The sequence below is a fragment of the Paramisgurnus dabryanus genome, chromosome 5 (assembly GCF_030506205.2).
Source record: "Paramisgurnus dabryanus chromosome 5, PD_genome_1.1, whole genome shotgun sequence".
NCBI lineage: Eukaryota > Metazoa > Chordata > Actinopteri > Cypriniformes > Cobitidae > Paramisgurnus > Paramisgurnus dabryanus.
In genome coordinates, this window is record NC_133341.1 from 34,864,077 (window position 1) to 34,936,165 (window position 72,089).

Genomic DNA, 72,089 nt, shown 5'->3' on the forward strand with positions numbered 1-72,089 from the left:
ATGGTGACAATTCTTGAACTTTTTATCAACTTGGGATAAAAGCATCTGCTAAATACTTAAATGTAAATAGTTAACAAACTAACAATTATCAATACTTCTACAGCATTTATTAATAATAGTTTGTGTTAAATTTTAACATTTACTGTTATTTTTTAAAACCAGACATTGTATTTGTTTACATCAGTTAATGCACAATGAATAACCTGAACGAACAAAAATACTGCTTTCACAAATTTTACACCTTATTGTGAAGTGTTACTATTAGAACTTCAAATCTCAATTTGTTGTCACATCATATCGAGTCAAATTCTTCATCTATTCAGATTATCTGGCCCACCCAGTTGAACAATAAGAAAGAAATCTGATATTATTCCTAAGCAATAGAAAAAAAATGAAAAGAAAGTCGAATATAAAACTTTAAAAGGCACAGGAGCACATAAAAGATTATATTTTTATGTAAAGCTGCTTTAAAGCAATGAAAATAATGAAGAAAATCACTATACATGTAGAGAGAGAGAAATGTAAACATTAAATAATTTGTTGTCAACCGTGGGGGAAATGCATGCTATGACCTCTTGGGAAGTGGGGTGAGTGTGGGGTTAAGAAGTCAGTTTGATAGAGTTTGCTTTTGTACAGAGCCACATAACCGCACAGCGGGGTATGACCAGGTCAGGAGCATTTTGGGGAACGACAAAAGAGGGACGTCTGAATTATTAGGAGCTGAGTAACTCCCGCATAGATTTCCAGTTTCCATGGAAGCGGTGACTGAAAAGGTGAACAGCAGGCAAGACCAGCAAACATCTGCATCTGCTTACTTATATTCCGACAGGTTATTGTGAATTCAGACTATAAGAGTCAAATAATGACATACTAATTATCTTGCTTATTTATAAATGCTGTTGTTTTAACCCTTTGTTTGGTTCAAATATAAACATTAGGACCTGGTGGTACCCATATATACACCAGTAGTGTACATTTATTCCTGGTGATTTTGCTGTGGATGTTCTTCAAATCAAACGCAAACATCAAATCAAACTTTCACTTAAATTCCACTTAATCTCAGCCTCAGACCATTCAGAAATATCGCTTTTGTTGTCAGAATCCACTAATAAAGCAAAGTCCTCTAAGTACATAGAAGAAAAATGTAAATTTATAAAAATCTATTCTTTGACCTGAATATAACCCAAATGTGGCAGTGACGTTGGTCACAGTTGGTTCTGTTTCTTCATTTTTACATTTTGACTTTCATTATTTGCAATGTTTTTAGTTGCATCTAGTGATTTTGCAACTGTTATATGTCTTGTCCAAAGAAGTGGATTTTTTGCCAAAAAAAGCTTGCTTGTACTTAAAGGGTTTTGCAGCGAAAGACAGTCAAATTTGTTAAATACCAATGAAATGACTAAAGTGGCAGTAAAGTGAAATTACTGAAACTTGACATAAAAACCATAACTATAAAACAAGAAAACATGTCAGACACACTTAAAGGGGACATTTTACAAGACTTTTTTAAAATGTCAAAAAAAATCTTTGGTGTCCCCAGAGTACATATGTGAAGTTTTAGCTCATAATACCATATAGATCATTTATTATATCATGATAAAATTGCCACTTTGTAGCAAAAATGTGCTGTTTTGGGGTGTGTCCTTTAAAATGCAATTGATCTCTGCACTAAATGGCAGTGCCATGGTTGGATAGTGCAGATTATGGGGCGGTATTATCCCCTTCTGACATCACAAGGGGAGCCCAATTTCAATTTCATGCTTGCAGAGAATGGTTAATTTATTAGAGTGGCTGAGTTTGTCCCTTTTTGTCCCAACGCTGGGTTGAAAATAACCCAGCTTTTATAAGAGTGTAGGGAGTGTGACATCACCAAAGAGCACACACAAGGCACACAACTTTTCTAGTGTAACTAAAGCAAAGCATTTTTTCTGATGGGGCATTATGAATTTTGAGACATGTAATGTCTATAATTCCTCTTGCAGAAACAAATTTTTTTGTGATTTGCAAAATAAAAAATAAAAAAATAACAGTATATAAATAAGTACACTGTCTGAAAAAGGTACAAAAGCTGTCAATGAGGCAGTAGCCTATCCTTTAAAAAAAATGCACCTTTGTACCTAAAGCGTGCAACCTGTCCATTAACAGGTTTTCTACCTTTTATTCTGACAGTCAGTCACTATTGCAAAATAAACCCTAAATGGTAGATTACTACGGAGCTCCTAAGGGGACATGGAGCAAAAATTAAAAAAAGTTTAGTATGGAGCTAGAAGAGTCTCAATAAAGATAAATGCACACACTACATTCACATATGCACACACAGGATTCATAAATACACACGCAGGATACACAAATGCACACAAAATTCACAAATGCACACACAAAATTTAAGAAGCACAGAAGATTCACAAATGCACACAAAATTCAGAAATGCACACAAAATGTATAAATACACAACCAATTCAGAAATGCAAACAACATTTGCAAATGCACTCAAGATTCACAAATGCACAGGACAAGATTCAGAAATGTATTTCTGATGCACACACAAATATATCTTGATTTACAAACTGTTTTTGGTCTGTGAACTTTACTGCATTTGTGTGTGAATTTTGAGACTCCTCTGACTTGGCTCGACACACAAATGCCTTTTTTTAAACAGGGAATGATCTGCAACCAATTAGATATCTCACTTGTTTTAGCCAATCACAAGAACGCACCCCACGTGGGGGATTGTTTACTTATAAGCCAATCACATGACCTTTAAGCTGGTTTGCCAACCGCCAATAAAAACGATAAAGAAGTAGTTTACACAGCGTGATATGCACGTGGTGCGGGCGCGAGCTAACGTTAGCGCGGTGAAGTTCTGCCTGTCAGTTGGTTGGTTGAGAATAATTGCAGATTATTCACATTGATATTGTAATCACGATTATCTGTATTTGGTGTCCAAACATACGTCCGAAACGCACAAAAATAAGCACAAATGGATAGTTGTAATTGAGGATTTTGGCGATTATAACAAGGAGATAACTAGCTAAACACTTTAAGTTCTACATACCGCTCCCCTGTGGTTGCCAGAAGCCATGTTGAGGTCTCAACCAACCAACTGACAGACTGAACTCCACCGCGCTAACGTTAGCTCGCGCCCGCACCACGTGCATATCATGCTGTGTAAACTTCTTCTTCTTCGGTTTTATTGGCGGTTGGCAAACCAGCTTAAAGGTCATGTGATTGGCTTATAAGTAAACGATCCCCCACGTGGGGTGCGTTCTTGTGATTGGCTAAAACAAGGGAGATATCTAATTGGTTGCAGATCATTCCCTGTTTAAAAAAAGGCATTTGTGTGTCGAGCCAAGTCAGGGGAGTCTCAAAATTCACACACAAATGCAGTAAAGTTCACAGACCAAAAACAGTTTGTAAATCAAGATATATTTGTGTGTGCATCAGAAATACATTTCTGAATCTTGTCCTGTGCATTTGTGAATCTTGAGTGCATTTGTAAATGTTGTTTGCATTTCTGAATTGGTTGTGTATTTATAAATTTTGTGTGCATTTCTGAATTTTGTGTGCATTTGTGAATCCTCTGTGCTTCTTAAATTTTGTGTGCATTTGTGAATCCTCTGTGCTTCTTAAATTTTGTGTGTGCATTTGTGAATTTTGTGTGCATTTGTGTATCCTGCGTGTGTATTTATGAATCCTGTGTGTGTATATGTGAATGTAGTGTGTGCATTTATCTTTATTGAGACTCTTCTAGCTCCATAGTTTAGTTTCTCTCGCGCACGTGAAACTATCGAGTTTAGTTTTGCATGCGCACATGAAACTATCGTGTGCGCACCTGAAAACTAAACGTAAAAAAATAATTCTGCACATAAAGGTTTCGCGTGAGCACATGAAAGTTTCACGTGAGCACATGAAACTAAACTTTAGATTTTTTTACTCTAATGTCACCTTAGGGGCCTGATAGATTACAACCCTGTCAGTCTCAAAAAAATATTTTTATAAAAAAGGTAAAAAACAACCTTCTGAGGTGAGCTCACTTGATTTGGGCCAGAAAACAAACACCCAAAACACTTTTGCACTCACACATGTGCTGAAACCCATTTGAGACACCTTAGTAAACTACATAGCAACGCCCTAGCAACTGACAAATTTTCACAAAAAACAACCATTTGAACATCTTAAAATCACTTTTCCTCACTTTAAAACTCTCCAAGAAGATTTTAACTCTGTCTCCCCACTGTGCATTTTGTCCATCTATCTGAGAGCAGTGATACAGTGTGTGGGGGTATCTCAGGGGAGCAGGCTGTATTTGGGGCAGGTGATGTGATCTGTTCTTTTCTCTATCCTCCAGAGAACGGATACAGTGGGAACTCTGGGAGTTCAGCGCCGGCTTTGTGTTTCTGTGGCATTGTGAGGTGGGGTTCCCAGGATCAGACTTCAAACGGAGCCTCCCCATGCTGCACTCGTTTTCTTTTACTGCACTCGCAGGACAAGGAGGACTAAGTACATTTTCCCTGAATAGATGTGACGATGTCAGGGTGCACGCTCACAAATAAAATGTTGTTTCTGGACCGGTTGTAGCGTTCAGAATAAAATCATTACTCGGATGTGATACGTGCTTAGTTTGATCTCTTTGCACGATTTGTTTGCACAGATATCTGTTACTTTAAACAAGCACAGTCTGAGAGTCTGATTTAATCGCTTAAAACCAGTCACGTGTTTGGACACACCTACTTCACTGTTATCCAGACTTTGAATATTACTGCGAGAGAATTATAATAAAGATATAAGTCTCATTTATTTTATAATGTTTTACAAGGAATTTTTTTTTAAAACAGACTACATAGAATATATATTAGGCGTTTTGTTGACATTAAATTTTTAATCAAGTGCACCCCACTTACAAAATTGAAATTTTGGATTGTAGCAGGACCATTACAAGAAAAGCTATAGTAACATTTGATAAGCTGCATGAGCTATATAATATAATATTAAACATGATTATTATCTGAATTATATTTTTGGCTTCTTTGAAAAAGTCACCCTTTATACAGCTCTGTGCATTTTCTCAACTGTGAAGGGCAATTTGAGGTATAATTTCCGGGGGGTTTCCCTTCTGGTCTCCCTAATTAAAGTTTAATTGCACCCTTGGATCTCGCTGGGAGGTTTATAAGAGAATTAAAAGAGTTTCAATGTATGGTGGATACTTGCTGGCTGCTTTTCATTCACCAGCCGATGCAACTCTGACATTATTTAGAAAAATAATTACATTTGTATTATTGTACAAAATTTAAAGTTTTTATCAGTAGTATTTCACATAGTTATTTTCAGTGGCGGCTGTGACTTCTTTATCCGAGGGAGCTCGATGAGAAGATCGTCACAACATGTATGTAGCCCGTCATGTGTGTGGTTTGTAAATTTTATAATATGTGTTCAGCGCATCAAGAGATCCTATATGCATCAAGTGTCTTGTCAAAATAAGTGCCTGCCGCAGACGCGTCTAAAGGGTTTATGATAAAAGAGATGCTCGCGTTTGCCAGATACTCGCATAATCTCAGGTGCAATCAGAGTTTACTATTAAGGGAGTGTCTTGCGTGTATTTTGTTAACGTGAGCGTCTCTTTTATCATAAACGGTTTTGAGGCGTGTGCAGCAGGCACTTATTTTGACAAAACACATGATGCACATGGAAACACTTGACGTGCAGAACACATATTTTGAAAACACAAGCAACACACATGACACTTCAAACACTTATTTTAAATTTGCGCCACTCGCATGAGCAGTCACAAGCCGCCACTGGTTATTGTTAAGTACCTGTTACTGATCCTTCATCTGGTAATTTTCTTATATTGGTACTTACAAAAACGTATCTGTCCATTTGGCAAAAGTTTTCTGTATTGTGCATGGTCACGTGACATGCAGATGAAATACATAAAATATATTTTTTTAATTAAGTGTTTTCGAATCCCCTGCCATTCCCTCGCAAGCCACCAGGGGCTCGCAAAACCCAGTTTAGAAAAGCCTGGTCTAAACTAACATAGACCTAAAGGATTTTAAAGAGCACCTATTGTCTGATTCACGTTGTACATTTCCTTTATGTTAACGATATGCAAAAGGTATAAATCTCAAAGTAAACGAAGATGCGAGTTATCGTCTCCAACGTAAATCTCTTTTCTTGGACTACAACAAACACAGGGACTGTAGGCAACAGTTTACTTCCTGGCATTGGTGATGTAGACAAGACCGACATTATCATAATTCCTCCCTCTTCTGACTCACAGCCTGTAAATTAACTCTTGTCAGCATTGCATTGTGCACGAATCTTTCAAACATGGTAAGGAGCGTCACATTTCCTGTTGACGTCAGAGGTATTCAGGCCAATCACAACATACAGATTAGCTGGCCAATCAGGGACACAGCGCTTTTCAAATCCGTGCGTTTTAGTGAAATCTGCTACAAAAAATTTACGGTATGTGGAAAATAATGCATTTTTTAACCATAAACCACACAAACACATTGTATTATACCAAATACACAAAATAACGTTGTTTTTAGCAATGAAATAGGTGCTCTTTAATATAACAATAAACAGCAGTCAAGTGTGTCTAAATGTTTGTTGTTGTAGATTTTAATTATCTTCAACTCATGGCCTACCAGATATGCACAAATCATTGTAAACAATTTGATTGGGAGGTATGGGACTAATCTAAACAGAAATGCAGGGTCAAGGATTTGCACACAATACTTTATGATAACTCACTTAAATATCTCAAAAAGATCTAAAATCATGTAAATAAACCTTCAGAGAGTAAAGCTGCCATCTAGCTGGGTTTGTAGTGGGTATTGTGTTTGCTCATCAATGGTAAGAATGTTTTGTAATGACCGTCTCATGCCAAGAACTGAATCCGGATCAGATGCCGCAGCTTTTGTGTACGGCATGATTTAGGTTTCTCTCGCTGACAATAGCGTATAAGCGGTTTCCTTCACTTTTTAATGAGTGCATTTCATGTAATAATCCAACCTTTACAATAGCGGTTTATAATAGAGTGAATATAAAGGACTCATGTGCAACAATAGGATTTTTTAGGTCTTTGTAGGGTTTCTGATTTCTGTCAACTGTCGTGGGAATAAACAGTTTCATAGATGAATGAATTTATGGCTTACAGAGGCACAACAGAGTTGGAATTTGAAACAAAAATAAAAATGATTGAATATAATGTAGAATTGGTGTAATGTTCAATACAAAATGTCAAATAGCACCACCTAGTGGAGAACACATAGTGATACTTTTTACTTTATTGACATTTTAGTTAGTACAATGTTATAATTTACAGTACCATGCATTATAATTAAATAACTATTATTACTATTATTCTGCATTGTGAAAAATAGCAAAAAATAAAGTGTCCAAATGTTTAACCCTATCATTACTGTAATATGGCACATTTGCAATTGAATGAATTCTGCAATGAAAATTGCAAAATTACAAAAACAATTTCTTAAAAGCATAAAAATATCCATCCAAGAAGAAGTGCCAGTAAGATTAGTGCTGTTTGGTATTAAATGGTTTAAGAGGACACAGATGGCTTCTTTAAGTACCAGCACACCTGTTACTTGTAGATAACTGCAGCAAATCCTGACACGATGCATGCTGGACATACCGTACATAAAAATTAAGATGGATGTACCAGATTTAAATGTTCAGGATTGGATCCTGTCTGTTGATGTGTTGGCTTCTCCGCTGCTGGACTGTATTGGGAATACTGAGTATGAGGACTGGGAATTGTGTCTGAGGTTACTGGAAAATCTGAGTTTGGATCTGATTGGTCAAGTGCAGTGTTTGCTGGAGGACCGGACTGTGTGTGTGACTCTCCTGGGCTCATTGTGGGCAGATGATCTTTTAACATGGGCCTTTCTGAACCTTTAGACAGAAACTGTACCATTTTTAACAAAACAGCAGAAGACAATTTTTAAAGAATTCAACTTGCAAGAAACCATTCGTTTATGTGTTGCATTATTGAGGTAGTAAAATAAAAAGGTATGTTTATATGACTTTTTTTACATAGCCTATTACAATTTCTTTAACTGTTTATCACATTTTCCATTAATGTTTTTGTTTCAATTTTGTTATTTTTTTCACATAAATTAACTAAGCGATCTAATATATTTGATTATTAATCACAGTTTCCATTATATATTTTTATTTATTTAAACTGTTTACATTTTTGCCTTAAACAAACTAAGATATCTTTAACAAAACTTGCAACAAAGATACAAAATAAACGTGAAGACTTTAGAGAAAACGACATATCCCATGATGCTCCGCGCGAACAGGAAGTACTCCGCTGAGTTACGTGTCACGTCTAGAGGTTCTGTACACAAATACCACAGGCTGTTTAATTTGGACCACGAGATGTAATAATTGTCAAACACCGGACCTTAGAGACTTTCTTCAGATACACTACAGTTTGTATTTAATGTAAGTTATCGTTCTGTTCTTTCTGTAGCATTTATTTGTCGATCAGATGATGAACTGAAGCTATGACAGAAAGGCTTTTACTTCAGGCTACAGTTTAACGTTATTACGCAATTATTACGTGTCGTGAAATAAGCGACCGGTCTTTCTCGTTATTCAGACTTAACAACATTTTAATCAACTTCTCCAAACTGATATGAGTTTTTAATGGTGTTAATCCAGTTTAACGAGATTTTTGTATTTTTCATTTTTGTGTCGTTATTTTTTTCCTATTGGGTTCAATGATATCTGTCTGATATATGTCTATCTATCTATTGTGTTTTGTCTGTCTGTCTATCTAGCTATGTGTCTATCTATCTATTGTTGTGTGTCTATCTATTTGTCTGTCTGTCTGTCTATCTATCTATCTTCTTATCTACTGTGTCTGTCTATATATCATATGTCTATGTATTGTGTTGTATCTGTCTGTCTATCTATCTATTGTTGTGTGTGTCTATCTATTTGTCGGTCTGTCTATCTATCTACTCTTTATGTCTATCTCTACTCTGTCTGTCTGTCTGTCTGTCTGTCTGTCTGTCTGTCTGTCTGTCTGTCTGTCTGTCTGTCTGTCTGTCTGTCTGTCTGTCTGTCTGCCTGTCTGTCTGCCTGTCTGTCTATGTATCTCCTTATCTACTGTGTCTGTCTGTCTGTCTATCTATCTATCTATTGTGTCTTTCTATGAGGCTGTTTACACTTGGCATTAACATGCGTTTTCATCGATCGGATCACAAGTGGACGAGAGAGACACATTGCGTTTACACCTGGTATTTAAATCCGTCTCTTTTGTCCACTTTCGACCGCATCTATCCTGAATACTGTGAGGGGGTGGTCTGTGAGACGGGGGGCGAGTCTCTCTGCTGTCATTCAAACGCGAGCGGGAGTAATTATGAGTTTATATGGACGCAAACTTATATTATGTCGTAGCCCGCTGCTTGTTTAGCAAGTATACATGCTGCACAGTGTTTTGTACGTTTATTTGTTGGAGCTTTCTCTGAATTTTCAGCGCAATTGATGAAATAGGATCGCGCAACTTTCACGCTTTCAAAACGAAACTACGGAGAACACCCCGCAGTAGTTTTATCAATGAAAGGCTAAAAATAGCGCTGTTCACCGTATGTTCACGGCAGAAGTAAAAAAAGACGTAAAATTAGTGTTTAATACCTCAGATTAGATAAATGGGCGGAGAGAAGGCGGTCGCATGTAGCTGTTCGAACGCATTCAACCACATTGCGTTCCGCAACTCCAAAGCGATCCGATCGAAAGTGGTTTCGACTACCTCTGGATGTGGTTGAAAGTGGTCGAAAGTGGACGCGTTCAAAACGTTTTGAACACCGTTTACACCTGGCATTAACGTCGTCCACTTGTGATCCGATCGACGAAAACGCATGTTAATGCCAAGTGTAAACAGCCTCTATGTGTTGTGTTGTATCTGTCTGTTTGTCTATCTATTGTTGTGTGTCTATCTATTTGTCGGTCTGTCTATCTATCTATCTACTCTTTATGTCTATCTCTACTCTGTCTGTCTGTGTATATCCTTATCTACTGTGTCTGTCTATCTATCTATCTATCTATCTATCTATCTATCTATCTATCTATCTATCTATCTATCTATCTATCTATCTATCTATCTATCGTGTCTTTATATGTATTGTGTTGTATTTGTCTGTCTGTCTGTCTGTCTATCTATCTATTGTTGTGTGTCTATCTATTTGTCTGTCTGTCTGTCTGTCTATCTATCTACTCTTTATGTCTATCGCTACTCTGTCTGTCTGTCTATCTGTCTATCTGTCTGTCCATCTATTGTGTATATCTATTGTGCCTATCTATGTATTGTGGTCTGTCTGTCTGTCTATCTATCTATCTTATCTGTCTGTCTGTCTGTCTGTCTGTCTATCTATCTATTATGTCTATCTATCTATTGTTGTGTGTCTATCTATTTGTTTGTCCGTCTGTCTATCTATCTACTCTTTATGTCTATCTCTAATGTGTGTGTGTGTGTGTGTGTGTGTGTGTGTGTGTGTGTCTGTCTGTCTGTCTGTCTGTCTGTCTGTCTGTCTGTCTGTCTGTCTATCTATCTATCTCCTTATCTACTGTGTCTGTCTGTCTGTCTATCTATCTATATATTGTGTCTTTCTATGTATTGTGTTGTATCTGTCTGTCTGTCTATCTATCTATTGTTGTGTGTCTATCTATTTGTCTGTCTGTCTATCTACTCTTTCTGTCTATCTCTACTGTGTCTGTCTATCTATCTACTGTGTCTGTCTGTCTGTCTATCTATTTCTGTCTGTGCATCTATCTATCTATCTATCTATCTATCTATCTATCTATCTATCTATCTATCTATCTATCTACCCACCTACCTACCTACCTACCTACTTATCTACTTATATCTACCTATCAACTGTGTCTGTCTATCGGTCTCTGTCTGTCTGCTGTGTCTATCTGTCTGTCTGCTGTGTCTATCTGTCTGTCTGTCTGTCTGTCCGTCCATTCATTCAGTCTGTTTGTCTACTGTGTATGTTTGTCAGCTGTGTCTACCTGCCTGTCTGTCTTTGTCTGTCTGTCTGTCTATCTATCTAATGTGTCTGTCTGTCTGTCTGTTCTCTATCTATCTATCTATCTATCTATCTATCTATCTATCTATCTATCTATCTATCTATCTATCTATCTATCTATCTATCTATCTATCTTTCTATCTATCTATCTATCTATCTATGAGCGATGACTCACCAAGGTATTCACTAAATTAGCCGTTCTTATGAACCGATCTTTCTGTTTACTTTTGTCATCATAGGGCTCTTTAATGCGGGTGCAATATGAAACCATTTTTACGCAGTGCAAACATTTTTACAACCTGTTGCTCGTGTGACCTGCAAATTTTGATTTCTCTCTTTGCCTTTACAGAGAGAGATATGTGTATTTTCTATGAGGATTCGCTCCAGTCCTAACATGCAGCGTGACGCATTTTCACATTCCCATCAAACAATGTATACTACATATATATCTATCGCAGACATTGCACCTACATGTCGAAAGCTTGTTATTTGTATGCATTTTGACGTTTAAACTTTCATTTAACTCTTATCTGCGGCGCATACACCTCATGCACGCACAAAGACAACCTGTCATTTAGCACAAATACAGAGCAAAGATCTCTATGCAGGACACCGGCCCTCCAGGATCGAGTTTGGGCACCCCTGATTTACTCTGTCTGTCTATATGTATAATATAGTGGTAGTTCAAAGGCATTTGTATGGATTGATACTATGGATAAATAAGTTAATATTGTTTAAACTAGAACTAAGCGTTCTGATTTATGACATTGTTGTGTTCACACAGAGCTTGCATTGATGGCTTGTGACAGATCGTGAGACGGAGAGAAACAGCAATCAGAATGAGCGGAGCGGCTCTTGCGCTGGAGGTGGTGGTGGTCTTCTTCCTCGCCCTCTTCCTGCTTCATCGCTATGGAGATTTTAGGAAGCAGCACAGGATGGTGCTGTTCGCCACCCTCCTCGCCTGGTTCCTGTGCTTCCTCATCGTCTTCATCCTTCCACTGGACGTCAGCACGGTGAGAGAGAAACTTTTTGGGTTTAGGGGTAACTTAAAGGTTGTAGGTTCGATTACCATCAGGCTTATAATCTGTCACTATCATTGTCATTGTGTTAACAACCTGGTTTTAAATACACCACATTACAAACTCAATTCCTGAGACCTGTTGTTTTTTTTTGTTAACATCCACAGACCATATATAACCAGTGTAAGATTGATAATCAGGTGCACCAGGTGGCAAGCGACACTTTGAGCCCTGATAACTCCTCCAACTCTTCAGTACTTCCAACACAAAAGTAAGTAGGTTTGTTTTGATCTATTTTAAGTGTAGTATAAAACTAATCCTTAAACTTTTCAACATTACCTCATCTCTCCTGATTTCAGGATACCTAGTAAGATCTGTTTTAAACCATGGAGTTACATCCCAGATGGAATTCTGCCAGTGTTTTGGAGGGTTGTGTACTGGACCTCACAGTTTTTAACCTGGTACGCGACATTTCTGTGAAAATAAAATCTTGAAATCTTTACTACTGACTGTTACTCAGTCATAGATGCTCCAAATCTCATCATTAGATTACGAGACTTTAGCCTGAACTTCACCATCAGGGTCACATTCACATATATTTTTCTCTTGCTGTTATATTTATAGCTTAAATAATAAATCAATAATTTTTTGTCCATAGGCTTTTGATTCCCTTCATGCAGTCGTATGCACGTTCGGGAGGTTTCTCAATCTCAGGGAAGATTAAAACGGCTCTTATAGAAAACGCCATTTATTATGGCACATACCTGCTCATCTTCTGCTCTCTGCTCATCTACGTCGCCGTCAGCCCGCAGTGGCATCTCTCCTGGTTTGTGTCGTGCCCACTTCTTGCTTTTTGAACCAATCACGGCACATCATATAGTTCTTTAATTTGTAAACCGTTATCTCTTGTGTAGGTATGACTTGCGGACGATCGGCATTACAGCGGCTAATACCTGGGGTCTATTCCTGCTGGTGTTGTTGCTTGGATACGGCTTGGTAGAAATCCCGCGCTCTTTTTGGAGGGCATCGTGCCATGGGCATCTGCTGGCAAAGACGTATTTTAAAGCAGCAAAGTTAATGACGGAAAAAGCGGATGCTGAGGAAAACCTGGAGGATGCCATGGAGGTGAGGGGCACGGTTTTATTGGTCATTGGTGATAGTTTCGAAATGGCCATGTGCTGGTGATGTATGATGTAACTGTGATATAAAATTATATTTATTGTTTCATAGGATGTCCGAAGAGTTAATGAAACGATCAAATACAACCATCCGCTGAGGAAGTGCATCGATACTATTCTGAGAAAGGCAAGTGAGCTTTGCTGTTTGTGCGGTGTGGATAGTTGTGAGTAATATTATGCATATAGCATAACCTGTGTGTCGTCCACAGTGTCCTGTAGAGTACCAGGAGAAGCTGGGCAGGAACATGGACGATTATGAGGACTTTGATGATAAAGGAAACCCTTATCCGAGTAAAACGAGTTTAGTCAAACTACATAAACAGGTAATAATATTGTTAAATAATCTAAGAAACAACCCCTTAACTGGTGCCATCCCATGAGCGGGACACCTTTCAATATTCTGCATGTAAATTTTAACCCATCACAACAAACTGTATATCATTGGAAAAGTCTAAGAGTCTAGAATACATATTTCAACCATCTTTTATAAAATAAATTATGTATGGAGAATATCTGATTCATTTATTAAAAGAGTGTGCCTCAAAACATTTATATCCTGCTAAATGTCACTGTCCCCCCAGCAAGACGCCTATGTTTACTTCAGTGTTTTGCATGTGAATACTTATCCAATCATGACAAACTATATATTTTTGAACTATAAACCATTTTGGGAAAATTATGACGTAGTGAGAGTCACTTTCTAAAATTTCACAGGGCCACATGTGGACCCAATTTGTTTTTATATAAGTATAGCACTTATACCCTATTTTAAACCTAAACAATCTTGATAGCTATATATCGTTGAAAAGCTCTAAGAGTGTAGTTTTCATATATCATCACTATTTTGGGGACAAATGACGTAGTGAGAGTCAGTTTCTAAAAGGTCACAGGCATACAGGTAGGCCCAATTTGTTTTTACATATTTATAACAATAAACCCCTACTCTAAACTTAAAAAACATTGACAAACTATATATCACTGAAAAAACACTCAGAATGTTTTCATATTTCAAGGTCTTCTGATGATAGAAATGATATATTTTTTGTTACATGACCCCCCCCCCCCCCCATAGGAATGTATATTAATTATTATATATTCATAACACTATATTCTATTATAAATCTTAAAAAATTTTGACAATTTAAATATCATTGAAAAGCTCTAAGAATATAGTTTATAATTCAAAACATTTTAGTATTAATAATAATGCAGTGACTGTAATTTATTAAATTGTGACAAAAGTTTTCAGCAAACCGTTGACACCTAGTGGCCGTTGTTGGTAAAACCACTAAATGTGTGACACAAACAATATTTTTTAATTTGAAGATTTTTAACTAAAAATTTGGATCAGAACCAACTAGTTAATATTTATGTCTTAAATTTGTAGCATTTCCGGTGTGAAACAATATAATTTTTATAATTTTATGTATAAAAAATATACTTACTTTTATTTATTACAATAAATGTAAAGTGCTATAACATTTTTTTTTACCTTTAGACACTTTACATTTTTTAACCTTTAGACACTGTGAAAACTTTAAAAGTGTCTTCTTTAAAACAAGACCAATATTAGGATTCTAGACCAAAAAGTACCTGGGTTATATTAATTTAAATTTGTACATCACCACTCAAAAAGGGCTGCGTCAGGGGTCTCCAACGTAGTGCCAAAGCACATTCTTTTAATAGTCTCAATTGTAATATTTATTTATTACATATTTTCATATTAGCTTGGCATGGTTTATGTATGTTAACATTTTAAACAATATGAAAACATGTCAACAAGTAAAATAAAAATAAATAAAATCAACAAATAAAAAAAAACGTTTTAAGTAGATTATATCAAAAAGTAGCCCTCCTGATTGTTTTATCCATTGTGGTAGCCCTTGCTCACAACAAGGTTGGAAACCACCTGGTTTAAACTATTTGTTATTTATATTAAAATATATGTATGTATATGTATATGTATTTGTATATGTTATGCCGTTATTAGGGATGCACCGATACTGGTATCGGGTATCGGGCTCGATACCACATTTTCTAAAGTACTCGTACTCGTTAAAAGTCCCCCGATACCTGGAATCGATACCACGGTCTGAGAAATGTCTATGTTTGAGCGGCGTGTAAGGGGTTAATGCCTCTTGTGTTGTCCAAAGAGGCAGAGTTTACAACAAACTGGAAAACTAGTCCTTTGTTTTTTTGTTAAATTATATGACTAAAGCTGTTACCTGTAAATTTAAATCATGTTTTTTTATTAAGTACTCCGTATCGGTATCGGCAAGTACTGAAATGCAAGTACTCGTATTCCAAAAAAGTGGTATCGGTGCATCCCTAGCAGTTATCTAAGGGTTAGTGGGCTGAAAGGTTATGAACAATTAAAATGTGATTGTAGGTGAACTTCAGGGAAATGTTTTTGCATAGTTTGCTCCCTTTCAGAGAAATGCATTGTCATTCTCATGTGTTTATCAGGTGATCTATGCTGTTCAGAGGCATAATCGCACACAGGTACAGTGGCAGATTCTGTTGGACGAGGCTTTTCACTTAGAGGATGTGGCCAAAAATGAGACGAGCCCCACCCACCAATTCAGTCACAGTTTCCCCTCTACAGAAACACCGGGATGGGTCAGCAAATACCTGTACACACCCACTGCAGGTGAGAATAGTCATAAATACCTTCATAGACTTTTTGTGGACACAATACAATACTTTGAGCTCTTTTATGCACACCTGCAGCGCGACCTGTAACCCTTTTAAAGCCTCTTAACAATTTCTGTTTCAAATTCAGGTCAAAAACACTTTGAAATTAAAACAAGGCATTCATATGAACCCGCTCATGCTGCGAGTTAAAATTTTCTTATCAAGAAAGCAATTATTTGTTGATTTTCAAACTAGTTTTTCTGTTTAATAACCAATGAGCGAGGAATAAATCAATATTTGAACACTTAGGTTACACTTAAAACATATCAATGTCAAGTGGCATTTCTTTTACAAATTGTGAACACAAACACACTTTTTAAAGCAAATATGTGTGTAAGTTTTTAATTATCATGAAACAATAGATTAAGCGTCAGATAGATTCAAAATATAGACAATAAATCTTCCAGACTCCACATTGTACCTGGGTGCTATCAGCAAAAAATCTTAATCTTGTTTACGGTTGCAAAATTCTTGGAATTCTGGAATCTTTCCATGGAAATTGCACAGTATTATATGGGAATTGTGGCACACGGGTAAAGATAAGTCTAATTTTGAGGAAGCTAATGTTTGAATGTGATACAGTTTGTATAAATTACCCAAAATAATTTTTTGCATGAAAAAAATGAACATTTGAAGTTTGTTTCTAGTACTTACCATTTTTTTTTTTTCAATTCAATTTTATTTATATAGCGCTTTTCACAAAAGTCAATTGTTTCAAAGCAGCTTTACATAAATAGAAGCAGTGAAAGCACAGAAAAACGACAGATAGCACAACAAAATACAAAATAAATTTGCTGCGGCTATGACTCAATATTATAAGTGCACGTATTACTAAAGCAACGTCTAGAAGAGGAAGCTAAGTAAAGCCCAAAAAAAATTGCCCATTCTTGGACAATTACACCAAATGTGACAGAAGTGCAAACTTTACCCCATAGGTGGGGTTAATTGTAACAGGCAGGGGGTTAGTTGTAACACTTGCTAAAAAATTAAGTTTGCAGGCAAATATTTCAATACTATTTTGTCTATATACTTAAAGTGGATATTGTTTATATATCTGTCTATAATATACAGGTTTTTACAGTATTCATCCCTCATCTAACCACAGTTCAATTATAAATGGATACAAATGTCTAAATATGTGAGGAAAAGCAGCACAATTATGACAAAACATTTTTTTATGTGACCCAGTCTGTAATAACCATACTACAGTTTCAAAATCAAATTCTGAGATATTGAGCATCAAAGTTTGATTTTAGCCGTTCATTTCATTATGATTTCAATCTTTGAAGTGATCTTATTCAATCAATATTAAAGATATGAACAAAAATACATTTGACACAATTTTTGATAAAACAGGCACATTTATTTTGTTGGCAGCCAGCAATCATAAGTGCGTAGCCGTTTTAAAACAACGGCAAGAATTACACTAACGTTAGTGGTTTTCATATCGTAAGTGCTGAGGGGTTAGTAACACCGCTGGGTGAAAATATTTTCAAGCCCACCAAAAAGTTGCTAAGAGCTGCAGACATATTTAAAAACGATGCTATGCTTTAGTCAACAAGACACTGATTATTAAAGGTGCATTGTGTAACTTTCAAAAGGATCTCTTGACAGAAATGCAATATTATATACATTACTATATTATCAGTGGTGTATAAAGACCTGACATAATGAACTGTATTGTTTTTATTATCTTAAAATGAGGCGTTTTTATCTACATACACCACGGGTTCCCTTACATGCACTGCAAAAAATTATTTAAGAAAAAAAATTCTTTGTATTTTTGTCTTGTTTTCATTAAAAATATCTAAAAATTCTTAAATTAAGATGCTTTTTCTTGATGAGCAAAATGACCCAAGAAAATAAGTGTAGTTTTTAGACCAAACATATCAAATTTAAGTGATTTTGTGCATAAAACAAGCAAAAAAAAATCTGCCAATGGGGTAAGCACATTTTTCTTGAATTTAGTGTTTAAGAAAAATGTTCAAGATTTTTTGCTTACCCTATTGGCAGATTTTTTTGCTTGTTTTATGCTCATCAAGAAAAAGCATCTTAATTTAAGAATTTGTAGATATTTTTACTGAAAACAAGACAAAAATACTAAGAAAACTTTTTCTTGAAAATCATTTTTTGCAGTGTGTGGACTGCAATTCACAATCTCACCACTAGATGTTGCTAAAAATCTTCACAGTGGACCTTTAAATCTCTCTCTCTCTCTCTCTCTCTCTCTCTCTCTCTCTCTCTCTCTCTCTCTCTCTCTCTCTCTCTCTCTCTCCCTCTCTCTCAGAGTGGTACTGGGAGTGTGTTTTTCGGCGCTGGTGTTATCGTGTTCTGGCTGTGGTTTTGTGCGTGTTCTCCGCAGCGGTGGTTTGGTCTGAATGTACCTTCTTTAGCACACAGCCCGTTCTGTCGCTCTTTGCCGTCTTCATCCAACTCGCCGAGAGAGACTACAACTACGTTTACATAGAGGTGAGGAAGTTTCACACACTGGTGTTTCGCCTGACTAAACAGGCAAACTGATTGGTCAACATTTAATTATTATTTTAAAGGCAAACGAATGTGTATACAATCTAGCTCTGTGCATTCAGTGGGACCCCCTAAAGATGTTTTTTCTTTGTCCACCAGATGGCGTGTTTTGTCACCATATTTTACCTGTGTTACTGCGTGTACTCGACCGTGTTCAGAATCCGAGTGTTTAACTATTACTACTTGGCTCCTCATCACCAGACAGACGCATACAGCTTGCAGTTTAGCGGGATGTAAGAGAAAAAGCGTGAATATAAAATAAATTGTGATTTTGTTTAAAGTTATGAAAAATGTAATTCTGTATGTTCTGCAGGTTATTTTGTCGTCTGACGCCTCCGCTGTGTCTGAATTTTCTGGGTGTGATTCATATGGACTCTACCATCTCACACCAGCAGAGACAGCAAACAGCGTACACTTCGGTAGGGCTTTATACACATGATCATCGTATATATATACTGTATACGAATAAATAGGAATGCATCAATATATCGCCCTATAATAAAAAAATTAGAAAACAGCCGATGATCAGGGCACATTATATACTGCATCACTCCATTATCTTCACTATCTTTCTCTCCCTTCTTATGTCTTTTTTTCTGTTAGATAATGGGATCCATGCAGGTCCTGTCGTTCATCGCTAATGTATTTTATATATATTATCCCATGCTAATTGTTCTCCTCTGCATTGCCACATACTTCAGGTGAGATCTTGTATTGTATAAAAGTATTATCATGAATCCTGTCGGGTGATGAATGTCTGGTTAAGTGTTGCTGTGCGTTTCTCTTAGTTTGGGTACACGCTGTTTAAACCTGCTGGGCTTTCAGCAGTTCATGGGAGAGAACGATCTGACCTCAGACCTGGTGGATGAAGGGAAAGAGCTCATACGTAGAGGTACCACCACACATCATATCCCTTCGGTTTTCATAGTCCACGTCTGTTGACTTTCATGACATCTGTTTTCTGGTGTGTCCACCTAAAAGTTGGAGAGAAAAGCACACATTTTTCACATAGGGCAGAAAAATGATGACATCATCTTGCACTTGTGGGCATATCCAAATATTTGTATATTTCTATATTTTACCCCAATTTACTATTAACCGTATCAAATGCTTTGAAGCTGTGATGTAAAAAAGAGGATTTAAAAGAAATATATATAAATCAACACATTTCACGACATCTAGATCACATGCTCGTATTGCTCTTGAGTCTACTCTTCTGTTTCTTTCTGCAGAGAAAAGAAAACGTCAGAGGACAGAAGATGGAGAGAGCCGGCGCAGAGTGAGTTTCTGTTAAATAAACTGAGATGATTTTACAGATTTGTGACTGTGTGAACATCACCATTCATCTGTCTGTCAGGAATGGAGAGATCGTTATGGTGAACAGAGACAGCGATACACAGGGAAGAACAGAAACTCGTACTCGGAGTTATCGGACGGCTCCAGTACAGACACGGGCATAGGTTAGTTATTATCACAAAACTCTTTACTTCATCACCATTAACACGTATATTCACACCGGGAATTAACGATTACTGTAATGCATTGCTATATACTATTATGAATGATTGATGCATCAATGCATAAAAACAAATAATCAATTATTAAAAAAGCAGTGCATGCACACGCAAAGTTTAAATGCGGGGCTTTGACAAGAAAGACGAGAGAGCCGCAACAGTAAAAGTGTGTGAGACACAATTACCTGTGCAGTAGAGGTCTAAAGAAATGTACTTGACTCAAAATCACTTTTTACCCAACATGCATAAATCAAAAGTGCACAAGTCTGATTTTTTTTAAGTTTAAACCATCCATGTTGCACAGTGTGATAAGGTCAATGATCTTATAGGAGTGCAACAATCCTGCAGTGTATTTCGGGCCTAAGGGATTAGTCCATGTTCTTAAAAAAGCCAGATAATTTACTCACCACCATGCCATCCAAAATGTTGATGTCTTTCTTTGTTTAGTTGAGAAGAAATTATGTTTTTTTTTTTGAGGAAAACATTCCAGGATTTTTCTAATTTTAATGGACTTTAATGGACCCCAACACTTGGCAGTTTCAACGCAGCTTCAAAGGACTCTAAACAATCTCAAATGAGTCATAAGGGTCTTATCTAGCAAAACGATTGTCATTTTTGGCAAGAAAAATAAAAAAGCACTTTTAAACCACAACTTCTCGTCTTCCTCCGGTCCTGTGACGCCTCAGTGCGACCTCGCAATACGTCATCACGTCAAGAGGTCACGGATGACGTATCGAAACTACGCCCCAGTGTTTACAAGTTTGGAGAAAGAGGACCGTTCTGACGTTGTTGAATGTCGAATGATACTAATTAATGTCTTTGTGTCCGTTTATTGTTTAAAATGGTCCGCAAATGTGCGTTTCATATATGTAACACGTGACCTTTCAACATCAATACGCAATTACGTGAGGTCGCACTAACGCATCACAGGACCGGAGGAAGATGAGAAGTTGTGGTTTAAAAGTGCATATTTTTTATTTTTTGTTTGCCAAAAATGACAATCGTTTCGCTAGATAAGACCCTTATGCCTCGTTTGAGATCTTTTAGAGTCCTTTGAAGCTGCAATTTTAAACTGCATTAAAACTGTTAAGTGTTGGGGTCCATTAAAGTCCAGAAAAATCCTGGAATGTTTTCCTCAAAAACATAATTTCTTCTCAACTAAACAAAGAAAGACATCAGCATTTTGGATGACATGGTGGTGAGTAAATTATCTGGATTTTTTTTAAGAAAATGGACTAATCCTTTAAGATGTCAGCTGTTGGTGTCGTGCATCTGCAATGCTTTTAATGTTTTTCTAGTGGTATTAACAGGCCTTCAGTGTTACTTAAAACGTGAAATGTTTTGAGCAATAATCATGAAGGAAACTGAATATTTGCTTGTGTGTGCACAGCTCAGACTCGTAGAGATCGCAGTGACAAGACTGAGTTACTGCAGGATGTGGAACCACTGGACTATAATGAAGATGAACCGCTGGATACAGAAGACAGAAGGTCTGAAATACAGCTCACAAAGCAGACACACACCATAGTTTATAATATTATCAACATTTATACATATAACACAAATAAGTCAGGACACAAAACACAAATGAAACTGAGACTTACCAGAAAGAATGATGTATTAAAGCAGATTCCCATAATATAAAAACTCACCAGAGCTTTTTAATAGTCATGTTTCGAAATGATGTTCACAACTGAGATCAGTCTGAAGTAAATGATTGTTGTTGTTTTTCTGTAGATACACTGGAGGGCATTACCTCTCTACCTCCGCATCTCGCTCTCGCATCTTCGACGATGTATGAGGAGGAGGAGGACAACAACAACAGTGAAACTTTGCACTTTTTTACTTCATACTCTTCAAGAAGGAACCACGACTTGAACGGTTCTGTGTGTCTTTCTGTAAAGTGTTTTCATGTGTGTGTGTATGTGGACGGACTCACCTCTCACCAGCCCTTAACTTCCTGATGATGCCAGACTACAACATACACAGACATAGTGTGCACTGCTCACTTTCAAGGACATGAAGGTTCTTACCCTTCAGCATAGTGAATATTTTCCGGTTGTGGCTGAAAAGAGTCACAATAAACATCTTTTAAATATTATTTCACGGTTTCATATATTGTATACATTGGATAGATGATTCGGAGTGAATTGTTTTTGTGTAAACCAATCACAATATAGTTTAGAAGGAGTCAGGATTTGGGTCACCCAGATGCATGAGGGTTGCAAGGGTGCCTTTCTACATCCAATACTCTGACCTTTCACCCTCATGAGGGTCACCAGCACATCCCCTATAAAAGGAAACAACTTCTTGTGTCATGTATAACAGATCATGATTTCAGTCACACTTCTCATAGTTTCTTCATTAATTTACCAATGAAAATCTTTTGGTAGCAATTCATCGGTTTTGTTGTACTGTAAACCTGGAGGAGTCTTCTGGACATTTATTTACTGATCAAACAATGAATGCATATGAACATGATTTCATGTTTTACTTTTCCAGTTTTGTTCTATTTATTACAAATGTTGGTCTGTGTTTGTTTCCCTAAACTAATATGAAATATCTGCCCAGTGCTACTGAAGGATATTGAAGGATGATTTGTGGGGGTTTTTTGGAGAAGACACACCAATCTTTATTGCAGCTATGTGTTTTATAATTTCTTGTTTGGATTTTCTTGAAATCCTAAAATTAAAAAAACTGAAATTTACAAATCTGTGGAGTTTTTTTCAAAGACTTTTATATTGACATACAGGCCGTTTCTCAATCCGAAGGCTGCAGCCTTCAGAGGTCGCATTTCCAGGATGCATAATCATAAAGATGGTCTTATTTCAGAATATTATCAATTATAAAGTTGACTATAATTCTTAGTTAATTGTAAAATGTTGTAATATGCTTATGTCTTGCGAATGTAATGCTCAGTTTTTTTTTATATCATCAACAAGTATAAAACACATTTTTGTTCAATGCCACATGAACATGAGGTATTACTTACACATTGTTCACAAGTTATCAGAAAATAAAATAAAAAAAATTACAAAAAATTGAGTATTTTTAAAATATTAAATGTTTTTTTGTTCTTAACTTTTTCCAAAGGGGTACTGTATAATTTGAAATCATTTATAAAATGTGACAGGTTTGGTTTACAAAGGGCCCATTTTGTTTTATGTATATGATACTTTCCTAATACAATAAATAGCTGTATAATATACTGTTCATTACTTTCCAAAAGATCTCTCTCAAAATAAAATAAAAACACATAAAACACATCAATTTCTACCACACGACCCAATTTTCTACTAATATAATTTTCCACATCTTGAATGTAATGCTCAGTTAACTCAAAATAAATCAGGCTTGATGACGTATGCGACCTCAGGAGGCGGCAGCCTTTGAATTGAGAAACGGCCACAGTCTGAAAATATATTTTATTTTATATATATATATATATATATATATTATATATATATATTATCTGTATTATATTTTTTATTTTGCTAAACGTACAAAAAATGTGGGGGCTTTTGGCATGTATTGTGGTGGTTTTCTCTGAAGTTTTACTTATACCCATATATGGCTATACGTCCTGTTGTCGTGTGCCTATGACGTATTTTTGTAGGCCAAAAACGAAAGTATCAAATTCAAATAATTTTGGCGGGCTGAACGAGCACTTGCGTTAACTTCAAATTCTTATCTCATTTGCAAAAGGTAATTTTCTGAGAAAAAATATTGTGTATAATATCACCATAGATTCTCTAAACCAAATAATTAAAATGTTTACCGATGTGCTCTGTAATATCTATGTATGAATGTAGATTACGATGATTACACAAAACGAAAGCGTTTTAAAGCGCTTGTGCAATGGCGGTTTCACAGGTGATAAACAAAATAGAAACACTTGTGGATATTTATTGAATAAAAATTTCAATATTTTTAATTATGTGGAATGGTATACGTTACTTAGTCGTGTTTTTAAGTCTGTCCATTAAATGCTTTGATTCCTGGATTTATTAATATGTAATAAATACCGTCGACCACAAAAAAAGAATCATATTAATAATGCGGTTAAAGACAGAAAAAAGCGAAAGCTCGTTTAATTAACTCGTTTCTGACGCAATAGTCGGCCGTGTGTGCATCTGTGAGAGTAAAATGTATGAAGAAAAGTGCTAACTGCATAAATTCTTTTTAAAGTGATGTATCCTGTATTTTGCTAATGAAACACGATGTAGTTCTAAATAGACTTTTATTTTGAAAAATAAAGGAACGCAGCGTGAACACACAGAGATGGAAGGGGAGATAAATACTGACAAAAGTTTAAAGCGCTCGTCGGTGTTCTTAAGTTTATTTGGGGAATAAGCTCTTTAAACAAGGCTTTTACAGTTGTATAAGTTATATCAACACCCGTGGAAATTATAATTATTCAGTATTGCTGGCCAAAACATTAAAATATTCAGTCCATCGAAACTTATAGACTGCAACTAACAGAAGTGCACAGAAGTTTTTTTGTTGTTGTTGTTGAATCAGTGCACATAGAAGTCTGTCTGTGTGCATGAGATACATTTTGGATTATAATCTTTAGTTTCATAATCATTTAATCAGAAACTCTAAAAGATGCCGCGAGGACCCCCATGCAAGAAATCAAAGATGCAAAAAAGCATCAAGGATTTCTTTTCTCCTGTGAGTGACTGCAAAACATCAATAATATATTGATTATTGATTTATTATTCAATTTATGCTGACAATGATGTTTGTGAATATCTGTTATAGGGAAAACTGACTGACAGCAAGAATGAAGAGAGAAGGGTTTTACAAAATGTAGGCAATGTTAAGGTAAGATAATGATGAAGGTGTAAGAAACTGTATATTTAAAGGGATAGTTCACCCAAAAATGAAAATTATTTCATCATTTACTCACTCACATGTTGTTACAAACCTGTATAATTTTTTTTGTTCTGATGAACACAAAGAAAAATATTTTGAGCAATGTTTGTAACCAAACAGTTTTGGGGCACCATTGACTTCCATAGTATTTTTCTTTTCTATTATGGAAGTCAATGGAGTTCTGCAGAACAAAGAAAATTTAGAAAGGTTTGAAACAACTTGAGAGTGAGTCAAATGATGACAGAATTTTCATTTTGGGGTGAAGAAAGTATATGCTATAGATTATGAGAGTATCAGTTAATAATAACTTAAATTTAATTTTTTTTCTTCTAGGAACGATTTAATCCTAAAAACAACAAAAAGGGACTCACAAATGATCTCCGGCAGGTTTGTTATTGCCATGTTATTATTTGTAAACCAGTCACGTGTCAATATATACATCACCTGAAAGCTCAATAAATAAGCTTTCCATTGATGTATGGCTGAAATACAACTTTTGAAAATCTGAGGGTGCAAAAAATGAGAAAATCACCTTTAAAGTTTTCAAAATGAAGTCTTAGTGCAGAGATCAGCTCATTTGCATTTTATAGGACACACCCAAAAACTGCAAATTTTTGCTCACACCTACAAAGTGGAAATTTTAACATGCTATAATAAATTATCTATATGGTATTTTGAGCTTAAGTTCACAAATGTCTCTATAAATGTATGTTGTGTGTTTTACAGAACGCAGAAGGCCAAAGCCACACTTTTCAGTTTCGTTTCAAGAATAAACACTATGCTGTGGCTTGTGATACATCACAGACTGTGCTTGGTGCTCTTACTACAAACAAGATGTTTAGGAAGTTTAAAGAAGAGAACATAAAGAAAGAAACAGTCCTCCGAAGATCCAAAGGAGAAGTCCCAGGAGCCGCTGTGAAGACCGATTTCCCGTGCTGTCTTATTGATAAAGATGAGATTATAGATGTAACCTTCATCAAAAAAGATGATAGCACTTGTGCACAGCAAAAAACAACTAAGCCTATTTCGTTTCCCAGTGCATCAAAAAATTTGGTCACCTTTTACATAAAAACTAAAGGTAAGGGAAAGATAAAAATTTTTATGAAAAACAAACAACTTTGGAAAAACGATGTTGAGTATGTTTGTGTGTATGCATTCAAAAAAGATAAACTGAAAACTGCTCTCAAGCGTGATGGACGATTCAGTGATGTCATTTTTAAAAAACGCTGCACGCTTTCTGAGTTCGGTATCGAGACGGTTTATTTAATGTCACACCCTGTGAGAGATCTTGATCAGAAAAAATTCCTGGTTAACATAAACAGTGCCAACAACGACCCTGACAGCCAAGAGGATTTGAATGAACCATCAGCTGCTAATGCCAAAGAAAATGTTGATCCTAAACCGCTTCCCACCCCAAGGAAACTCACAACTCATTCAATTATTCGGCCTACCCTTGAAAACATTCCAGACTCCAAAGAGACTTGGAAAATTCTGTGTGATCAGACTAAAGACATACGCCAGAAGATAAAGCAACAAAAGAACTTTAGAGATAACGCGCAGGTCAAAAAGTTCATCAAAACAGAATACGACAAAAGTATTCAGAGTTTCTCAGAAGTGAAGACCGTGAAGAAGCTCATGAGTCTCTCCAACTCCGTGTGTCAGATTCGAATCGATGGGTCTGCCAAAGGAACTGGATTCTTGCTTTTCGACAGATTTATCCTCACTAATGCTCATGTAATCGACATATTTCACCCTTTCACAAGAAAGCTTTCCAAGACCTACACAGCAGTGTTTGGATTTGAAGATCTGGATTCAGAGACCAAGCGTGTAGCTATTAAAGAACACGCCGCAGCTTACTTTCACGGGAAGGATGACATGAACAGGCATCTAGACTTTGCTCTTCTGGAATTGGATGTTGCTGACAAATGCCTTGACGTTCCCGAATTATTCAGTTTTTACAGCTCCAGCTCCCCTTCTAACAGAAGTGGGATCTGCATTGTTGGGCATCCTGATGGTGGGGTGAAGAAAATGGACCTGTGCTTCATCATTGGAAAAGAAAACCAACTCATGGCTGCGCAAGAACACATATCTGAGAATTACAATTTCTATCATGCCATTACACAGCAAAGTCTGGCAGGGAAATGGGAAATGCACGAGAACCAGATATCTTATGACTCTTGTTTCTTTCATGGATCTTCGGGTTCACCGGTGTTTGATGAAGATTGCCGTCTGATTGGTATTCACACCGGTGGTTATGTGTACCCTGGAGAAGGAGGGAAAACCAGGAGTATTATGGAGTATGGTTATTCCATGCAGCCCATCCTAGAATGTATCATCAAACAGGTTAGGCGTAATGGAAGATCTGACGTCTTAAAATTAATGTCTGAATTTAAGTCTTATCTTATGGAGGACAATGATGTGGAGATGACCGAAGAACCACAAAATCAGGATGAATAGCATGAACGGAGACACACTGGAGTCCTCTTGAGACTTTACAGAATATTTTTAAACTGAGATTTGTCACATTTGTATTCCTTTACGGGGCAGTTTTCCTTTTGTAATGTGTATCAAGTAAAGAGAATCCAACTTTAATACTGTTGCTGGATTTTGATTATGTAATGTTGGAGATGTTCAATATATTTGCTTCCTGCTTTTTCAGATGTACATCTGTACCCATGTACTTTGTACAAAAAATTATTCTCTAGTAAAAAAAATCATGCTTGTCATTTTTGGCCTCATTCTTGACTCCTTCTATAAATTACTTTCAATACATTTCAAACACCATTTTTATTAACACAATGCAAAAAAAATTATGTTTTGGTAATTTTGTCTTGTTTTCCAGAAAAAATATCTAAGAATTCTTAAATTACTTGATAAACAAAGTGTCTTAAGAATTTAAGTCTTGTTTATTTAAATTTAGGAGGTTAATGCTTAAAACAAGTAAAGAAAAATATCTGCCAATGTGGTAAAAATATATAATTAATTCCAATTGCAAAAAGCATTCAATAACCTCAATTTAAGTAAATTTATTTTTTCTTACCCCAATTGGCAGATATTTTTACTTGTTTTATGTATAAATTTCTTGATTTTTATAATTTATTTCAGTAGACTAGACTTAGGGCCAGATTTACTAAACGGGACAAATTAGCATGCAAGGGCAATTCCAAGAAAGTTTGATGAGAGTGGTAATATCTGCAGGTTATTGACTAAAAAAGCGCAAATTAAATAACACAGGCGCAACAGCTGATTTCCATAATGACCAATGCAATTTTTACAACCTTCTACCCGAAAAATGTGCACTGGAACGGCAATCAACCCCCTTGACTTCACACCCGTGAACTCGTACTAGATCGATGTAGTCCCAGTTCAGGGTTGTATATCGTGGTTTTGAAGTCGTGATTTATGGATTACAGGTTGCCTGGAACGCGGCATAAGAGCAGTGCAAATTAGTTTAGGGTCACTGATGAGTTAACGCATGATGCGCTTGAGTTCAAAACCACAGACATCACAGCTAACAGACCATAGGACCAAGAAAAATTTATGTTTACAAGAAGTTTTGAAACATCTGGTATTGTGTGACGACTACTAGTGACTCCTTATTTATTGACTTTAGCAAATAATAAATAACATAGAAATAATTGCAGCCATTTCAAGCGCAAAGTAAGTAAAGCTTGAAATGGCTGAAATTATTGCTATGTTATTTGCGTTAAATAATCGCACAAATAGCAGTCATAACACATGCGCAAACATAAGTAAATCGCGTTGATTGAATCATTTAAATAATCTCCCATAAATTTTGCGTCTGGAAGGGAAACTCCTAGAAATGCATATGCAATAAGGTCAGTCACAAAAATAACTGGACCACACCTTTCCAGCGCTAATGATCCACTGCGCGTCTTTAGGAAATCCCGACATCAAAATGAAAGTTTGCGCTGGCGCAAGCTGTTAGTAAATCTGGCCCTTAAAGGTGCTCTAAGCGAATTGAAGCGTTTTAGACCATAAAACATTTTTTGTTACATACCGGAAACATCTCCTTACTATCTGCTTGCTGCCTGTCCGCTGATCAAACTGTAAAAAAACGCGATCTCTGTAGACAGCCCAGGCTTCACAAACGGCAATATCAACACACTGGCCAAACCTAGCATCACAAAACAAAACAAAGTATTCCAGCCAATAAACGACAAAAAGGATTTGGGGGTGGGGGTTGGGCGCGTTCATGAAAGCACGGAAGGGAGGGGGAGGAGTTAGCTACGCTCCGTCTGTTTGAAAACAGTTTCAAATGTCAACAATAACTAACGTCTCGCAGATTCGCTTAGAGAGCCTTTAATATCTTAAGCCACTTTGCTAACAAAGTAAATTTATCACAATTTAAAGGGGACATATCACTTAAAGTGCTATAATTGGGTCTCCAGTGCTTCTATCAATCTAGAAAATGTGAAAAAGATCAACCCAGTAACTTAGTTTTGGTAAAGGATTCTCTGCAAGCATGTAAAAATATAGGTAATTAAAATTTGGCTTCCCCTGTGATGTCAGAAGGGGATAATACCGCCCCTTAATCTGCACTATCCAACCATGCCACTGCCATTTAGTGCAGAGATCAGCTCAATTGCATTTAAAGGGACACACCCAAATTGGCACATTTTTGCTCACATCTAGAAAGGGGCAATTTTAACTTGCTATAATAAATTTTCTATGTAATATTTTTAAGCTTGAACTTCACATACAGTGGATATAAAAAATCTACACACCCCTGTTAAAATTGCAGGTTTTTGTGGTTTATAAAATGAAAACAAGATGAATCATGTCATTACCTGTTCCATCTTTATTGTGAAATTGCAACCTATTTATTAAAGTGAATAACAATAGCAATAATTTACATGATAAAATGAAAAATAAAAAAATGTACAACTTTACTTGCCATTTTTTACCACAAAATTATTCTTATTGTTATTAACTTTAATAGACAGATTGGAAGTACAGAATTAAGTTGGAACAGGTTCCAAAATGATTCATCTTGGTTTCATTTTTTTAAATCACAAAAACCTGCAATTTTAACAGGGGTGTGTAGACTTTTTATATCCACTGTATGTACTCTGGGAACACCAAAGATTTATTTAACATCTTAAAAAAGTCTTGTGAAATGTCTCCTTTAAGATATTTATACTGGAAAACAAGACAAAAATCAGTTTTTTGCTATGCAGTGCAAGATTAAAATGATTTCCATTGACATTATATATTGTGTAAATATGTGACAGAAGGCTTAATGGATAAAAACTCAAGTAAATGTTTTCTGTTAAGCAGTGATGTCTGTTAGTAACTAAAGTCTTTGATGATTAGTACAGCCGTGAGATGGCAGATAGCTGCTGGTAATCTGATGTGTGTTTGGGAAGTGGGAGTGTTTCCTTCCTCTGAATCATTTTATGAAGAACACATCATCAAATCATTGTGAAGTCTGTGCTGACCTGGACGAGGTAAAGATTTCACTTTTTGGTTGGGGCTGTTTTTTAGTTTCTTTACATCTTGACAGCTTTTTGAAGGATTTAGTTGTGGAAGTTTGTCTCAGTGAGTTTTGGTTTCAGTACGACACATTACTAGTGTTTATACAATAAAAAATGTCTTATGTTATTATGCAACTATTTTCTATTCTGTGGTTACATTTGTTTTAAAGTCGGATTTGTTGTTTGAATAACAACTTCAATTTTAGTTTCTCAGTCATTGTGTGGCTTTAGACTTTTTGGATCATTTGTATTATATAATTTGCATTGTACTATATGCATGGTGAAAACATAGTGACAAAAACAAGATGTGTACACATGTACAGTAAAAAAGACCATTATTATTAATGTCCACTGGATGAAACTGTGGGCTCTGGTACAGTATATGTAGGAGTAAGCGGTGCACACAAAGGGTTAATTGTTACTCATGGGCGAGCATTGAGCAAACTGTGATTTTGGTCTTTTTCTCTTCCTGTAAACTTATAAGATAATCACAATCTCCTGCTAATTTTTGAAAAGTTATTTGATGTGTTTTCATTAAGATACGTGACAAAAAAAAACGTTTTAGGTGTGTAAGTCACCAAATCCAACCTTATATTATTTTAATCACCATCTTGTTTCCTAAAACGTAACACCTTTTTGAAACACTTCAGCAACTCACAGTAACTGATAGCTGGGATTGAAAAAATTTTAACACAGCGGGGTTAGTTAGGTGTTACAACAACCAACTATACAAAGATAATGAAATAAAAAACTGTGTAAATTTCATTCACCAAAATGATAACTGTAAATACAATTAGGGGAAATAATAGAGAAGCGTGGGTTCTTTTGTCTTAATAGGCTTTATGTCCAGCTGCACTACTTCCTGAACTTCAGCCAGCTCCTTGTTTCCTGTCTGCCATTATTGGACAAACTGATTAATCCAGGTGTGTCTGATTATTGTTGTTGTGACTTCTGAGGTCAGGCACACCTGGATTAATCAGTTTGTTTATGACTATTTAAAAAATATATATATATATATATATATTTAACAGTAATGAATTATTATTATTTTTTTATTTATTTCAGAAAGAGATGGAGTCTGTGACTAAGACTGAGGCTGAAGTGACGCCACTAACAGTCGACCTACAGCAGGTGCCGTATACCCCTAAACAATTGTCACAAGGTGACTTAGGGCGGAACCAAAAATGGAGAGGAGAGGTTCCGCCCGGGCAGATTTTTTTAATGCACCGGTTTACTTCCTGACTCTCCATAGCAACAAACGAAGCCAAATTCGCCACAGGTGCAACAAATTAATTAATCAAAGTGTGATTGGAGGCTGTGGGAGAATTAAGCACTTAAATAGCTCTGCAGGAACACAAAAGAGGAGGAATGCACACGAGAAGGGATTGACACGGGGAAAGCTCCTTTGCCGAAGGCAGGAAAGAAACACGCACCCTTTGAAGAGCCCGAAGGCTCTGTTGATCCGGGCTGCGCTAGGAGCGCGCGGAAAGAAGACGGAGCCACAGGAGGTGAAAGAAGGGCAAGCTGTGGATCTCTTAAAGGAGCACCCCGTGTGCTTTTTGGAAGGTGCTTAGTGTGTGCTGGGAAACGGAGCTGTGCTCATTTTTGGACGTGGTGGCTATCTGTGTTTCTCTCTCTCTCTCTCGTTTCAGTCTTTATTGTGGACCTGCTGGAGTGAACAGGAAAGTCCTATGGGTAAGAAGGAACTTTGTTCTAACCAATACTGAAGGAGTAAAGCAGGAAGAGATATTGACCGTCTGGTACAACGTAAATAAAGGCTATCCGCCGTGAGTATACCCTTTCTGTGTGGAGTAACTGGCAAAAATTAACTTGTGTAGCCATTGGAAACCTCCAGGAAAAGGAGGGCGGCCCTACCCCTACAAGAGTGTGGTGGGCGAGCCGTTAGAAGTACACATTCAAACAGCCGCCGCAACGAGACTTATTGTGGTCGTATTTCCCATCGCCTTATCGTAGCCCAAGCGCAGTGGAGGACACCGGGCGCTTCCCTTGTTGTGGTGCACTTATAGTGTGGTGAGTGAGACTGTGTAATAAATCTTTTCACGTTGGAGTGGTGCTGTGTATTTGCTGTGGGTTGCTGTGTGTCTTGTAGACGAAGCCCCGCATCATCCATTTCTTCTACTGGGTAGAGGACGGAGAGGCAAACGACCTCAGAAACTACTGTTACTATTTGTAGTGTGCTGTTTGGAGTACGAAGGGACGCAGACTAAGAGCTGTCCGTGACCGTGAGTAAACCATTGGAAACATTCGTGGTGTGAACTTACCTGTGTCTGTTTTGTCGCAGAGTCAGAGGCGAAAGGGTCCGCCGCCCCGTGGTCTCTACGAAAAGGGCGCCCCCGTCTAGGAATCGATCGGCCTATGGGCATTGGAGATAGGGCAGCGCTCGACCCGGTGAGGTGGTGTGTGACCTTCGCCCCTCTGCTGACCTACGGAGGAGAACCATACTTACCCAGAAAGCTGTAAGCAGCAGAGCCGGTGAGAAATACTCGAAGTCTCAGTAACAGTGTCGTTGTGTTCTAGCGGCCACTTGTGGAGAGAGAGCAGAACGAGAGTGAATCATTGAAGAGCCACCTGTGAACGTGATACCTACCCAGAAAGCTGTAAACAGCAGAGCCGGTGAGAAATACTCGAAGTCTCAGTAACAGTGTCTTTGTGTTCTAGCGGCCACCTGTGGAGAGAGAGCAGAACGAGAGTGAATCATTGAAGAGCAAACTGTGAACGTGATACCTACCCAGAAAGCTGTAAACAGCAGAGCCGGTGAGAAATACTCGAAGTCTCAGTAACAGTGTCGTTGTGTTCTAGCGGCCACCTGTGGAGAGAGAGCAGAACGAGAGTGAATCATTGAAAAGCAAACTGTGAACGTGATACCTACCCAGAAAGCTGTAAACAGCAGAGCCGGTGAGAAATACTCGAAGTCTCAGTAACAGTGTCTTTGTGTTCTAGCGGCCACCTGTGGAGAGAGAGCAGAACGAGAGTGAATTATTGAAGAGCAAACTGTGAACGTGATACCTACCCAGAAGCTGTAAGCAGCAGAGCCGGTGAGAATTACTCGAAGTCTCAGCAACAGTGCCTTTGTGTTCTAGCGGCCACCTGTGGAGGGAGAACAGAACGAGAGTGAATCATTGAAGAGCAAACTGTGAATGTGATACCTACCCAGAGAGCTGTAAGCAGCAGAGCCGGTGAGCAATACCCGAAGCCCAAGTAATAGTGTCATTTGTGTCCTAGTGGCCGCCTGTGGAGAACAAGGAGAAACAATTGGAGAACAGACTGTGTAACGTGATACCTACCCAGAGAGTTGCAAGCAGCAGAGCCGGTGAGCAATACCCGAAGCCCAAGTAATAGTGTCATTTGTGTCCTAGTGGCCGCCTGTGGAGAACAAGGAGAAACAATTGGAGAACAGACTGTGTAACGTGATACCTACCCAGAGAGTTGCAAGCAGCAGAGCCGGTGAGAAACACCCTAAGAGTAAGCTAACAGTGCTTTTGTGTCACAGCGACTATCTGTGGGGCACAAGGAGAATGTGGGCGGACGTACGACAGGGAACGTAAAGGCACGTGGGGCGAGGACCCCCTGCCGACCCGAGGAAAGGTACACCGACAGTGGAGATCCTCCTTACCAGTCACACCAAATTATTCTGCCTCCAGGACGGAAGAAGGAGGGCGCCACGGTTAGCAGGGTCCAGGCCGGAGCCTGACGTTTCCCTTTCCCCCCCCGGCTTAGGGTGGTTGGCACCCCTGTTGTCCTTGGCCTGTCTGCCCGTGGCTGCAGTCTCCCTGGAGGGAGAAGAAGAGACCTATTAGTTTTAATTTCCCCTTACCCCAAATTCCCAGTTCTTTTAAATATTTAAACTAAATAAAGCTTGTTTTAAATTTTACTTACCTGTTCCCGTGTTTGTCTGGTCATTGGGTTGGCTTTGGGGACCTCCTCGAGGTGGGAGTTGCAAAGGGGCGTGGCTTTAGTTTAAACCAGCCAGCCCCTGGTGGTGACACAATACTACATAGTCATCATGTATTGAAAATGATTAGCTCAATGGTTAATTCTGAACTGTATTCCTGATTTAACAGAAACCAAATGGACAAAGGCACACTTTTAACTTCTGTTACCAAAACAAGACATACGCAGTGTCGTGTAACACATCTCAGACGGTGTATGATGCGCTTGACACAAGCCAATCCTTTAAACTACTTAAAGAGAAGAACGAAGAGAAAGAATTGCTTATTAAAAGACAAAAAGAGCCATGGGAGATTACTGGAGCTGCTGTGAAGTCTGAGTTCCCCTGCTGTCTCATTCAGAAAGATGAGATTTTAAATATAGATTTCATTGAAGTAAGGAAATCCAAAAATCAGGAGGAAAATGAAAATAAAGAGAAAAATGAAAATCAAGAGCGTCTTACACATGATCCTGAAATGCTAGTCACTTTTAACATCAAAACAAAAGGAAGAGGGGAACTCAAACGCATAATGAAAAACCTGGAGCTCGGGATGGAAGTTGAAGATGTTTGCGTGTATGGATTTAAAGATGAGACACTGAAAGATGCCTTTAGTCGTGATGGACGATTTATTGAGAAGATATTCAAGAGAAACTGCGTACTCCAGGACTTGGCTACTAACATAATGTATGAATTAACAAACTATGTAGAATCATCGTTATGAGGAGAAACAACCAGCTAGATGGCCAAGAGGAAAAAAATAACATCAAAACTAAATTTGAAGATGCTTTGGCAGAAGGTGCTGACCCTAACAAACATACTCCAAAAGCCAAAGGCAAATCAAGAAAAACAACAGAATGCAAAAGTCCTTCAATTAAATGTGAAATCATTCCGTTTTCTGAGGTATTTGTGAAAATTCTGCATTCTGAATATGAAGATATATTAAACATGCTAAAACAGCAAATGAACGACTCTGATATACAGAAGTTCTTCAGAGTCGAATTTGGTAAAAGCAGTCAGAGTTTCTCAGAAGTAAAGAAAGTGAAAGAGGTCATGAATCTCTCAAACTCTGTATGTCAGATTCAATCTCAGGGGTCTGCCAGAGGAACCGGATTCTTGCTCTTCAACAGATTCATCCTCACTTGTGCACATGTAATTGGAGTGTTTAACCTTGAAAACTTCAACCCTGCAGAATTCACAGCTGTATTTGGTTATGAAGATCTGGTTCATAATGGAACCAAGCGTGTACCCATTAAAGACCTCACATCTTACTGTTATGGCAAAGACGAGAAGGATAACCATCTTGACTATGCTCTTCTTGAATTGAATTCAGTTGATGACATTTCTGGGTTTCCTGAATTGTTCAGTCATTACAGAAATAACTCGCCTAATAACAAACGTCAGATCTGCATTGTAGGTCATCCAGGTACTGGGGTGAAGAAAATGGACCCGTGTTTCGTCATTGGGAGAGAAAATCAACAAGAGGCTGCGGACAAACACGTATCTGAAAATTTTGAATTCTATCATGTTATGACACAACGGTCTTTGGAGGATAAATGGGAGTTTCCTGATAACCAGATAACTTATGACTCTTGTTTCTTTCATGGATCTTCCGGCTCTCCGGTTTTTGATGTGGACTGCAAACTGATCGCTATTCACACCGGTGGCTATGTGTACCCAGGAGGAGGTGAAAAAACTAGGAGTGTTATGTAATATGCTTATGCCATGCAGCCCATTCTGGACTACATCAAAGCACAAGCTCGAATTAAAGGTAATAAAGAGATCGTAGACATCTTAGAAGGTAACAGCGATGGAAGCGATCAGAATCAGACAGGCAGTCCGATGGAAAATAAATAAAATATCAACACATTTCTGATTCTGTCTATTTAGGGTGAAATTAATACAAACCCCTTATTGCAAAAAGACCTAGAGGCCTAAACTTTTTTTGTCCATCTTATTATATTATATAAATCTATAAAACATAAAAAAAATTATCTACAAGCATAAATGTGTGTGCGTTTTATCTCAGGGTCATGCCAAGAGAACATTGTACATTGTTCATTTGGCCTTTCTAGAGAGTATAGTCCACACCACAGTACACACTGTTATATTCTGTTCATTAGTTTATGACCTTTACATTCATTATCCTACACTCTTAAAAATAAAGGTGCTAAAAAATTATGATAGAAGAACCATTTTTGGTTCCACCCAGGTAAAAATAAAGTATACTTGAATGTACTAAAAAAAATACAAATATGTTTAGTTCATTGTCAAAACAATTGATTGTTGTGCTAAATAATAGTCTAAACGTTATATACTACAATAGTATAGTAAAATTGGTACCTCAGTGCACTTGAGAAAACGTATACTAAATACCAGTAACACTTAAACAGATTTTTAGTGTACGGAAATAAATACAAAATGAGAATATAGTACACTTCCTAAATGTACTTAAATAAAGTGTATTTTTGTGCACTTTTTTTCATCTGGACATTCAATAAATGTTCTTAAGAGACCCATTTCTTAGCCTCTTTATAATCTGTAAAAACTTTTTCCACTACAAAACACAACTTGCAACGTGCAAAAATAGGAACCTTTATTTTTAAGAGTATATTGTCATACATTTCTTCAATTAATTACATTTCTTCAATTTTTTTCAGTTAAATTTTTATACTTTTTTTCTGTTCTGTATATTTACATAATGATTCTGTGTTTCATGTGTTGTGTGATGATTAGAACTATGTGTCATTTTTACTCCACTATGTTGAATTTGTTCTCATAATACATAAAACCTTTTCATCATCACACAGTTTAGAAATATGACTTTAATAAAATGGGATATAACATTTTCATTACTGATTTTTATCAACAAGACTGAAACGATTATTTTGTCCGACACAAATCAATCAATATTAGAAAACCTCTGTACTTTATACTCTGTATGAGACATAAACACTTACAATAAAGTATGTTTCTAAAGCAAAATTGTTCTTCTAATATTTAAAAGGGTCCATGGCTTCTGCGTTCTTAAGACTTAACCCAGTGTTATGTGTGATGCACCAAAATTTTGACCACCGAAAATTTTTTAGCAGAAAATGGTTTCGCCAGAAAATATAAACCTAAAATAAATTACGCTAAGCCTTTATCACAGCGATACACAGCCAAGCAAGTTAAGTAAGGGATAATGTATAGCAGTTTGTTATTGCAGAAATAAACCCATTGTTTAGGGTTAGGGTTACGTATACTGTTTTAAAGCTTAAAGATGAGTTTTACAGAATACATTTATCAACTGCAGGGGGACTTTAACAGACAAATAGAAAAAAACACAATTGTACCAGCAGAATGAACTGAATCTTGAGTTGGCTAAACTGTCAAAGGCTGCCAAATGCATCCCAATAAAGTATTAAACTTTTCTTTCTGGGGGGTTCTTATTACTTGGCCATAGGAACTCGCGTGAATCTCAACTATCCATGTGAAAAAATCAATTCTGAAACTCAATATGGATCAATTAATAATATCAAATAATTTATATTATAGAAAATCTACACAATGTTACATATCTGCCTTACAGTATGTGAATGTCACCCTGCACGTAATATTTATTTTACTTTTTGTATCTAATTACTGCAGTTATGTGTTTTCAAATATAAAGAGTTTAGCAATCGTTTTTTATTCATCCACAACCCTTCAAGGAAAATCTACGATAAGTTTTGATTTTTTTAGCTACTGCCAAATCTCACGACATGTTGGGTTTGTATGAAAACAGCGCTCTTCCGGTGAGATTTTACAATATTGTGGTCCTATCCCTTCTAGCCACAACAAGAAGTGATGAGAAGTTAGTGGCAACTCATTTGTGGCTCTCCAGACTCCCATTCAAATTATCCGAGGTAAAATTTACAATATTTCATTTTTAAAGTTTTCCTTATTTAAAGGAAAAGAGTTACAACCATTTTGTGTCTATTACATAATAAAACAATAACTTTGCAAGACTTTCGTTCTATGAGGCCACTATTTTTCTAGGTTGCTCTGGGTCTGTACGCTTTTTTCAACTATAACTTTTATCTTAATTTCGTAACATTCATTTCATAACTAGAGGATTCAGTAAGCATTAACGTTTTAATCGTTTGTGCTTAAAACAGAAAGGGGATGGATGAGATTGAGTATAGATATTAAAGATATAAATGTCAGTGGCGTGCACAGGGGAGGGGCCCTTTTATCTCAAAATGTAATGTGCCCCTCTCCAGTAATAGTAAATAATAATGATTATTATTATAAATATTATTATGAATAACAAAACGCGTCTATATACAACTGCCACTAACATTAATAATACAAAAAAATATATATATAAATATGGTTTATCCTTTGGCAGAGGTGGAGCGGTAGTGATGGGAGAAACGAAGCTTTACGAAGCTTCGAATCAACTGAACCAATTGCTTCGCAAATTGATTCAGTTTTTCGAAGCGTTCGAAACACCAGACGACATCAGCTGGTCAAAATAGTTTAAACGCAACAAAATCTTTCCAAACATTTGACACTTTTTACAAACTAATAGCAAAATGTATCTAAAAATATGTTTTTTAAGAAAAATAAAGTATTTAATTTAATTAAGACATAATTAAAAGTGTATTCTGTGTTTTTAGTTTTATTTATGGCAAACACATCATTAAAACGAACTCTCTTTTTAATTCTGCACATTTTTTCATTAAATCTGTCTATAAACAAAAAGTAGACAAATTGATAGTGTAATTAGTCAAGGGTGAAAAGTTTTATGAACTTTTATAATAAAACTAACCCGAGTACACCTATACGGGTCATGTGATCCGCTCCCCCTAGTGGTGAATCCTTGGATTTTCGAAACGTTTCGAAACAGTTATGACGTAATGAAGCCTCGTTTGCTAAAATCACGTGATTTTGGACAGTTTGAAACAAGCTCCGAACCAATGATTCGAAACAAAAGATTCGTAATTGTTTCGAAGCCTCATGGAGCGGTAGGCGGAGTTTCCTTTGCAGCACACATTACGCAGCAGTTAGCCGCGAGTCTTCAAAAATAGCTACACGAGCAGCAGCAAGCTAATAGGGAAAATATACATTTATCCTACATGCTGCTACTGTAAAGGTTGCGACAGCATGTGAGTTATGCTTAACTAATTCGTAAAACTAAATTTCAGCTGCTTTCTGAAAATGTTCTCATCATTTCTGTAATGTTTTCATCGAAGGCCAATGTTACGTTACATCCTCGTGTTATTAGTTTGGAGAAATTCATCTAGTGCAATGAAATCTAAGACCATGTCCATCTCTAAATTTTAAGGAATTTATCTTTGATTTCATGGTAACGCTTTACATGAATGCTGCATAAGCGCAGTTCATTATTAGGTTCATGTTAACATGTAGTTAAAATCTCTTACTGATCAAATATCATCGCGAGTGCAGCCTGATTCTTGTTGTGTACTTATTTAATGTAAAAGATTGTACTTAACACAACAAACAATACATCATTAGAAAGGTCTAAGGCTCAAGCGTTTGAATTTGACCTTTATTTTATTTTTTTAAATTTAGAGACAGTAATGTCTTGATTTGTGTCACAAGGTATGAAAATGAAAATCGGACCTGTAAAATGAAATATGACCCGCAGTCGTCATCACTTTACAAAACAACATTCCTCGGGGCTTCTGGTTCAAAGGCATGCATGTTTGGAAACATATTGATTGATTTTATATGTTTACTTATAATTTTTTGTTAAAAAAAAAGAGTAATATTTACTCCATTTTTATTCCAAACGCGGTGATTTGAGCCACTGTTGAACTGACCTTTACACGAGTCTGTTCATTCATACGTGAAGCCTGAGGGCGCCCTCGAGTCGTGCACCATCGCGCAGAGACACTTTAGAATTGACACACGAAGAACGCTTCAATCGGGTTCAGAATATTTATTTATTATAATGCAACGCTTTAGCACTGTGCAGAATACCAAAAAGAAAGAGTGTATTTTCTGTTTCATTTTGCGATCTGAAGCCACATCAGATCAAAACACTTGATCTGCTATGAAGTTAGTTTGGAGCAAAAATATGAATCTCACTATTTGTCGTGTTTTGATGGTGTGCTAAACTAACAAAGCGGTGTGTTTTAGCTATGAAAAATAGGTTTTAGGAATAATTTCAAATGGTTAAGCTTATTGTTTCTTTTTTTGTAAGCGAGACATTTAATGAAAGAAATAAGCAATTAAAACACTGTGATTTATACATATACACATATAAAGTTTACAACTTGAACATGAAGTCCTCAAAACTTGATTCTCGCTTTTTTGTTTGCTAAAGTAAATAATATTTTCCTAATTTCCCTATTTTAGTTTGATGTGTTATTCATTTGTTACAACATTATTTAAATAATGCCAAGGAAAGAAAGAATAAAAAACACCAAAGTAATAAATACATTTGATTGTTATTTGAGGTAAAAAAAAAATTATGCCCTTTTAAGTCCGTCAGCCCCTGCCCCTGAGGAGGTCTGTGCACGCCACTGAAATGTATTATGTTAAAGTACTAACATACGATCAAGTATGATAAGAAAACAACTTTGCCTCACTGTGCTTTACTGGGGAGCGAAACTTACCAGTGTTCGGTCAAATCATAATTTGATCGTGAAGGACATAACGTCGTCCTCAGACTTTGGAGCGCATTAAAATCCGCCAAAAATATCAAATCTCAGCCTGATGCGCACGAGACGAGAGATGATTCGTCACATAACACTCACTTGTGATTGGCTCAATGTAAATTCACTCAAAGCTATTATAACAAATCAGAAAACATGAGCTGGAATATTGGCGCTGGATCAAAAAATCATCGTCTATGCTGGTACGCCCCATAGTGTGACTATTTGTGACACTACCCTTCTAATGCACAACAAGGGTCTAAAATATTTTATTTATTTTATTTTTTATCTTGTTTTTAATTTCCACAAATCATTATAAATTTTTTTTCTTTTTTCTTTCTTACTCAAAAACAAAGGCAGTGTTTTGTATTCCTGCATCAGTTTTACACATATGGGTCAGAAATCGGCCATATAAAAAACAACCTGATCTCACGAAATCCATGTTATAGTACCGGAAAATTTTATCACTTTATCCGTGTCCATGTCACGGAATTTAGCTTTATTTCTGTGACGGGAGCACGGATGTCTTTTCCGTGTCACTCTCACGGATTTCTCGTGTCATTTTATGTGTTGTTTTTTCCTATTTTCTTACCATTGTCGCTTGTTGCTTAGATATACGTCACCACAGGGGAAAAAGACAACCACTTCCGTTTCATGGCGACTTTTAATTTGACATCCCTGGCCAAGGTCTATGTGTCAAAAGACAGAAAAGTCAGGAGTTTGTGTTCCCAGTGCACCACACCTATGTGCAAGGAGCATGTGTAGTTGTCATTTGTGTGATATGTATATAAACTGAGATGGCAATTTGACATGATGCTGTACCCATGTGATTTTATATTGTCTGTGTAATTTTAATTTATTTAGTCACATTCACCACAAACTACTAGTTTAACTTCAGTGTTATTAATGAAAGATTTTATTTTTGACATGGTCTTATTCAGTCAACATTAAAGATATCAAGGTTATATTTTTCACAGAATGTTCTTTACATTATTTAGGATGATTTTATGTAGAAATCAGTGAATCACAGTAGAATAATATTAGCTGGGTTCTCACATACAGGGTCGCGTTTGTTTACTTATCAATCGTTTAGTAAAGAAGTCAGAAAAACAGGTTTTAACTACAACATTAATGTTAACAATTTTCCAGCAAAAAATGGCTAAAGAAGAAGTTGAAGAGAGACCCGCGAAAGACCAGCGGCAGGTCGTTTACTTAACTAATACTTATAATGAATCATTTACATTACAAATGTTTTTGGTGTTCTTTTAAATGTTTGTTTATAATCAATTGTTTGTTTTCATGTAACAGAAAGCAGAAGAGAAAACATTCAAGTTTCGATTAAACTCTGACACATATTCAGTGGCTTGTGATGCATCCATGACTGTACTAGACGCTTTGAATACAAGTCAGATCTTCAAGAAGGAAAAAGAAAAACGTACAAACAAAGACAAAGCTGTACTTATTCAAAGATTGAAAGAAATGCCAAGAGCCGCTGTAAAGACCGATTTCCCCTGCTGTCTTATTGATGATGATGAGATCATAGAAGTAACCTTCATTAAAAATGATGAAGGTACTTCTATGCAACAAAATATTACTGAAAAAGGGCAACATCCATCATGCAGTAACCCTAAGATGTTTGTCACTTTCTGCGTTGCAAAAAAAGGAGGAGAGAAAGTGAATGTCTTACTTAAGAGCAAAGCTCTGAGAGTCAGGGTTCAGTATGTTTGTGTTTATGCACACAAAGGAGAGACATTAAAAAGAGCTCTTAAGCGTGATGGAAGATTCAGAAAAATCATATTCAATAAACACTGTGCACTATCTGAGTTTGGCACCGAGAGCAAGCATGAAATGTCACACCCTGTTAAAAAACTTCACCGAAAGGTGTTCAAAGTAGTTGTTCTCAGTAATGCCATACAGCCAGACAGTCTAGAAGAATGGACTTCAGTTTACACTGAACCTGATGTAGCGTCAGATGCTCAGGTGGCAGATGATGTTGGCATCAACCAGATCTCTGTTAACACTGAGAAAGAAATAAAACAAGATAAAAAGTCCACATCTAAGCAGCCTGCACCTAAAGTCATTCCAAACTCTGAAGAGATTCTGGGAATTCTGCGTGATCAGTTTAAAGGTTTACAAGAAAAGCTAAAGGAGCGAGAGAACCTCAAGAACAAATCTCAGGTGCAGAATTTCTTCAGAGGAGAATTTGCTAAAAGTGTTGAAAATTTCTTGGAGGTGAAGAAAGTGAAGATCCTTGCAAAGCTTTCAGATTCTGTATGTCAGATTCGAGTGGAGGGTTCACCCATGGGAACTGGATTCTTACTATTCGGCAGATTTATCCTAACTAACGCACATGTGATTGAGCCCTTTGCTAGTTGCATTCAGAAACAACCTGATCTATTTAGGCTCCGAAAAACAGTAACAGCTGTGTTTAATTTTGAAGATCACCAGTCAAGAGTGACAGAACTGTCAGTGAATGCAGATATTTTTGCCGTTGCTTTGGGAAGAAACAGCGAGGATAGACATCTTGACTATGCCCTTCTTGAACTGAACAATGATCCACCTGCTCACCTTCCTAAATTGCTTTATTATCACAGCTTTGCCCCTCCTCGTGCTGGTAGTCAGATCTGCATCGTGGGCCATCCGGGTGAAGGGGTGAAGAAAGTGGACCCCTGTTTCTTCATTGGTAAGAAACATGAACAAGAGCCTATAGATGATCAATTTCAAGTCATTACACAAAAATATTTAGAGAAAGTGGAAGAAAATCAGATTCCTTATCACACTTGTTTCTTCAATGGATCTTCTGGCTCCCCAGTTTTTGATGAACACTGCTATCTGATCGGTATCCACACCGGGGGTTTTAATCATAAAGATATATTTGGCAAAGAACAAAGAGTGATAGAATACGCTTATTCTCTGAAGCCCATCCTGGATGACATCAAAATACAGGTGGAGAAAAAGGAGGAGAGCAAAAGAAACTACATCTTACAAATCTTAGAAGATCATAGAGATATAAGCGATATGGAGACGGCAGAACATCAGATTCTCAACATTCAAGCAATTCCTATGTGAATAATACTGCAAAGCTCTGTTTATGTAAGATAAAATAAATACCTTAAAAAGTGGACGATTGTGCACTAGTCAGACCTGAATAGAGAATGGATGAATTATTAATTAATTAACCATAAATCATATGCAATGTTTTATTACAAATTACACAAGTGGCCTATTTAAAAAAAAAAAATGGATTCATCTTTGTTACAATGATACCGACAGCCAGTCATAGCAGTGAGTGATTTTCTCTTCTTCTTTTCTTATGTAGTCATCATTTTCTGTCATCATTTTCTCACTCTCATATTGTTACAAACATGAAATAAATTTCTTGTTCTGATGAACACATAGAAATTTTGAGGAATGTTTGTAACCAAACCGTTCATTAACCCCATTCACTTCCACGGAAGTCCATGTACACCCAAGTAACCACCTAAACCGGCTTCATGGTATATGCCCCAGGGCAATCATGTAATGATATTTTCATCAGCGAGCTACACTTATTACTTGATCGCGTGTCACTGCTTTAGCAATAAAAACACATGAGAAAGTGTCATCAAGTTATCATAAAATATGAAAACAGTCAAAGTTATCAGGGGTTAAGGTACTAACTACTCATGTTAAATTAAAGTAATAAACCAATGAAGTGAACTGATCAAGGCATGGTACTGACCATTTTTTATGTGTGTAAATATTTTTACATTTTGCATTATCAGCTGAAGTATAACTTTGATGAAGCATTGTATAAAAGAAAAAAAGAATTAGATTTAGGCTACAGAAATTGTTCAATTAATTGAATTAGAACTGAGTTTCTTACTATGTACTCTTGTTTTCAGTACAAATATCAGGAAGAATTTTCTTTAAAAATGACCTAAGAAAATAAGTATTTAGACCAAAATTGTGCTTAAAACAAGCAAAAAATCTACCAACATTAATTAAAGAAAAAGTTTCTTACCCCATTGGCAGATTTTTTTGCATGCCTTAAGCACAAATTCACTTTATTTTTGTCCTAAAGCTAGATTTTTTTTTTTAGGTTTTGCTCATCAAGAAAATGCATCTTGATTTAAGAAGTTTTAGATATTTGTGCAGAAAACAAGACAAGATTTTTTTTTACAGCGAACCCACAACAATAAAAAGACAAAAACATTCAAAAAAGGGTTTGTCGCCAGTTTTTCATAGATAACAAAAACAAATAAGATTTTAATGATATTTTGACCATTGAACTAGGAAATGTTCCCATTTTTCATTTAAAAAATCTGGTCACCTTATTATAACGTTACCTAGCTAACGGCCATTAAACTTAAGTTTAAATTTCATTAATGGCTTGATTGTTAAATAAATGATTTTGAAGATGAATACAAGGATTTCTCTGTGTAAACATATCCGTATAAGTATAATTTAAAGTCTGGGAACCTTATAAGAAATAAAAAAATATACTTAGGGGGCCCTTAATTTTTTATTTGAGTAAATGCTTTTAGCTCTCATTAAAATATGTTACACTTAGGTTGATATAGAAAATTTTATAAAGTCTATTTTTAAGCTGTGTGTCATGTCTCTTTAAAAATGTGAACGCAAATAAAGCTCATGATTGTACTTGCTTAGCTCCACTCAGGTGAAGCTAAATAAAAAAAAAATGCCTAACTTCAACAAAAATGGAGAATTGCTTAGTGTTGGTAAGAGAAAGCTTTTCACAGACATTGTTCGTGGCAACAAAAGCCTTGTATGAAATGAAGCCCCAGTATCAGGAATGCCATGAGTTGAGCCTGCATGGTGTTCGTTCAGATCATTTCAAAACCTTGTTATTTGCTGTATTAAGCAGATGTTTTAAGTAAAATGGTCAAATAAACGGTCTACTAAAGAAAGCAGCCCATAATACATGCACTCAACTTGTTGAGTAATCCACAACACCACTGACATCCTAGTATCTTGTCATTGTCAAACTTTATATTTTCACAAATATTTCACAAGACTTTAAGATGTCAAATAAATCGTGGGTGTCCCCAGAATACATATGTGGAGTTCTAGCTCAAAATAGCTCATAGTTAATTTAATATAGCATGTTATTATAGGTGTGTCCTTTTAAATGCAAATGAGCTGATCTCTGCACTAAATGTCAGTGTCGTGGTTGGATAGTGCAGATTAAGGGGCGGTATTATCCCCTTCTGACATCACAAGGGGAGCCAAATTTCAATGACCTATTTTCTCACATGCTTGTAGAGAATGGTTTACCAAAACTAAGTTACTGGGTTGATCTTTTTCATATTTTCTCTGTTGACAGAAGCACTTGGGACCCAATTATAGCACTAACACATAATGAAAAAAATAAGCTTTTCATTATATGTCCCTTTTAAATGTTTAATAAACTACTCTGCAGCCTTTAAACACAAATATTTGATAGGGAACATAGCATACATATTACATAAAATATCCAGTTGTGTTTTAAAGTAGTCTGCTTGCCACTTTACGCACTCATTCCCCCCGGAAAGTCCCTCATCATTTGCATAAAGGTGTGTCACTGTGTGTCGGTTATGTGAACGGGCTGGGGCATGAGTGAGAATAACTGATGGGACGATCAACAGCAACTCTTGCTTCTCCAGTCCAGACTCCAAATTCAAACTAGACAAGGTAAAATAAACATTCTTTCATTATGCAAGTTTTCCTTATTTCAGATAATACTGTAAAAGGCTTATTTTTTATACTTTTAAAGTTCACATTTCTCATAAATGTTATAGGCTGTTTACGCCTGGTATAAGGATGTGTTTTGGTCGATCGAATCACAAGTGCTACTCTTAAAACGAATGTGTTAAAACAACACACATATCTGTGTTATTATTGGAACAACACACATCTTGTCCCTTTTATTTATTTGAACACAAAATCAACAAAAAGACACATAAAGTGTTAAATAGAATAGCACATCCTTTTAGTTGATAAGAGACACACGTTTACATTTACTGGTGTAAATCTGGAGCACTGGAAGTTTTCACAGTGGGCAGCAATGTAGTTGTTATGCACATATAGAGAAATAATAACAAGAACGATTACAATACTGATTTTTTTCTTTGGATACACTTGTAACTCACTGCTGTTGCTTGTTGCCTTGCCTAAAAGCTCACATCATTATGTTGACCAAACAAAATTAAAGAACGACTAAAGCATAAAACAAAGTTTTATGGATTGAATTAAAATTTTGTCCGTTCACACCTTTGCTTTTCTGGTAGCTTTTCAGAAAAATCTTTTTTTCTTGATATTGATTTCTAAAACTTAAAGGGGTGGTTTACCGGACAGGGATTAGCTTAAGCCAGGACTAGACCTTAGTTTAATATAACTAGTTTTAACAAACACGCCTTACTAAAAACATTACTTGTGCATTTTGAGGGAAAACAAAGGGCACTGATGTATTTAAAGATCTGTCAGTGCAAAATGTGTTCTTGTGCAAATTTCACATGCTCGCAAAATGAAACAAAAATGAAAGAGGCAGAGCCAGTTCACCAAACCCCCTAATAATTTGAAGTACTCTACTGGTGTTGATGGATTGATAATATAGTAAACCCCTACATGTACCACCGTCTGGCGTAGCTATTTTACAAGTTAAAGGATGTGTATTGGTGTATATGTTTGTTAAGCAAATAAAACGTGTGTGTGTGTACACCCCCGTATGTGTCTTTTATTGGATATTCTCCAGAAGTAGTAAAATATGCCTTACAACCCGCCACACTCTTATGCGCCTGCCAGTCAACCCGTCACACCTGCTTTGCTACCTGCCACACACTTATGCACCTGCCAATCGATCTTACCAAAATGATAAAGCTCAAGGATCACTGCCAGGCGATATATTTTCTCTAACAAAGTAAAGGCTTTTCTTTCAAAGCCTACAGCGAACGGCTGGTTTAGACTACAGCCCTCTACTTCCCGGTTGAATGACGTCAATATTAGAGTTTTTGACTAAACTCCGCCCACAGGAATACGTCAGTCGCCAGCTAAGCTCAAACAGCTCTGGTAAGCTAAGCTATGCTAAGCTAAGTTGCTATCGAATCACAACACACTAAACAAGCTACACAATCAGAACTTGTTGCGTATTTCTGAAGGAGGGACTTCATAGAACAAGAAAGACATCAGGCCGTTTTTAGGACAGTGAAAACAGCGGTATAAAAATAAGTAAATTGTGTGAAAAATACTGTGTTTTTCAGACACGAAACAGACGCATGTTATTTTGCGCACCGTAAACACAATCATAGCTTCAGTACAACAGGAAAAACAGGACCTGTTTTCAAGCATACAATGTATAACAAATACTGATATGCGTATATATGAGAAATAAAGCTCACAGCCTCATCATCAGAGTTTGCCATCTTCCCAAACAGAAATGTATTTTTTTATTTCTTTATTCATGTTTTTGTGTTGTTGCTTATAAGGCAAAGAAGCCCTGACGGAAAGCAGATCTTTAAAGATCTTTTTTTTTCAGTTCTTCGAGTTGGAAGGACAGAACAAATTTGTTGTCCCTAACTGTGCGTTCACACCAGATGTGAAAGAGGCGGCAAGCGCGAGTGATTTATATGTTAAGTCAATGCAAAGACGCAAATAGGCATCCTGCAGCACGGTAAGCGCTAATGGCGCAGCACGATTTGTGTGGAACGCACTGATGGCACTTTCCGCGCGAATTGAGCGTTGACCCGGGAGAAGCGCAAGTTGAAAAATCTGAACTTTGGCGGATATTTGCGCTGCGTTAACCAATCAGGAGCTTGCTCTAGCAGTGACGTGATAACAGGAAGTGAGCGGAGTCGCAGAAGACTCTCCCAGGACGCAAATTTTCGCGTGAATGTCTCAAATGACTAGAATTTCATGCGCAAATGAAGCATGTAAACTCAAAATGTTCAAGCGTCCATCTAGGCGCAAATAGCACGTTTTTGCCCCCTCTACCGCATCTGGTGTGAATGCACAGTAATATAGTCATCAGGGAATCAATATGCAAAACCCTGCCGTCTATAATGCTTCAGGATGTGCCAGTATATTAGTTTCTACCAGTGAACATTGTAGAACTAGTAGATATGTTTTAAAAAACTGTAGTAAAATGATTTTGACTGTTTCCTGACATCTAGTAGCTTCAAGACATAAAAATTCACACACCTAACACCCAGGGGGAATCCATATGCTAATCCTGCCGTCTATAATGCTTCAGGACATGCCAATTTATCGGTTTTCACCCAGAAATGTTGTAGAACTAGTCATCTGTTTAAAAAACACTGTAGTTAAATTAGTTTGACTGTCTTTTGCCATATAGTTGTTTCAGGGCATCGAACTCATACCCCAAGCTAACCTTTGTTTGCATTACTGCAGTTTTTCCATGAATCTGCTAAACGTGGCACAATGGTTACACATGATAGAGAGAGGTGACAGTATTCATTTTGATTCTTGTACTCTAAGTTTTAGAGGGATATTATCCACCAATCTGGAAGTATGGTTGTTAAGAGTAAAAGGTGTTATCTCTGTTGGAGAAAGGGGCCATAAAGTATGTTCCCCCCTCCTACAGAGTCAGTCCAGGTTCTACAGCTGGTACTTCATTTATTCCTAGAAGAATTGTTGGCTGAGTTTCATTTAAAAACCCAGACATCTTAACTCTCGACCTGCATCCAACGGGAAACTTTATACATTAAATGGAGGGTTTTTCACTCTTTGGTGTAGTGATAGACATATCTGTAGGAACAGCAGCATAACAAGCATGCCAGAATCCTCCCCAATTGCTGAATTTGGACTGGGTTTTGGTGGGTTAACCAGTCAATCAGATAAGGCTGCTCAAACAACTCTTTTATGGCCGACCTCCGTGCCATAGCGGGGAAGAAGCAGACGTTTTGATTGGCCCACACCATTTCTGCTTATCATCCTCTCAAACCCCTTCACCCCATCTGAATCCAGGCCGATCGTAAATTTCTCAAGCGCACAGCATGGCTTTACAAAGTATTGGCTTACCAAAGAACAAATCTTTACATTCTTCCATCACCTGTCCCATTGGCTTCATACTCATTTAAAGACACTAGCATTCTGAATTGAATATTTGTGTTATGAAACTGTTCAAATAATCACAGTTATTAAAATATTAATGAATGAATGCATGTTTGATATGGTAACATTTTGCTGTCATGTTTATACTTTGTACATTCAGCATAATGCCAATGGTATTTCAGAAAGGGTTTGGTAAGTGGAAAATGCATAGATGAAATTTTAAATACAAAGTTAAACTCTGTACTGTATGCTATGCAAATGAGTTCCTCACAGTGAAGAGAGGTGGACCACCTTCTGTGGACTTCCTCTGACATCAACAGCCAATCACGGTTCTGAATCAGGAAAGCGCCAAGATGAAAACTCCTCCTTATCTGAAGTTATTAAAGTACCTTTTTCCAGACATTCCTCATTCTGAATCTCCCGCCTGCGTGCTAAGAGACTAAAACAGAGCACCCAACTTCTGAGTCTCCTGCTGAGAGAGACAATAACAGATAATTGGAAAACCAACCAAGTTTCTGAATCTCTTCTTGAGATTTTACTGAGTTTCTGAGCTTGACAGAGACTGAACCGGATCGACTACAAGGTCTGAGTTTCTGGCCTGTGTGTCCTAAGCGAATCACACCACATTCCAAGCTTTTCGTCCAGAAAGGCAAGCACAGACGTGAAGGTGAAGCTCAAAGAGCAAACCTACACTCCAAGGAACCTTCATCTGCATGTTCCAGATTTGTTAAGGACCTTCTGCACCGACTACAGGACCTCGTCTGCATGTTCCAGGTCGCGAGGATCCTCTCGGTGCTTCCCGGAGATCAGCATTTTCACAGCACTTTGTGTCCAAGGCTGTTGAACTGAACCTGACTCTTTCCCCATTGCAGCACGAACAATCCTGATACGTGGCCGACGGGCCACATCTGGGCATCTCATTGGACCGCACAGAACGTAAATATAACACAACCAAACCTCTTTCCTGAAACCATGGCATTGGTCTACATATTGGTCTAAATTTTTAATTATTATGGGCTACTGTTCACTCAATAAAAAATATTGATAGGACTCAACAACAAAAAATTTACGATTTTTTTTTTTTTACAAATTGCATTAATTATTTTTTTAAGACAACTACTTCTGAAATTAATTCGGGCCAACAAACTATAACAAGTTGGATGTACTTAAAAATTGCATTGAATACTTATAAAAATTAAGTTGTTTTAATCTAGGATTTTTTTTTGCATTTTAAATTTGATTCAATCGTGGACACTGATTTACACAAAACTACCAAAATTATTCAAACTTTTTTATTTAACAATACTTTTAAGACAACCAGTTTTAGCATTTTTATCAAAATGCCATCTAATTAAAACAGCAAGATAATGCTCGGTGAGTCTGTTCTCAACTTGAGCAAATGCTCTATTCTTTAGCACAATGGTAACCTCTTAAAAATAACAACATAACAGAAAATCTTTTAAATACCAAAAGTACAGAACAATAATCATTAAAAGTCTTCTCATGTTTTCATCTTGATTAGAAATGCATAAAATAACACGATATTTCATCATTTACTCTCACTATCAAGTCCCATGCAAAGCATGCTGGGAACCTGAAGTTATCAAGCAAAATGCATTGAGTTACTACAACTTAACTTAACTACAACTTAATGTTTTAAACAAACTAACACAGATAATTTAATTTGGAGTTACACACAATATTAACTTGATGTAACTATCAACATTATTATGTCTGGACAACTCAATAAAAAAACGTTTAAATCTTTCAATAAATCAATTATTTAGAATTTTTAACTTGCACCAATGCATTAAATTAATAGTGGCAACAGATTGCAAACTCATGAATGAAGTTTCATTATCAATGTTTTCCTTATTTTAGATAAAACCGTAAAAAGCTTATTAATATACATTTTAAGTTCACATCTGTCATTTATGAGTTAAATGTTAGACATTTTTGACAGGTGTGCTGTTATAAATCTTGTTTTTGTTTTCAGCTGTTCATCTTCCTACTTCACGGAAACACTGAGCAGGCAAAAACATGTCTGAAGCTCCACCCCCTAAGAAAATGAAGCAGACAGACATAAGAACTTTATTAGGACATGTGGGTAACATTTAAATTTTTCCTCTCTTTCTCCCACACACTTTAGCCCTTGTAATGCAGTCTGGCAAATACCTAAATGTAAATTTCTTTCTTTTATTTACTTTTCTTCTTATTTAGCCTCATGCAGAAGGGGAAATACATGTTTTCCAGTTCCGTATCGGATACAAGAAACATAAAGTGGCGTGTACTACATCCCAGACTGTACTTGATGCACTTAATGAAAACGATGCATTTAAAAGTCACCTCAACAAACACATCAACAAAGAGATGATCATCCAGAGAGCCAAAGGTAAAGTCCCTGGAGCTGCCGTGAAGACAGATTTCCCCTGCTGTCTGCTCGAAAATGATGAAATCTTGGATATAAACTTCATCAGCAATGAAGGAAACATTTCTGCAAACCAAAAAGTTGGAGAGCCTTCGGTTAAGCCTTCACCTCTTAGTAAATATAAAGCTTTTTACATAAGAACGAGGGGGAAGATAAGAATAAGAGTAATGAAGAACAACGAACTGGCGCTGAAAGTTGACTATGTGTGTGTATATGCACTTAAAGGAGAGACACTTAAAAGCGCTCTTCAGCGTGATGGGAGATTCAGTGACGAAATATTCAGCAGTCCCTGTGAACTTATGGACATTTTTAAAGATGCAAGCTATGAATTGTCCTTGCCTGTAGACAGTCTTTCTGAACATCAGTTTAACTTATATGTTCAATGGCAAAAGCAAACCACATTTATACCACAAAGTAGTGCTGTCAATAAATATGAGAAAGCTAACTTATATTTTCAATGGCAAAAGCAAACATCATTCTCATCACAAAGTAGTGCTGAGGAAGATGAGGAAGCTCCAGCTGATCCTTCCACAGGTGAACGGCACATCAATGAGAAACAAAAAAAGAAAAGAAAGGAAATGCGAAAAGGCACAGGGTCTTTAACGAAAAGGCGTATGATTGATATTACCTGGAATTTGAAAAATTCCAGTATTCTTCCCTTCACTGAAAAAATCCTGCGTGCTCAGTTTAAACATTTGTTTGAGAAGCTAAAAGAACCAAATAACTCAGAGTTAAAAAAACTCTTCGAAGTAGAATATGGGAAAAGCATGAAGAATTTCTGTGAAGTGAGCACAATGAAGGAGCTCACCAAGTTTTCTGACTCTGTATGTGTGATTGTAAGTAACATTTCTGCCAAGGGAACTGGATTCTTACTATTCGACAAATTTGTCCTTACCAATGCACACGTTGTCAAGGACTTACGTTCACAGGAAGGGAAGCTTTTAGGGAACCTTCAGGCCGTCTTCAATTATGAACATTTGAAATCAAAAGTTGAATGTCTCCCATTTAAGGAAGACCTCGCTGCATACTGTTTTGAAAAAGATAACGAGAACGGACTCCTTGACTATGCTCTTCTTGAGCTGAACATTGATGAAGACATCAAATATCCTGAACTGCTCAGTTATTACAAACAGACTCCTCCTCCAAGGAGTGGTGGGATCTACATTGTGGGACATCCAAATTGTGAAACCAAGAAAATGGAAAACTGCTTCATCATTGAGACTGAGAATCGACTACAGGCTATAAATAATCACGTATCTGAGAATCCTATCTGTCCATATGTGCCATCGCGATGTTGGCCATATCTTCATGAAAACCAGATAACTTATGACTCCTGTTTCTTTCATGGATCTTCCGGCTCCCCGGTGTTTGATGAACAATGCTCTCTGATTGGTGTGCACACTGGTGGCTTTCATTACGAAGACAACAGTGGTGAATCAAGGAGTGTTATAGAATTCTGCTATTCCATGCAGTCCATCCGGAAAAATATCCTTGAGACAGCAAGACCGGATGTCAAGAAAGTACTGCAAGAATTTGAAAGGAAAAAAGCAAACATTCGTGTAAAGCAAGAACCACAGGAGGAAGACGTGAGTATGGAATCAGATGAATCAAACTAAAAAAAAATGTGTGTCACACAGATCTGTCAGTACTATTATAGATTTTTATTTTCAGATTGTTTTAGATGTATACTCATTAGATCAGTGCTTCCCAATCCAGGTCCTCAAGTATCCCCTTCCACAAAGTTTTAAATGTCTCCTTAAACACTTAATTCAACTTATCAGGTTTACAGGCCTCCCTAACAAGCTCATAGATATATAAATAGCAGTTCATTGGAACGAATGCGTCAACTAGAGCCGCCATATTGAAACATGGGAGCCCCTCCTCTTTAATGCATCAGCGTCAATGTAGCCAAAGGTGTAACGGAAATAAAATCACCATAAATCATAAATGCAATTTTGTAGTTTTTTTCTGGTTCGTTCCAATGGTCAGACATGTATTTAGCACTAAGTCCAGAGAAAATTTGAGAAAATCATGTTTTGATATTAAGAAAATCTACTTTTTCTAAATATAATGCATAGTGCTAGTACAGTAGGCCTAACATCCATAGGCAGCACGACTCATTGTATTACATTTACTGTTGTATTTTCTTTACATTCTTTACATTGATTGTAACTTGTTCATTTGCATACCGTATACAATTCTAATTTACTCATCATGTACTCATTTACATAAACATATATTTACTCATACATCTTTTTATCCATTTTTATATATTCTCTCTACTTTTTCTTAGTATTGTAAACTGATTTTACTGATTAAAATGTATTTCATATGTCCTACAATGGGTGTATCTATAAGGTGCTTACATAACCTTTGGGTGATTGTTAGATTTATTCTCATAACCACAATGTTTGGAAATGTGACCAATTAAAGGAAATAAAATTCATAAGTGCTCTCTCGTTTTTATTTACATTTAAATTATTTTAGTTTTTATTAAAACAGCACAAATACAGTTTGTCATCAATCAATCAATCAATCAATCAATCAATCAATCAATCAATCAATCAATCAATATAAAGAAAAAAACTTTTTTTTTACTTTGTAGTTTAAAGTATCTTAAAGGACGTTACTTTTTTTAACCACAATGATGTTACAACTGGGTTCTGTTATTGAAATATGAGCAGTCTGTGCTGTAATAAATCAGACAGATACAGAATCAGTTGGACTATATTTGTGTAAAGGTAAAATTTTCCGAACAACCAGACACCTAAAAAAAAAAAAACACAAAATTAATATCTTTACAATATTATAAATAAGGTTATTAAATGTAGGTTATCCAAAGCCTTAGCGTAGCTCTGCCTAGCCTGACGTGCACCTTGCAAAATTTTTAACAGCGCGTCAGTTCTACACAGATCCACCAGTACCCCTCCTGTCAGGTAAAAAAACTGTGTCATAGGTATTTTTCGTTTACGATGGTGAAAACAAAGATGGGCCAAGTTGAGGAGTGATTTAACTCAAACTGCAACAAAAGTCAATGTTTATTTACTTCCATCATTGCTGGTCTTCTCAAATTATACACAAGTTGCTGTTTCTTCTTCATTTGTGGGTTAACTTGCCAAGCTTCTTCTTTATTGACGGTTGCACTGCTACTGTGGTTACGCCGTAGGACCTACGCACAACTATAACGAGCCCTGTAGACCTTACGCACGACTATAAATTGGGCTTTAGAGTGAAGAGAGATACACGTTTACACCTGGTGTTCAATCAGTCTCCTTTGTTCACTGCACCCTTACACTGGAAATTTTCACAGTTGGGCAGCTGGGCAATGTAGCTGTTATGCACACATAAATAATAATAACAACAATTACAATACTGATTTTTTTTTCTTTGGATACACTTGTGACTCGCTGCTGTTAACAGCGCAGATCAGTGTCAATATGTTAACTTTTATGTAATCAAAATTGAAGAACAACTAACTGGAAGACCAGCTGACCGGCCAGCTTGACCAACTTTGCCAGGCTGGAAGAACCAGCTTAAACCAGCTACTGCCACTTTAAATCAGCTTAGCTGGTCTTAGTTAGATTTTTCAGTATGAGAAAGCATAAAACAAAGTGTGAATGTGTGTAGATATTGTGGATTGAATTAAAATTCCACCCATTCACACCTTTGGTTATCTAGCTTTTATGGTAGCTTTTAGTAAAATAATTTTTTCTTGATATTGATTTCTAAAACTTAAAGTGAAAGATCCATCACCATCAGATCTGACACAAAAACACAACTGAGGTTTAACCTTGTTTTATGTCATGGTTAATAAGATGTCACGATAGTTCAAATGCATTATTTAATAATACATTTCTTTAAAAATATCATTGAAAGTCCAGGGGCATTTTTAGTCCCAGTCTAAGCTTGTGCAAATTTCCCACGCTGGCAAAATTAAACAAAAATGAAAGAGGCGGAGCCAGTTCACCAAACCCTATGATAATTTCAAGTAGGCCACTCTACTTAGATGTGGATGGATTGTCAATAGTAAATGCCTATGTGTACCGATGTCTTTCTACCTGTCTGTATAGCAGGGGCGTAGCCACTTTAAAAGTTAAGGGATGCCCAACAAATAAGCTTTGTGTATGTGTTTGTTAAGCAAATAAAGTGTGTGTGTGTGTACACCCCCATACTGTATGTGTCTTTTAGAAGATACATCAAGCTAGGGTGAGCAACTTTGTCTTGTGCCAACCCACTTATAATGTGTATATAATAATTTTTATAATATATGTATAATATATTATAATATTTTTTGTTTGTTTGTATGTTTGCCATAATACAACAGTACATTCATGAGAAACATTCCAGTTTAGAAAAGTATGCAATTATTTAAATCAACAAGCCAGAGATAATTACAAAATAAATAAATTAAATAAACAAAAAAAAAAGAATATGGTGTCATTTAACTAGCAATGCCATATTTCCTTGTAATCTTATAAGCTATATATGTTTTTAACTTTTAAAATTTTTAGCATAGTGCAATACATTTTAAGCTCATTTTTAAAATTAGAGAGAAATTTGGTTTGGAGAAAGACCATTGTACTTTATGAATATTGCCCCATTGTGATTTTAATTGTTTTTAGTTCATACCAGACCTGATATTTTAGATCTTCAGACTACAGAGAATTTTTCGTCATCATTTAAAAACGTACTTTTAATTTCCTTCAACTGGGCATGACTGACAGCAGATGCAGAAATCTGGGTGCATGGACCAAAAAATGTAATGATTGTGAAACAGTGAATAGGCCTATACTGATTGCATAAAGAATTCATGATTCAATAATTGCTAATTTTACAACAAAAATACTGATTCTTTCAATCATTGTCGGTTAGTCTGAAAGCATGACCATATCATTCCTATTTTAATCTCTCTTAAATGGTTGCAGGTCCATTGTCGAATTGAATACAAACTTTTATTGTTTGTTTTTAAATCTCTGAATGAGCTGGAACCAAAGTATCTGCAGACCGTGGTGAACGTCTCGGTTACGGATGTAACCCTCGTTCCCTGAAGGAGGGAACGGAGACGTCACGTCGTGACCGACGAATTGGGAACTCGCTTAGAGAGACCAATCTGCTTCGTTTACTACAAAAACGCCAATGAACTTGGCATTGAGATATTTGCATAATGCTGGCGCCGCCCCGCCAGGTGCCTTTATAAGCAGCAAGTGCAAATAGGGAAATTAGCTTCTTTTCGCTGAGAAAGCCGGGAGAAAGTGACCGGTCGATAAACAGCAGGTGGCAGCACCTGTGGCGACGGGACGTGACGTCTCCGTTCCCTCCTTCAGGGAACGAGGGTTACATCCGTAACCGAGACGTTCCCTTTCAGTCGGTCACTACGACGTCACGTCGTGACCGACGAATTGGGAATCCCTATCAAAACGCCACTAGGGGCTGACCTCTTCCAGTGACTGCGTAAAAGCCCTCCGGTTCCACTTAAGGAGGAGGAGGTAGGTTTTAAGGCAGAAGGCCGGGCACTAGATGTTCCTTTAACCCCACAGAAGTGCCAGCGACTGGGAAGCGCCCTACCTGAGCGGGATAGGAACGCTGCGGAAGCCACCACCCGTCTTAAGGGCTAATGGTGGGCGAAAGTCAACCGTAGTTGAGGTAAAAATGACAGCCGTGGCTGTGTAAGCAAAGCAGTGCTCTGCTAAGGGAAACGTGGGCTGGTAGGATTAACCCCACGGAAAATACTCACAAAGGAACCCGGTGGGACACAATGTGGAGCCCGAGCCAGACACGTAGGTTCGCGAGGATACAGCTAGTGAAAGGCTGACAGCCAATGCTCCGCAACAAAGGCTGCCAAGGCAGCGGAGGAAGAACAATTCAAACCATTACGCATTTTTGTTCTGAAGGCCTTCCATACTGACACAGTTATGAAGCATCAGTTGGAGGCTGCAAGCCGACCTGCGAGACTGTTCTCCATGCTCCCCCTGGTGAGGAAAGAACACGAGAGGATACAGGCTCGATACGAACACTGTAAAATCTAGTGAACGCATTAGGTGTCGCCCAACCAGCAGCTCTACAGATGTCTGTTAGCGAGGAACCACGAGCTAGAGCCCAAGATGAGGCAACGCTCTGTGTGGAGTGCGCTCTCAAATTAAAGGGGCAAGGAATACCCTGAAGATTATAAGCCAGGGTGATAGTATCAACTATCCAATGAGACATCCTCTGCTTAGTGACAGCTTTCCCTTTCTGCTGGCCACCATAACAAACAAAGAGCTGGTCTGAGGTCCTGAGGATCCACGTAGAGTCGCAGTGCGCGTACGGGGCACAACAAAGCCATGGTTGGGTCTGCGTCCTCCGGGGGCAGCGCTTGCAAGCTCACCACCTTATCTCTGAAGGGAGTGGTGGGAACTTTGGGCACGTAGCCTGGTCTGGGTCTCAGTGAGACAGCAGGACCAAACTAAAAGCACGAATCGTCAACAGAGAATGCATGTAAATCCCCTACTCTTCTTCATGGAGGCCAATGCTATCAGGGTCAGAGTTTTCATTGATAAAAACCTCAGACTCGTAGACTGCAAAGGCTCAAAAGGGATACCTGAAGGCTTCAGCACCATGGACAGGTCTCAGGAGGAAAGAGGGAGGGCGCGAGGGGTTTAGCCTGCGAGCGCCTCTTAAATGTAATAATTAAATCATGCTGGCCAACTGATCTGCCGTTGATAAGAGAGTGATGAGCAGAAATAGCGGCGATATCAACTTTAATGGCGGAGGGACAGCCTACCATCTAACCTATGTAAAAGATATAAAAGCACAATGTTAATGGGCATTCTCTGGGGTCCTCGCGTTGCGAAGAGCACCGGGTGACGAGAAAGGTTTCTTTAAGCGCGTAAGCCCGTCTCGTGGACGGTGCTCGAACCGCGTCGATGGTGTTAGATACCGCTTGCGATAAATCACCTAAACCTTGCGCGCGCTCAACGACCATACATGGAAATCCCACAGGTCGGGGCGCGGGTGCCATAATGTGCCCCTTCCTTGAGAAAGAAAGTCTTTCCTCAGGGGAAATCGTCAGGGAGGGGCTGTCGCGAGGAGCATTAACTCTGAAACCCAATTCCTGGAGTCCAGTACGGGGCGACTAATAAAAGGCTCTCCTCGTCCTGCCTGACTTGCACAGAGTCTGCGCAATAAAGCTCACTGGAAGGAATGCGTCTTAACGCATCCCCCGCGGCCAGCTGTGTGCCAACGCATCCACGCCGAGGCTGCCCTCGGTTAGTGAAAAAAATAGGCGACAGTGGGTATCGTCCGGCGACGCAAACAGATCTATCTACGCACAACCGAACTTCTTCCAAATTAGCTGGACCGTCTGGGGGTGGAGTCGCCATTCGCCGGGGGCGCAGCTCGGGATGTAAATGGCACGAAGGGACCTCAGATGCTTCTGACTCCAAAGGAGGAGATGACGAGCGAGATGCGACAGGTGACGAGAGCGCAAAACCGCCTTAACGGTAAATAACGCAACAGTCGCAATGTTATTGGTGTCGGCTAATACATCCTTCCCTCGCATCTCCATAGCGGAGCGTACAAGTCCCAGATATACAGCGCACCGCTCGCGGCAGTTGGGGTGCTATGCACACCCCTGAGACTGCAAGCCCGTCATACGTGGCTGATCATCCCGTGCTGAGGGCATTGCAATATACAGAATGCCAGGAGACCCCTCAGGGGCATATCTTCTATCGGAAATGCCGGGTCTACCACGGGGAAAAATTGAAATGACACGCAGGTGCAATGTTTACACGGTGTATGTCGGTGTGCCACGCTCTCCTCGAGACTCGATCGTAAGCCAACGCTGAAGCGGTCTCATATGAAGCAGCTAGGGCGGCGTCACAGCCGCAGCATGCTGTCATATGTCCAGGAGCTTCTGAAATTGTTTCAGAGGGACCGCGTACTTCCCTCGAATTAAAGCGAGGCAAGTCAGAACTGACTGGTTGCGCGCTCTTGTAAAACACGCCAATTAGTCGATCGAGTCTTATTTCCATACTGAGAAAAAGGATCCTCTGCACGGGGCAAAGTTGCTCTTTCCCAGCCGACCTGAAGACTTAAACGAGCGAGATGCCGAAGCATTAACTCTCTGTGTTCGCGCACGTCTGCCAAGAACGGGCTATTATAAGTCGACGTAGCTAAAAGCAGAATGCGAACAACGCTCTCTCTGACATTTTAATGCCGTGACTATGGAGACACGGAGAGAGAGAGAGACAGCTCGAATGGTGCACTTAGTATTAATATGCCCACCCCACGACGCAGAGCGAAAAAACGGTCTAAAGCGAGGGGAGATGGACACATAAAGTACACGTCTTACAGGTCTAAGGCTGCAAACCGATCTGAATATTGAAATACGAGCCTCGGCGTTATCATCCAAAAAGAACACCTTCGTAGAGCCGGTGCGTAAATCAAATCGATCGTAACCCGCCGCGTATTTTGGGTACTGTGAGATAAGGCTGGAAAACCCCATCATCATCATCTCGGTAAGAGGGACCGGCTCGAACATCCTTCGCCAACAGGATATCGACTTTTGCACGCAGTACATGTGCATCGGACGCTTTCACCACAGTGAAACGAAAGCCCGAATTTTGGGGTGTGCCGGATTCGTAACCGAGGCGGATCGTGCGTAAAACCCAACGAAACGGGCTGGGAACTGAAGCCAAGCACCCAGGCACCGTACGAGGAGAAATAACGACACTACCGAAGTACCCGCGGTGGGGCAGCGAAGCGAGACAGGTGGGACTGCCGGTGCGTCTGCTGTGACAGCATAAACATCTACAGTATGTGTGTGTGACACTGACCTGAGCCCGCTGAGGGTAACGGTCATCTGGTCTCCTCTACGGAGAGCGCAGACTCCGATGAGGGTGCTGGTGGTCCGGTCTCCTCAGCGGAGAGCTCGGACTCCTCAGGTCACCCGTTGGCGATAGAGGAGAGGTAGGGGAGCTGGTGTGTACCCGCTCACGGCTCTCTCGATCCTCCGGAGACCTAGAGAGGGAAGAGGAATGCACTCTTATGTGTGGTTAAGTGGGTACCGGCCGAACAGCCGGTGGAACATATGCAAACCAAGGATTTTCCACCCGACCCTCTATCGGGGGAAGGAGCTCCATCTCCTGAAGAGTGATCCTCTGCCAATCCGGGTCGCCCTTCACTGGCCACTTAAACTCCCGAATTTCACGGGAAGCGGCTAAGCGGGCGGGGCGAGCTGCTGACGACCGGTTCCCCTGCGCTGCCGAGATGGGGTCCGAGGAGGGGAACGGAGGTGGTCGCCGCAGGACGCCGACGGCGAGAGGCAGACTGAGGAGCCGGCGTGGTGGACCAAGGGCAGCTCTCTTCCGCCGGGGCATGACCTAGGAGATCGCCTCAGTCTGCGCAGCGGAGCTGTCCGACTCCCCTGGCTCGCCGAAGAGGCCGGTCTGAGAGACAGGAGCATTCAAGTTGTTCTCGTCTGCGTCCGTCATGTCAGCCAGACACAGCCAAAGGTGGCGATCTTGAACCACTGTGGTGGACATCGCACGACTGAAGGTCGCGGGCTCCCTCGTAAATCCTTGCTCCACTGAAGGGGTCCCCGCCCTTAGCGGCTCCGTTGGTGAGGGAGGTGAGGGGTGAAGCTGAACGGCCGGACGGCCGCAAATCACGTCAGCTCTTCGTGCCGCGGGAAAGAAAGGCACAGGAGGAGAGGACCGAGAGGCCCGAGCAGCTCCGAAGTACCAATCATGTGGGCGGGACGGTTCGGGCGGAGAGGGGTTAACCTTTCCAAACTCTACCGTCTCCGCCGCTCGCGGGCACGGCCGCCATCTCCGGAACGACTCTGCCTCGGAGGAAAAATGGACACCCCTCTGATGCTGCAGAAGTGACGGGACCAGAAGGAGGTCCAATGGATTCGGCAGACATCGTAGAACACGACTCTGCAGTCTCCACCGGAGCCTCAACCGGTTGAGGATGAGAAGGCCGGTAGGCGGAGGACGCATCCTCCATCCTACTCAGCGTAGTGACGCGAAGGGCGCCCTGCGAGCGCTTGACAGCCGCACCATGGCGGCGTCAGCACTGCAAAGGCGCGGACAGCGTTCCCGTAGAAACGACAGTCATCTCCGCAATCCAAGAGGGTTATGCTCTCACAGAGAGAACAGAAACTCTCCACGAACGCAGCCCCGGAGTGCTCGATGCCTGAGCACGAAGACAGCGCTCGTGACCGTCACTGGAACCCTTATACTTCTCGCATCCAAGATCGCACGGGCGAAAAGCTATCCTGAAAAGGACGCTGATCTCCGCATATACGAGAGAGTGGCTGCCTTTAAAAAGACACAGAGCTCTCACGTATCACTCTTTTAGGGAAATCACTCTTTAGGTGCTCAGCTGATGATGCGCACAGGGAAGGCAACGCACACACTAAACTCAAAACAAAAAAGGTGCAGAGCCGTGGAATACTGCGAGCGTCCGCTGTGTTAGTACTGCTTGTCAATCAACTTCAGCAACCGTTCCCAGAAGAGCAGAGAGTAGCTTCTCAGTAGCAGATAAAGCCGGCTTTCGAAGCGAAAGAGCTAATTTCCCTATTTGCACCTGCTGCTTATAAAGGCACCTGGCGGGGCGGCGCCAGCATTATGCAAATATCTCAATGCCAAGTTCATTGGCGTTTTTGTAGTAAACGAAGCAGATTGGTCTCTCTAAGCGAGTTCCCAATTCGTCGGTCACGACGTGACGTCGTAGTGACCGACTGAAAGGGAACCATTATTCCTTTGCTAGGCCCCAGAGACCCTGCGACCAGCTTCTTTTAGCGGTCCCCAGATCCAAACTAAAATTACAAGGAGATCGGGCTTTCTCAGTAGCTGCTCCAAAGTCATGGAACTCACTGCTTCTTTGGGCTGTTTACACTTGGTATTAAGATGTGTTGTCCTCGATCAAATCACAAGTGAACGACGCTGAAGACAGGTGTAAACGTTCTTCAAAAAAGTCGAAAACACTTTCAATCAGATTGTTTTTATATCTTAAACACGCATTTGGTGGTTGAATCAGTAAAAAAATCTGGACATAGTGTCCGTGACACCCATTGGTTTGTGAAGAGCATTTTCGAAGCTTAAAGTAGGGGTTGCCTGCCATCCCATCTTGGCCGCACGTCACCATGCATCACTCGCGTATAAACCAAAATAGGTAAAGAGGCGGGACATGGGTGCAGCCAAAGAGTATAGAAGTACAAGAGGGGAAACTCTCATTCGTTTTTGGCAACAGTCACTAGGTGGCGCTTCAGTAGCGCGGCCGCCATTTTGGAATTTAAATTCTCACAGCCAATTCATTCTCAGCGAATCTCACAGCCAAATCAGAAGCGCAATAGTAAGTTTCTTGAATTAAAATTTTGTTCACTTGCTACACCTACACGAAACGCTGTATTGTCTTGTATGTATGTGTTGTTGTTGTTATCAGTTGTGGAATCCAATCATTAAATAGATACACATTTGAGGTAGTTTTTTCTTGCTTTATTATGTAATTCTATTTTATGCTACTTTACACATTTACTACTATTATTAGTTACCAGTGTTGGGGGTAACGAGTTACAAAGTAACGGATTACAGTAACTATATTACTTTTTTGGGTAACGAAGTAAAGTAACGCATAACACTAATAATATTGGTAACTACACTACTTTACTAACTAGACTATAGGAACACGCTTTCCTGCGTTACCCAAGCAGTGTTTGCCTGGGTGTAAAGTTCTGTCTGTTTAAGTGGTGCGTGCATGCGTGTGCCTGTACGTGTGCTGTTGCCATAGAAATTGATTTTGACATAGCTGCTGGTGCAAAGGGGAGCGGGAAATGAAGATGGAGGGTTTCGGCCACTGTGGCGATATTTACATTACTTTCAGCTTATTGTATATATATTGTATATATTAAATATATTTGTGTGAAATGCACACTATGCCCACACGACAAGTGTCTTTCAACTGCTGACAACGCGATGAGCAACCTGTCTAAGCATTTGTAAGCCCAGCATGGCAATACAACTTGTGGCGAAAGATCCTGCTTACCAGTCATTTAAGGAGTCACTCATCATCAGCCGACCCGCCTAAACCATGTTTACAAGTAGTGAAGTTACTTCTCAAATGCAGTAACTAGTAAAGTAATCTCATTACAATTTAAAGAAGTAACTAGTAACTAATTAAATTTTTTAAACTACCCCAACACTGTTAGTTACCAACTCCACTAGGTATGAAATATATTTTGCACATATTAATCCCCTGGATCCCGCTACAAACATTATAATCTTGGACAGTGGGTGTTTTTTTTTACTTAATCCATTTCGAGCATTTCAGATGTATGTGTGTGTATATGTGTATGTATATGGAGCCAAAATATTATGTGTGGATGAGTTTATGTCTGTATGTATGTATGTAAAGTTAGCCTATATAAAAGTGGAAGACTTGTCTAAATATCTGAAAATAAGCTGTAAAAAAGGATTAATGATCACTGGTCTGATTGTATGTTATTCTGTGTTATCATCATTCAGTTTGAATTTGATCTTTTAATGATATTGCCATTACTTCTAGTTGACTCCCGATTCGCTTTCATTCCAAAATGGCGAATTCGTGGGGCTGCTGCTGGGCGCTGGTGTTGCAATGGAACTTCTATACTCTTTGGTGCAGCTGAAGTGGCTGGTTGTTGAATTGTCGATGAATTGCAGTTAAAGTCACTTCCGTATTGGCTTTATCAGAGAGATTGGAACGTTGCCCCTCGGGTTGAATGTGTTCGACCGGCATCACGGACTGTCTTCTCTCTGACTATTTATGTAATCTGTGGTACTGAGCACAATGTTTTGCGTCTTTTCTGACATCTAGCGCAAACACACATTGTGGTAAACCTAAAGTGGTTTAATAAATAGCTTTTATAAAATCTAGTGATGGTCATTAATTATTAATTAATTATTAGCTAATGGTTTGCAAATATATCATTATATTGTGACTTTACTTGTTGAGGCACATCATTATTAACTCATTATAGGGAATGTTAATGTACGTCACCGCAGTGTTGCATTATGGGACGTGGGCGCCATGTTTAGAGGCACTGCCGACCGCAATGCCATTTAATTGTGGGTGTGTTAAGCTAAAACTAGGTAAACTTGAAGAAGAACCAAAGAAATTGAGGAGTTTGAAAGAAAAAGAGAAGAGACCCTATCGGGAGAAACTAAGTGCTACTGCCAAAAAACTTTATTTGGACAAATAAACAACAGATCCATATGATTTAGCAGCCCATGACTGGATTACGGATCCAGACGCACTACCTCCGCTCACATATCTGTTATTATTACCTTGTTTTTGGATTGAGTGCATACACTTTGCAGGAGTTTAAGAGCTATAAATCCCTTCAAGCTCATAGTAAGATGACATTCTTCTTTCGGAGTTTTATGACGGTTGGCAAACCAGCTAAAAGAAATATGCCATTTACTTGTATTGTATTAATGTATTAATACCTAAGTATCTTAATGATTCTATTCTGTGCAATGAATCAACACATGTTCATAAGATGGCACTTCTGTTCTTGGCCAAGTTATTAAAACAAACAAAATGCTAAATATTTAGCTAACGTTATATCATTTTAAAGAGTCACAAGCAGCAATTGCATTAACCCTTGTGTGGTGTTCATATTTCTGTTACTTAGACAATGTTTGTGGGTCTAGTGGACCCAGAGCATTATTAGTATCTTAAACCAATGCAGTCATACAAATTTATGTATTACTGTTTACAGATGATTACTTTAGCCTCATTGCAAGTAATATAGACAGAATTTATGGTTAATATTTGTCATTTACCACTGATATAGGACTATTTATAGATTCAAGTGCTATTCGTTTTTGTGATAATATGAAATAAGAGAAGAAAATTCTATTCTCCCCCAGATGTTTATCTAAAATAAGTATTTTCATCACTTTTTTATCTCAAATAAGTTTTTCATCACTTTGATGTTTAATTCTTTGAACTTAGTTTGAAATTGTACACATTTGTGTCCGTCTACACAGCACAAGCCTCATCTGAAAAGATGCGGTATCATAACACATTATCCACACTGAACACATTACCTGTTCATGCCAGCCTACACAACACATAAGAAGCAGATTTTTACTGTGTAGCTGTGTTGCATATGCATTTCTTGCATTTTATAGACGTATACTGTGTCTTCCTGTCCATCTTATGTCCACACACACTGCAGTACAATGTGTTGCTTTTGGCTACAACCTAAAATGATGAAAATGGTTGGATATGAAATTTTACTTTCCCTATTTCTCACTCTCTCTCACACTTTGGTTTTACAAATAGTAATCAATACACCAGTTTACCATGATTACCACACTTTTACTATAATACAACCATGGTTATTTTTTGTAAGGGATATAATGGTAAAATGTAGAATGGTTCCTGTTAGACAAAAGGTAAAGTGTTTGGGACAGTGGGGGCAGACAAGTGTTCATGCATGATATATAACATGTTGTATCCTTGCGATGTTACAGCAAGTGCCGAAGGACAAAACTCTGACATGCATCCATCACATATGTACAAACATATTTACAAACACACTCATGCACTCACAGGAGTCACAGATAAGTGAAAAACAGAGTAAAGTTGCATAGCATATTAAAATTTCACTCTCTTATTACCTCCGGGTCCAGTGGACCCGAACACCACATATGTAATATAAATGTGTAGGGGGGTGTACAGTGTACAGTCATTATAAAGTTGTTTATTTTTATGTTCTTTATAGAAAATGAGCCAAGGCCAATGAATCTGAGGTTGAAACAACAATTAATTGCATAATTTTTCTTTTAGTAAACATTAAAAACGGGTCCCACAGACCCGAACACCACACAAGGGTTAAATAAAAAATATTTGTTATAATCGTCAAAATTGTCTAAAGATTTATTTTTATAAATCATGTGGTGACGTTGATCAGAAATGAATAAATAACATTACATAATTTACATTTACAAGTTAGTTTGACAGTGTTAGCATTAAAACAAGACAATTTAATGGTTCTCCTTTTATTAATCACAAATTACTGAATGACTGAAAATGCAGCAAACACACTCTCGCTGATGCAGGGATTTTTTTTAAAAAGTAAAAGTTTTTCTGATCCGGCGTCTTTTCGTCAGCTCCTCCACCGGCTTCCCCCAAATAAAAGCTGAAAAAAGTATTCCGTTCCTCCAACACTCAAATACAGCGGGATAGGAGACGATCCTGCAAATATGGCGGATTACTCATAATGCCACACGGCGTGACGTCAACTCCACATTCCCTATATAGTAATTGTATCAATTAATACTAATGCTGTAATTAATTATGTATTAATATAGTTTACCAGTATTATCTGGACATTGAAATATAAGGCTTTGGGTCATTGTGGTAATTAACAAATTAATTAGCACTATAAGTTAATAAAATAAGTGATGATGGAATTAGGCAAGGCAAGGCAAGGCAAGTTTATTTGTATAGCACATTTCATACACAGAGGTCATTCAAAGTGCTTTACACAGAAATGAGAAAACAATATATAAAAAAGAAAAAGAAAATGTAAAAATAAGATTTACACGATAAGATCACAATAAAGACAAAAATACATGAGAATTTAAAATAACAATTAAAGAAAATAAATGTGATTTTAATAAAACAGTTTAAAATGTTAAAAAGAATAAAACAGGAGTAAAAGTGACTTGAGTTAAAGGTGCAGTCAGTGTGAAGCAGCACAGTGCTCATTCAGTAAATGCAGAGTTAAACAGATGTGTTTTTAATCTAGATTTAAAAGTGTTTACTGTTGAAGCACATCTGATCTCTTCTGGAAGTTGATTCCAGCTAGTGGTGGCATAATAACTAAATGCTGACGCACCTTGTTTTGATTGAACCCTTGGTATTTCTAACTGACCTGATCCTAATGATCTGAGTAATCTGTTAGGTTTATATTCAGTTAGCATATCTGTCATGTATTTGGGTCCTAAGCCATGAAGTGATTTATAAACGAGTAACAATACTTTAAAGTCTATTCTAAATGTAACAGGAAGCCAGTGTAAGGACCTGAGGACTGGAGTGATGTGCTCAGATTTTTTGGTTCTGGTCAGAATTCTGGCAGCAGCGTTCTGTATGAGCTGCAGCTGTCTAATGGTCTTTTTGGGGATCCCAGTAAGGAGTCCATTGCAGTAATCCACCCTGCTGGTGATGAAAGCATGAACAAGTTTCTCTAAGTCCTGTCTTGAGACAAAACATCTAATTCTGGCAATATTTCTGAGATGGTAGTAAGCTGATTTGCTTATCGCTTTCACGTGACTACTGAAATTAAGGTCAGACTCTAAAATTACACAAAGATTTCTGACTTTATTTTGTGTCTTTAGACCCCTAGAGTCAAGGTATGTGTTAACTTTGAGAGTTTCATCTTTATTTCCAAATACAATGACTTCGGTTTTGTCTTTGTTTAACTGGAGGAAGTTTTGACGCCTCCAACAGTTAATTTCATCAATGCATTTACATAGAGAGTCAATGGGGCTGTAGTCATTGGGTGACAGGGCTAAGTATATCTGGGTGTCATCTGCATAGCTGTGGTAAGCAATTTGGTTCTTTTTCATTATTTGACCAAGTGGGAGCATATACAAATTAAACAGAAGCGGTGCAAGAATTGAACCCTGTGGGACTCCACATCAGGGCCGTGCACAGAACTTTTGAGGGGCATGTGCTGAAACTGAAAAAGGGCACCCCCTCCAAATAAATATCACTTAATAATCATCTTAATAGCTTTATATTTATTCGCTATTAATGATTGAAAAAAAAATCACTATTAATGAATGAAAAATGACATTTTATGATAGCTTGGCATTATACAGTGCAAAGGATATCTGCCCTTTTAAGTTGGCTTTAACAATTTACATCCTGGGTGTTTGTCTGTATTAGGCCTATTTGTAGTCATGTGTTTGTGAAGTGCTCTTGTGAACTCGCTCTTATTTAATTGTAGAATATATTAATTTTAATTTTTTCCTCTGCTTACATAAAGTTACATTAAAATATGTTTGAAGAAAAAAAGGTATTCTGTTTGTTTTATAAGCTAATTTTTATTATTTGGTTAACATGTTTGTGTGATTGATATGTGATTGAGAAGAGGGGAAATAGGAGATTAAAGATCAAAATAGGAGATTATACTATACTATAGCCATACCATTAGCATATTCAACATGTATCTCTGCCTACCTGACAAAAACTGTGCTGAGGACCAGGAACCTTGGTCTTTTGAAGGTGCAAATAACTGCATTACTAAAAAATATACTAAATACTAAGTAGACTGAACTCTATGCAGTTGATTTCAGAATAAAAAGTTATGAACCAAATAATCATACAACTCCCTTGACTAATTCAATGCATAAGAAACATGCATATACAATAAATTATATCCAGATTGCATACTGTAATGAGTGACAGGGCAATATAATGTACATACTTGTATCCTTTACACGTTTTTCGTCTCTATCCAGTTTTCCCAACTGGGCATCTGATGTCTAAGACCTTTCTAATCTGATATGTTTTTGGTGTTTATGTAGGCCAGACATTTACCCGCGCGGGCGCGTCTTCTCGCGTGAGATGTGTTGACTTTAGATTAACGATTGAGACGCGTCATGCAAAAAAAGCGGTAAAAACCCGACCGTGCATTCCGTATTGTTGTCACGGGTGCCCTTCATATGGGTGAACACTTGTTTAAAAACTGCTCGCGCTTTGTCAAAAACTCAATTTGGTCGCAGTTTGGAGCCCTTAGTGCCCCCTGATTGCCCACTCGACCAATCCCGTCTATGGATAATTCGGCTCCGTTATATACATACTAGTGTTTCTACAGCATTGTACTCAAACAACAAGATATTTATTTACCGTTGCAAGACGTTCAGCTGCCTCTGACTGCTGTGGAACTTCAGCTCGCTGCACTCAGGGGGCGGAGTTAAGATGTTTGACAGACAGTTTGAGCGGATCCAAAAATATTTAGTTTTTTAATAATTTTATTTGATAAATATATTTGTAAAACACACATACAGAGGTAAATGTTTAACAATAGCATTAATTTATATATATAAAATAATAATAATAAAACACCTCCAAAAAAGGGCACTTCGGAGTGTAAGGACAAAAAGGGCATGTGTTCTGCACAGGTTGAGCCCTATCTGTGCACGTGCCTGCTCCACATGTCATGGATGTCCACTCAGATTTATGGTTACCTATGTTCACATAGTAACCTCTTCCTTGTAGGTATGTTTTAAACCATTTGAGAACCATCCCAGAGAGCCCTACCCAGTTTTCCAGTCTATGTAAGAGTATGGTGTGATCTACTGTGTCAAAGGCAGCACTAAGATCTAGTAGCACCAGCACTGATGTTTTACCTGAATCAGAGTTTAAGCGAATATCATTTATTATCTTTATGAGCACTGTCTCTGTGCTGTGATGCTGACGGAAACCAGATTGAAAGTTGTCCAGATAGCCATTTGAGTTTAAGAATTTGTTCAGCTGATTGAAAACAACCTTTTCAATGATCTTGCTTATAAACGGAAGATTTGAGATAGGTCTGTAGTTGCTAAGTATGGTTTTGTCTAGGTTACTCTTTTTTAGGAGAGGCTTAACAACTGCTGTTTTTAATGACTCTGGAAAAGTGCTTGTGATCAGAGAGGTGTTTACTATTTTTAAGAGGTCAGTTTCTAAGCAGTTAAGCACCTTTTTGAGAAAAGATGTGGGGAGAGTGTCAATGCTGCAAGTTGATGCTTTAAGATGTTGTACTGTTTCTTCCAAGGTTTTTATATCAATTATGTCAAATTCTGAGAGAATGGCTAATTTCTGAGGTTGTTGCAATGATATCTGACTGACCACAGTACAATTTGAGGTCGTATTGATTGCCATTCTGATATTACTGATCTTCTCAGAGAAAAACTTAGCAAACTCATTGCATTTGTTGTCAGAGAGCATTTCACTAGGAACTTGATTTGGGGGGTTTGTTAGTCTCTCTACAGTAGCAAAAAGAGTGCGAGTGTGGTTTATGTTGTTATTTATAATATTGGAGAAGAAGGTCTGTCTAGCTGTGCCTAGTTTGTAACGGCCACTTTCATGTTGTAATGGTTTATGTGTACTGTGCCTTTATGAGAGCTCTGCTGACGTATGCGCTTAGACTGGTGAGTGCGCATGCGCCAGGCAGAGCTAGAGCTAAGCGGGGTATGTTCAGACATGTTGTTGTGATCCTGCCATGTGAGCTAAACAAACCAATGTTTTCTTTTCTTTTGTGACGGGAACCGAGTGTTGTTTTGTTTCTACTTCGCCTTTTACTCCGTTTACATGTATGTAAGTTGGATGTGATTGCTGAAGAGGACTAAAATACAAAGGCTTTTTGGGATAACTTGCTGTTTGCATCGAGTGTTTATTCCTCTTATAAGCCATCTTGTTTTTCTCCGGGTAAAATCTAACACTCTGACCACGTTACAAATTGGCGCCCGAACGACTGAATCTTTTACGTTTTCTTGTTGGAAGTATGTTACTGTTGGATTGCTGGATTCCTGCCGATTGACAACTGTTACCACCTGCATGGATGTCGGCGTTTGTTTTGCCACCCTTTGTGTGATGATTTCCACGAACGGAGGAGGTTTGCAAGTT

At 38.1% G+C, this 72,089-nt stretch overlaps 4 protein-coding genes and 1 pseudogene across 5 annotated transcripts; all 5 read left to right on the forward strand.

Moving 5' to 3' along the window:
- The first annotated feature begins 8,348 nt into the window (after positions 1-8,348).
- lmbrd2a (LMBR1 domain containing 2a) lies at positions 8,349-21,854 on the forward strand. Its single transcript, XM_065251005.2, has 18 exons — positions 8,349-8,478; positions 11,854-12,082; positions 12,256-12,359; positions 12,448-12,549; positions 12,747-12,914; positions 13,003-13,213; positions 13,319-13,393; positions 13,476-13,589; positions 15,733-15,916; positions 18,248-18,429; positions 18,586-18,719; positions 18,800-18,905; positions 19,090-19,187; positions 19,275-19,378; positions 19,719-19,765; positions 19,844-19,946; positions 21,391-21,490; positions 21,738-21,854. The coding sequence occupies exons 2-18, from the start codon at positions 11,909-11,911 to the stop codon at positions 21,799-21,801; spliced, it is 2,070 nt and encodes a 689-aa protein (XP_065107077.1). The 5' UTR covers positions 8,349-8,478; positions 11,854-11,908; the 3' UTR covers positions 21,802-21,854.
- A 1,777-nt stretch (positions 21,855-23,631) lies between these two features.
- LOC135732162 (serine protease FAM111A-like) lies at positions 23,632-27,576 on the forward strand. Its single transcript, XM_065250057.2, has 5 exons — positions 23,632-23,705; positions 24,597-24,674; positions 24,765-24,827; positions 25,212-25,265; positions 25,605-27,576. The coding sequence occupies exons 2-5, from the start codon at positions 24,609-24,611 to the stop codon at positions 27,333-27,335; spliced, it is 1,914 nt and encodes a 637-aa protein (XP_065106129.1). The 5' UTR covers positions 23,632-23,705; positions 24,597-24,608; the 3' UTR covers positions 27,336-27,576.
- Positions 27,577-30,231: 2,655 nt separating this feature from the next.
- On the forward strand, positions 30,232-37,283 carry LOC135732735 (serine protease FAM111A-like; annotated as a pseudogene).
- Positions 37,284-38,166: 883 nt separating this feature from the next.
- Positions 38,167-44,664, forward strand: LOC135732161 (serine protease FAM111A-like). The gene is made up of 3 exons (XM_065250056.1): positions 38,167-38,209; positions 42,119-42,172; positions 42,278-44,664. The coding sequence occupies exons 2-3, from the start codon at positions 42,125-42,127 to the stop codon at positions 44,036-44,038; spliced, it is 1,809 nt and encodes a 602-aa protein (XP_065106128.1). The 5' UTR covers positions 38,167-38,209; positions 42,119-42,124; the 3' UTR covers positions 44,039-44,664.
- A 1,908-nt stretch (positions 44,665-46,572) lies between these two features.
- Positions 46,573-54,440, forward strand: LOC135732734 (serine protease FAM111A-like). 2 transcript variants are annotated; one of them, XM_065251003.2, is made up of 3 exons: positions 46,573-46,642; positions 52,014-52,120; positions 52,238-54,440. In XM_065251003.2, the coding sequence occupies exons 2-3, from the start codon at positions 52,058-52,060 to the stop codon at positions 54,059-54,061; spliced, it is 1,887 nt and encodes a 628-aa protein (XP_065107075.1). In that variant the 5' UTR covers positions 46,573-46,642; positions 52,014-52,057; the 3' UTR covers positions 54,062-54,440. The 2 variants fall into 2 exon arrangements, with proteins under 2 accessions (XP_065107075.1, XP_065107076.1); XM_065251004.2 differs by lacking the exon at positions 46,573-46,642 and adding an exon at positions 46,676-50,953.
- The last annotated feature ends 17,649 nt before the right edge of the window (positions 54,441-72,089 follow it).

Coding starts and splice junctions, on each gene's coding strand:
- lmbrd2a (XM_065251005.2), top strand. CDS start 11,909: ATGAGCGGAGCGGCTCTTGCGCTGGAGGTGGTGGTGGTCTTCTTCCTC. Junction 12,083..12,255: donor TTCCACTGGACGTCAGCACG/GTGAGAGAGAAA, acceptor TAACATCCACAG/ACCATATATAACCAGTGTAA. Junction 18,720..18,799: donor AGCTTGCAGTTTAGCGGGAT/GTAAGAGAAAAA, acceptor TATGTTCTGCAG/GTTATTTTGTCGTCTGACGC.
- LOC135732162 (XM_065250057.2), top strand. CDS start 24,609: ATGCCGCGAGGACCCCCATGCAAGAAATCAAAGATGCAAAAAAGCATC. Junction 24,675..24,764: donor TCAAGGATTTCTTTTCTCCT/GTGAGTGACTGC, acceptor TATCTGTTATAG/GGAAAACTGACTGACAGCAA. Junction 25,266..25,604: donor TCACAAATGATCTCCGGCAG/GTTTGTTATTGC, acceptor TGTGTTTTACAG/AACGCAGAAGGCCAAAGCCA.
- LOC135732161 (XM_065250056.1), top strand. CDS start 42,125: ATGGCTAAAGAAGAAGTTGAAGAGAGACCCGCGAAAGACCAGCGGCAG. Junction 42,173..42,277: donor CCGCGAAAGACCAGCGGCAG/GTCGTTTACTTA, acceptor TTCATGTAACAG/AAAGCAGAAGAGAAAACATT.
- LOC135732734 (XM_065251003.2), top strand. CDS start 52,058: ATGTCTGAAGCTCCACCCCCTAAGAAAATGAAGCAGACAGACATAAGA. Junction 52,121..52,237: donor TAAGAACTTTATTAGGACAT/GTGGGTAACATT, acceptor CTTCTTATTTAG/CCTCATGCAGAAGGGGAAAT.